The 60,948-nt window shown below is 40.9% G+C and overlaps 2 protein-coding genes and 2 long non-coding RNA genes across 4 annotated transcripts; 2 read left to right on the top strand and 2 right to left on the bottom strand.

Moving 5' to 3' along the window:
• Positions 1-3,068: 3,068 nt before the first annotated feature.
• LOC133721647 (hydroxyproline O-galactosyltransferase HPGT1-like) lies at positions 3,069-6,035 on the bottom strand. Its single transcript, XM_062148324.1, has 9 exons — positions 5,941-6,035; positions 5,661-5,802; positions 5,303-5,488; positions 4,798-4,909; positions 4,387-4,465; positions 4,249-4,290; positions 4,032-4,069; positions 3,451-3,505; positions 3,069-3,309 (listed from the first exon to the last, which is right to left on the bottom strand). The coding sequence occupies exons 3-8, from the start codon at positions 5,321-5,323 to the stop codon at positions 3,498-3,500; spliced, it is 300 nt and encodes a 99-aa protein (XP_062004308.1). The 5' UTR covers positions 5,324-5,488; positions 5,661-5,802; positions 5,941-6,035; the 3' UTR covers positions 3,069-3,309; positions 3,451-3,497.
• Positions 6,036-15,371: 9,336 nt separating this feature from the next.
• LOC133721962 (uncharacterized) lies at positions 15,372-17,889 on the top strand. Its single transcript, XR_009852399.1, has 6 exons — positions 15,372-15,508; positions 15,657-15,710; positions 16,478-16,547; positions 16,633-16,995; positions 17,130-17,182; positions 17,464-17,889. It is a non-coding gene; the product is annotated as an uncharacterized LOC133721962 (long non-coding RNA).
• A 12,490-nt stretch (positions 17,890-30,379) lies between these two features.
• LOC133723146 (uncharacterized) lies at positions 30,380-36,590 on the bottom strand. The gene is made up of 5 exons (XM_062149974.1): positions 36,506-36,590; positions 36,195-36,427; positions 35,707-36,063; positions 35,585-35,656; positions 30,380-30,466 (listed from the first exon to the last, which is right to left on the bottom strand). The coding sequence occupies exons 1-5, from the start codon at positions 36,588-36,590 to the stop codon at positions 30,380-30,382; spliced, it is 834 nt and encodes a 277-aa protein (XP_062005958.1).
• Positions 36,591-43,573: 6,983 nt separating this feature from the next.
• On the top strand, positions 43,574-47,586 carry LOC133723753 (uncharacterized). Its single transcript, XR_009853246.1, has 7 exons — positions 43,574-43,796; positions 44,283-44,700; positions 44,943-45,077; positions 45,855-45,984; positions 46,649-46,796; positions 46,979-47,023; positions 47,392-47,586. It is a non-coding gene; the product is annotated as an uncharacterized LOC133723753 (long non-coding RNA).
• The last annotated feature ends 13,362 nt before the right edge of the window (positions 47,587-60,948 follow it).

The raw sequence follows: 60,948 nt of genomic DNA on the forward strand, positions 1-60,948 counted from the left end.
CATAAAAAAAATCAAAGTGTTGGCGGAGGCTAACATAACAAGTTCAAAGTCTTGGAAGATTAAAGAAATAAATTTGGCGGTGGCTTTCTTGTCTTAATCAAGACTAATCAAGGTGAACAAGACAAAAGGTTCAACCTTGTGGTCTGGAGTATTGGAACAAAACAAAAGAAACAAAATTAATGAAAGCAAGCTTTGTTTCTTTGTAAATTAAAAGAACAAGCTTTTGCGTTCAGTACAAAAGCATCAAAATTGAAAACAACATCGGAGTTCAGAGGCAATGATTACCAGGCCACAATGAAAGGGTAGGTGTTTTGTCTCTCCAGAACATCAACAATCATGCAAAGAGTGAAATTGGGGATAAGAGTTCATATGATTCAAACCTTCAAACTGGGCGAGTGAAGCAAATTTGGTCACACTGTGTTCTTGCTGGGAGACGGCTTTCATAAAACTTGAATACCCAAACTTAATTCGCCGGAATCGCTTACCCAAACTTCTATACCCCAAGCATGCTTTGCTAGAATCGCCGGAGGATGAGCGAAAGAGAGGGTGAGCTTGAGAGGGTGAAAGGGATTGAGGGTGGATTGAGAGATTGAGGTTCATGAGAGTGAGAGCATGCGAGGGTGATAGTGAATGAGAGTGAGAGGCAATATTTGTTTTTGTGGATCTAGGGTTTGTTTTTTTCAGCTAAGGGAAAAGGTTAATTTGTTCTCTAGCAAAACGAGAGGGAAAGCTCGGTTTTGTTTTTCAGCTAAGGGAGGGAATACTTTAGATTAGGGTTTCGAGGATTTTCAACGCACCAAATTAATTGATTTTTTTTTTAGGGGGTTTTCAGACAACATATATCATTGTATGTGTTGTCCCAAATTTTGCAAATTTCAATTTTGAGCCTGTGTTGGCTTAGGGAAATAGAGACGACCCGTTTAACTCGTATGTCGTCTGACGTCTCAGACGACATATAAATTCAATATGTCGTCTGTTCTGTGTCGTCTGATTCACTTTCTCCTACTAGCGTTTTTTGTTCTTGAATCAAAGATTATGTTTTGTGGTACCTTGGAAAGGTTTGATCTTTTAGGCATTTGTGTTGTTTCCAGAACTGGGTTTGACTTTTGGTTCACAATTGCAGTGGTTTCATTTTGATTGCGCAGAAAGTTCATAACACTCTAGAGATAGCTCTTTGCTTTATTTCAGCAACCTTGATTGAAGCTGTAGATTTAGGCTTATCTTTATCTCAGCAAGGTTTATATGTACCTAAATGAATCACTTTCTTCACATGCTAGGCATGGTTTGAAATATTGAAATTTTGGTGGTTCTGTGGCAGGACTGAATTTCAACAACAATGGGTAGATGGTAAGGTGGAAGAATGGAAAAATGCGATTCACAATGGTGAACATGTTCAGAATTAGCACTGTTATTCATCTCGACTATTTTAGCACAGTGGAAGATAAAAAGCCAAAAGAGGTAATGGTGATATTAGAAGCTTAAAGATAAGTGAATTAATAACTACTTTTAAAAGCTCAAAATCAGTAACATGTTTGAAAGTGATGAGATAATTGATCTAAGCCATAAGAGTTCTGAGCCTTACACTTCAATTCAGCGATTTACATCTGCATTTGAACTTTTAATCGACTTTCACATTGATCATTATTTCTGACATCCAGCAGCAGCTAATTTGAGGGGCAAGCAGCTAATGTGAAGAAGCTGGTTTGGGCAAGCCCTTTTCACAGAAACACGTATACTCTTATCGCTTTGAATCCATTTTGGAAATACAAAAGCCAAGTCTAACCATTTTTAGCTAAAGTAGTTAGGTTCTCCTAATTGCAAAATTGTAAATACACATTTGGTCAAGATACTAGATTTTGGAATGTATAAAAAAACCCTTTAGCTATGTAATGCTTAAATATTCGTAACACTGTCTTATAATGCATGAATAATATACCCGCAGCATCGCATCGACATAATTGCTAGAATGAATCATTTGATGGTTTGCATTGTTTGTATTTGATAAAGTACTGATCATTTGGTAAATAGACCAAATGAATGCACAATCTAATTCAGGAATGGAATGTTCAAATGATCACATAACAGATTAGATATAGTGACGACTGCTTGTTGTCTAAATGGCAAAAAATGGGACAGAAACACATTGCAATCAATCATATCACACATCGGTTTTTAATAAATCAATGTCTTCTAATTTATACTCAAACAACAGAATTAATTGAACTCTGTTGTCCTAAAAGTTAATCACACAACATAATTAATTGAACTTTGTTGTCCTAAAGTTAATCACACAACAAATATAGTCCAAGAACTGAAATTTGAAGATCAATCAGACAACAGACAAAATAAAAATATGTTGTCTGACAAGCTTAACATACAACAGCTTGAAAACTGGCACTATTGTCTGAAGACAGAGCCTCAACTACTGCGCTTGGCATCTGCCGAGCTATCACACAACAGTTATAACACATACATGTTGTATGTGTGTTTCTCACACAACTGTGTTCCACCGTTGTCTGAATTTTCATCAGACGACGGCTCGGTCTATAATGGTGGCCTTCCAAATCCGATAACGGTTTTCTGCCATTGTCTGATAAGGTTTTTGGTGTAGTGATGGAACCCCTGGTTTTTGGTGTAGTGATGGAACCCCTATACACTACTACAGAAATTGAAACAGACGACGGGCCAAAACTGTCGTCTGATATGGAGGCTGACCGTCGTATATCGAGGCGCCGTCTGATGAAGGTCGATTGTAGGGAACCATCGTCTGAAGGGATCGGCAGCATGGGGGCAGCATGTCGACAGCATGCCGGCAGCATTAGTTGTTGTGACTGTTCTTCAGACAACGGGCGACTTTAAAAACTGTTATGTGATTGCGATTCAGATGTCGCTTTATTTTATGGCCGTTATGTGAGTTTTATTCAGACGACAGTTTTTATTTTGTAGCTGTCGTGACTTTTGTATACATTTGACAGTTCTTTTGACAAAAAATGTGGTGTGAAGGCTAACAATTAAACGTAGTTGTGCTTTGATACGACACATTGAGCTTTTACCATTGTGCTATAACGTGTTGGACAATACTTTTCATTTATTCTTGTTGTCTAATTGTTACAAAAGTTCTAAACAATCAAATTAACTCAAATCCCACCATATATAAAATGTATTCAGTAAATTGATATCAAAAAGGGAGTATTTTCCTCTCTGATCCTAACATGCCTAAACAATCCCCGCAACAATTAACTTTATCTTCATATTCTGAAACCACATCTTCCTTCTCATTTTTGTTCCTTGTTGCTTGAAATCTTTAGTCTACAGCACAACATTAAAGCACCAGTCAACATTAGAAAACACATGAAATGTGGCACAAGGGTAATTATTTTTAAGAGAAGGCTTTAATGGGGGAGGAAGGGGTCCAGCATTCAGAGTACTAATGGAGCTTATTGAACTAACCTGCGTTATCAATCTTATCCACCAACAACTCAATCTTCTCACCACGGTCAAGAACCTGCATAATAGATGAATCTCCATGACTTAAATACCTGATGAATCATTGCTATATACGGAAAACTAAGCCACAGAAAAAAAGAAAAAAAAAACAATAAAGAGATGTACGCCACAGTAGTATAAAGAAAATTAGTCAAAGATAACACACAGAGCTCAAAAATCTTCAGCTAAGCCTAGTAATAATCAGACAGAAGTACGCAAATCAGGTTGTAACTGAATCAGTCATCAACTTCCAAATTACTCATACAACTATTCCAAAACATAATCCACATTTGATCTATTTGAGCAAATTAACTACCATATATACCATACATTCAAGTAAAAATCCCTCAACAATATCAAAACTAACCACCATTTATGCCAATTATCTTAACCCAGAAAGAACCAACTAAGAAATCATATCACACCCACTGAACCTAATTAAGATGGAAATCCACCCAGAAATTCCAAAACCCAAGATCTTACGAGCTTAACAAATTGCAAGACACAAATGAGGTCCAGCTACCCCAGATCTGAAAATCACTTACCAAATGTAGAACCTTCCAAATCCCTAAACCAACTTTCCCTGCAAAACACAAATCTCAAAAAACAATCAGACCCAGTAAAACACACAACACACACAACATCCAATCATCCACTCTTCTACTCCCTACAAACACCACTTGTACTAATCAGCTCCGAACATCATAACCCCAAAATATACACCGAAAATATTCGAATGGAATAAAAAACATCATAACCCACGATTTTTTTTCACCAAACTTCCACCATTCTGGTTCATACCACCTGTAAAACACCAACAAGCAGTTATATGAGACATAAAAAGATCATGAAATTCATTATGATTGTAAACACTTGTTTATGAAGTTCTAGACTACTCACAGCTCAGAGAAAACTTCGCCCGACTGCATGCACCCAATATAAACGCAAGGCTTGTCTAAATGAGTTGCAAGTGCAGCTCCTAGAACAGATGTGCAAAACAAAAAAGAAGTGAAATAAGATAAATCATAAAGAGCCATCTGCAGTGTAAATATATGCCAATGAGAAAGATCTCTAGCATTAATCATTGGTAAAAGAGAATTTTCATTAAGAACTATTAGACACAATCTTTTCTATTGACAAAGAATATGGTGTTTTCCAATCTACATTTACAGAAATCATACCTCAAGAACATGATAAACACATTAAATAATAGAATATTAGCTAAAACAAAGGGAGGGGGTAGCAATTGTGAGGAAGCAGAGCTGGTACATAAACAAATCCTATTGAAAAATGAGTCCATGTAATACTGACCAATATTTAAATAAACATCATCATTGACTTTGGCATAAAACTTATCAGCAACATGAGCAAATAACAGTGTAGCCTTCTTCGAGAACTCTTCAGGTGCCTCCAGATGGGTATCCTGCCAACAATGGGGTGAAATTAATCAGAATATTGACAATAGTATACCATATATTTGCGCACACCTACAAATTACAGAAAGTAAGTTTTACTTTTCAGCCTATTTCCATGATATAGCAATATGTTCACATCTAACATTGAGGCAACGATGTTAATTGTGTAAAGGACCAAGCATGGAACAATGGGAACATGCCTTCTCTAGGTGAAAGTAGTCAACTAGTCATAACATCTCAAGTCTAGAACTAATACAGCAAGACCAATAAAGGAAAGAGTTATCGTGCACAACAAGATCTGGATTTGAGACCACTATTTCCTTATACAATCAGACAGATGAGAATAGAACAAAATCGAGATTTCTTAATAGGAAGTAAATACAGAGACTATAAATTCAAACCTTCACTATTGCCAGCAACATCGCTAAGCAGCTGTAGGACTCCAGACCCGAGGCCAGTTTCACTCTCGAAAATCAAGTTGCTTCCACATGTATGTTTCCAGCTCAATGAAACTCCAGACATTCTTCCTAGAGCTAATTTTCTCATACTGCTTGCAGCTCAAAACCTAAACTAAAGTAGTAGGAGACCTAATACACATAAGAAATTTGATAAACAATTTGGCTCAACATCAATGATTCCATCACAAAAGAGACATTGAGACATTGAAACTACTGGCTTACGATTAGTTTTTCGTAACCACTGAAGAAACAAAAGAACATAACATAACCACACAGCGAAACCTCAATATTTCCATCGTACCTCTCTTGGTTATGTTCTTCTCGAACCCCTCCACCTTCCTATCAGCAAGTTGCCTAGAAGTCGTCTGTGCATTTGTTCAAAACCCCCAATATTTCTATTAACTCAAATGCCCCTACCTCTAAATCTCCAGATCTACACAGATCTGAAATTGCACAAAACCGAAAAAAATTGAAAAATTGAACTGATCTGAAATGTCGTTCGAAACGTAGATTTCAGAGAAAAATTAATGACAAAACAGATAGAGGAAAGAGAAATCAAATGGGTGTTAAGGATTTCATACCTCGACTCTGAAATCAAATGGGAAGAGCAAGCTCTCTTCGTCCACAATGAGAGAGATACTAAGGGGGTGTATTCATTTAAGAGTCTAAAGATTTTTTTGTATTTTGAAAGTCTATGGGTATTCAATTGAGATTTTAAACAATCCTTTAAAATCTTGATGTATTCAATTAAGATTTAAAATTATCCATTCAAATCTGCAGATATTCAAAAGTATACGGATTTTTAAGGATTTCATTAAATGCTGAATTTTGGAGGATTTTATAGTGCTTTTTATACATATCAAAACTCAAAAACAATCCAACTACTTCCCAAGAGATTTTGATGGATTCTTTCTCACTCAAAAAATGAAAAAGCTCTTAACCAAAAAAAGAAAAAGAAAAAAAAAACAGCTCTCAATAGGTGATACTCATCCATTTTGTCTTAGACCTATCTTCCCACTATCCTCCTCTGCCTCTACCTCTGCTCTCATCTAATAATTTTTTTAAAATTTTTATCACTATAGCTCTGGAAGTCTTAATCCTTCTAGTTAATTAAGCTCACTTTCAATGGTATTGTTAAGATGATACATACACACAAGTTTCTTTTTTTTTAATCAAACCCGAAGTCGGGTGCTGATATATATACATATATTCATCTAAAGTCAGAATAAGCCATTACATACACACATGTTTCTTTAGTAAATTAGATATGAAATAAATTATATCATTAGTTTACTACTTTATTTTTAGTGTAACATTTTGGTTGATTAGTTTTCTCTTATTATTCATATATTATTATACACAATATAAAGAATGGTAGATTGCCATATATATATATATATATATATATATATATATATATATATATATATATATACAGATCCTATCTAGAGCGGAGCTCCGCTTTGAAAATTAACGTGTGAAGTTTGAGTTTTGGGTCACTTTTTGGTCGCATATCCACATCTCGACCATTCAGTTTTTAGGTATTAGTGTATAGATCGTCTCTGCAAATTTTCAGCCAAAATGATGATCATTAAAACATTGATAATTGCCTTAAAGCTAGTACGGTTCAGGTTGACAGATTCAGTCCGTCCATTGGTTTAAGCGAGTTAGATACCTTAACGATCATCAATTTGGCTGAAAATTTGCAGAGATGATCTATACACTAGTACCTAAAAACTGAACGGTCGAGATGTGGATATGCGACCGAAAAGTGACCCAAAACTCGAACTTCACACGTTAATTTCAAAGTGGAGCTCCGCTCTAGATAAAATCTGTATATATATATATATATATACACACACACACACACACACACACTTTTTTGTCACTGATATAGCATTATAGTTGGATCCATACATCCATTGCTTTTAAAGAAGAAGACAAAAAAAAAAAAAAATTAACCTACCAAAAACATCATAAGGACTTGTAAAATCTAAACAAATACTAGTAAATCAATCTATTAAAATCAATCAGAGTCCATATAGAATTTAAACAATCCGTGGATTAAGTAAGTCCATGGATTATAAAAACTCAAACAAACTTTTTTAAAATCTGAATTGAATACACCCTCCTAAGTTTGCTTTCTCAAAATTTCTAGGGTTTTACTAGACTTGAGGGGTCTTGAGTCAGCTCCGAGTTCTGAGTCTTCGCTCCAATAAGCTCACCGGTTCGCCAACAGTGCTTCGGAATCTCTACCTCCAAGGGAATGAGTTATCTGGTGAGTTTCCGCCCGGGTTGACTCGGTTTGAGAGGCTGAATCGGCTTGATCTCAGTTCTAACAACTTCACTGGCTCAATCCCGTTCGCGGTCAATAATCTCACGCAGAGAGATGAGATTGGTTAGAGAGAAGAATGAGGGTGTGGGACAGTGAGGGTTTCAGTTTTGGTTTTGGCTTTAGGTCTGTCGAGAGTGAGGCGAGGCGAGAGAGGGTTTTGGTTTTGGGTCTGTCGAGAGTGAGACGAGTCAAGACTGAGGCGCTGTTGGTTTTGGGTCTGTTTTGTAATTTTTTTTGCTTAAGTGGTGGGGGTTTCAGCCGGGTTTGTGAGGCCCTATCAATTTGGACAAGGAGTCACACAACAGATTTGTGTAAGAATGTGGTCCGAATGCAGCCATTTAAATTTAGGGTTTGTCTCCTATTAAATTGACTTCCCTCTTTTGGGAGTTGGAGAAAAATGGTGGTGGGAAATCTCCCTCCTTTCTGTCAAACATATTAATCAGACCACAGTTTTATTGTTTCTCGTCGTATGATTAATACATGTTGGGGAAAAATTTGGGGTTTGCGATGGGGTTTGGCACCACAGACATGGTGGGAAACTTGCCGCTCAATTTTTTTAGGGTCACACAACAGTTCTATCCTTAAACGTCTTCTGAACTAACTCATAATTCCACATCAGACGACGGATTTTATAAAAACGACGTCCAAAAAAATAAAAATCAATCAGACGACAGAAAACTATGATACGTCGTCTGAGAGGCGTCGTCTGATTCAATTTTTGTAGTAGTGATATCTAAAATTTGAGTCCCAACTCTCACCAGTTTGTGGCCAGCAGGTTTGAGGGGCATTTGGGTTTGTGCACTTGCGGTGGGAGATTAGTCTGGATTTGCTGGCATACCCTCGTGAAACTCTCAATAACGTAACCGAGGTGGCTTGCTACCTCACTCCCAATAAAAAATATAAAAAAAGTTTATGATAATTTTTTTACAAAATCTATTAAAAAAAAAGAGCAAAATAGTTTTTTTTTTTTTTTTTTTGAGAAGACAAAATAGCTTTTTTTGTTTAACAAAATAAATGGCACTTATTTTATAAAAACTGCAGTTTTTATACATTTTTTTACAAAATCTGTTTTAAAAAAAAAAGAAAAGACTATAAATTAGACTTTACCAAAAACAAGTACGTGGCTTGAACTTGGAACAACCACCACAACACTAAGTGGCCTCACCATTGCGTTAACGGCCTATGGTCTATATGCCTATTCCTTGAATTATAGATAATCGACCCGTATCATAATTACAAGCCGGAAAAACCATAACCTCCAAAGTCCAAACCCTCGTATTTAGCTCTCGAATCTCACCATGGAATCCCGGTGAAGCACGACCTGGTAGTGAAAGTGATGGGCCGGACTGGATCCAGAGGTTAGGTGACCCAAGTACGACTCAACTTTCTCGACGACCAGAACCGGTTCGTCATGATGAACAGATACGGAAGCCGGAGTCGGTGATGGAAAGTGGTGGGGATTGGGTTGGGTTTCGATCTGGGTTGCGGGGGTCGGGTTCGAAGTAGAACGCCGGTTTGGGTGGAGTGGCGTGAGCAAGTTTCAAAGGATTGAAATTTGGAGGAGGAGAGACAGTAGTCATTGTTTTAGAAATAAATAAAAAAATCTGTTTTGGAGGATTGAAATCTGGGATGCATCTGGTTTGATCTCATGGAGTCGGGGAGATGGACGTAAAAAGTAAAAAAAGCTGGTTTTGATTTTTAACTAACCTTCTGTTTTTTGGCTTGGAGTTTGACTAACGTCTGACTTACTAACACTAACGTTGGTGCATGCATACCGTCGGTGCATAGAATCCTCTCCGAATGTGTTTCCTAATTGAATTTGTATTCCTACTTTGTATGTGATTAGTATTCCTTGTCTAATGTGGATTCTTAGTTTGACTATCACTTATAAATTGTATTCTAGTAATAGGAGTAGGATTCCTAATTTAATTTTAACTTGTATTCCCCTATAAATTTCGACATGTATGTTATAAATACTAGTAATTTTCATGTGAAGTGTATATTTATCTCTATAATTTCGTGTTACATGTAAGTACCCTCAATCCTCGATTTTGAACGATCCCTGCTTGCTCTATACTAACTACGTTTCTTTTCAGGGTTTAAATTGGCACTCGTTCTGAATGTATCAGGTTATTGCATTGGGACTGATGTTGGACATCATATTCCCATGTACACATCCAAATGGTCTCGCAGAAACGACTACGATGGTAACCCGGACATTGGTAATGCACACCTATCTCCCTATATCCGCTTTGGGTTATGCAATATTACATGCAGCTATGCTAATTCGTCTACGACCCACCTCCACTCAATCTACCTCTGCGTTACAGCTAGTGACTGGGTACCAATATCTCGTACTTATGCATGTTTGAGTGTGCCATTTATGTGCCAATTGCGCCGCCATAGCGCACTATGATGGGTCCTTACAGACGAATGGGCAACTAAGTTGGATTTGAGACTCCAACAATCCTCTGCCACTTAATGCCCTTGCTAGGCGATCTCCTTACCAATAGATTTATGGATTGTCACTTTGATGAAACAGTCTTCCTATCATTAGGGGGAGATAAGAACACGGATATTCAGCAGGAACGATAGAATTGTCGTGGTCTATCCCCACTATATCTCATCTCGATCCCCACTAAAGTGACGAGATCATACATATTTGCTGCAAACATGCCTGCAATGATGGACGTCCCTACGAGAGGATGTAGCGTCACCCTACATGGAGGCAGGATTGGCGCCAACGCCATAGAGAGTGGCACTCTGGTGTTACAGGCCATGGTCCTAGTTAGGATGCGTGGGAGGCCCGTGGGTTCGAATGATACTTTGGCATAACTAAATCCTTGGATCATCGATACTCAAAATCCGTCTCATGAGAACCTTTCAGATTAGGGTTATCGTTAGGGGACGCCTCAACGTCAGAACCTATTCCTGAGAATATAGAGCTCTTTGATAATTACACTAGTGTACATGAGATGTGGGATAGAAACTCCATCATAATTGGTGATGTAGTCGCGCATTTCATTGCGCATGAGTTTGTTGAGTATGATGATATCGAACAACGCTCCGTTGATGAATGAATGCCAACATAGAGAAATTTGGTCTAAATAGAAAAATGCGATCCAGGTTAAGTTGGATTCTTTAATGAAGAGGAAGGTTTTTTCGAGCCAGTAATGCCAACACCTCCTAACATAAAACCTATTGACTAATGGGTCTTCGTTAGAAAGCGTGATGAGAAAAGGATATGGTAATCTCACCTTACAACGATGAGACATATTCTCGTAATTGATGTCTTTGCACTCCACTACCCTGTCAGTTTGGTAGTTTCCGAATAACTGAACATACAGCTTATGAATGTGATCACTACATATCTCTATGGGGATCCAGATACGGAATATACATGAAGATTCATGATGAACTTCATTTAACAAAGTCAAGTGGCTCTAGACCACGGAGCGTGTTTACAATGAGGTTGAAATGCTCACTAAAGTAACTACTTGATTGGGAAGGGATATATCCACGTGTTTCCATAACAAGTTTCGGATTCTATCGCGGTTCATGTTGGTGACATGATCTTTATTGGAAGCCCTTAAAGAGTTAAGGGAAACTGCTGAACACTAGAAATCCGAGTTTGAGATGAAGGATCTTGGGAGAACATGATTATGTCTCGGTTTGGAACTTGAGCATCGTGTTGATAGATGCTTAGGCATTTTGACAAGGTCAAGCCTTCAAGCATCCCCATGATAGTCTGTAGTCTTGATCCTAAAAAGGATCCTTTTCATCTGAAGGATGATGACGAAAATGTGCTAGAGGTAGAAGTGCCCTACTTAAGTACAATAGGCGCATTATTGTACTTAGCTCAATGCACAAGACCAAACATCTCATTTGTAGTGAACTTGTTAGCTAAGTATAGCTTTGCGCCAACATGATATAACCTTGTTCATCCCTACACAGAGATGATGGATTTGGACCCATCATACACTAGAAATGCTGCCAACACTGGCCTGCATTCTCTATCCCCATCTCAAAATGACATAAGTGTTTTGAAAGGTTTTACTAATGCTGGATATCTCTCTGACCCACACAAAGGTCGTTCCCAAACTGGTTATGTGTTCACCATGAGTAAGACTGTGATATCTTGGAGGTCTACAAAACAAACCATTGTCGCTGTATCTTCGGACCATGCAGAGATTATTGCTCTTCACTAAGCAGTTAGTGAATGTTTATGGATTAGATCCATAATTATGCATGTTCGAAGTAATTATGGTTTGAAGTCTACCACAGATGTGCCTACCAGCATTTATGAGGATAATGCTGCTTGCATTGAACAAATGAAGCAAGGCTACATCAAAAGCGACGACACCAAGCATAATAGACTCTCCTCAAGATCAAAGTGAACTAGGTTCAATCTGAGGACAGTATGGCAGACTTGTTACTAAGTCATCGCCTAATTCCACTTTCGAGAAACATGTTGGTAGGATCGTTAGCTGAAGTTATCCCCCATAACTGTAGTCATTAGGGGGAGACGCAGACATCAGGGGGATGTCCAAATGTTGATCTCGAAATGTAAAGGGTGTGTTGTGCTCTTTTTCCCCTTCGACTGAGGTTATTTTTGTCCCATAGGGTTTTTGTTACTCGGCAAGGTTTTTAATGAGGCAACGAGAGGAGCACCACGTTTGGGAGACACAAGGGGGAGTGTTCAAGTAAATCCAGAATGTGTGTCTAGCCCAAACTCTAGGTTGCTTGTGCAAGTTGTAATAGGGTTTATGTTAGAGATATTCGTAGATATCCAATCATTGTACGATTATGTTTCCACGTACAACTCTACTTCTATGCTTGTAATCCTCCATATAAAAAGGCCTCTATTATCAATGAAAGCACAGCAAATTCTCTCCCAAATATCGATTCCCTAAAACAATAGTATAAATTTTTTTTTTTAAATAAAGGTTTATTGCATTAGATGACCAGTCAAAAAGCCAGAGTCTAATATACACTTAAAGACGGAAACTACCAAGCCTTAGATATGTAAACTCATTAAAAGTCAATTTGAGCACGCTTTGTGAAGGGAACCCATAGATAAAGAACAACTCTATGTCTTCTAGGGCAAAATCATTGACTAGCATCCCCATTAGCCAGGCGCGTAATTGCTGTACCAACAGAGAGCCACTTCCTAGCAAACAAATAGGAGCAAGTCCTTATCCATAAGCCGCTTAAAAATGAACGCCAATCTTATTCCAGATAATTACCAACTCCGGTAGCTGTCTTGATCCGAAATGATTGGTCATGGACCTTAAGTAGACCTGAAAGCCCAAGAAGGTCCATATCTCAAGCCAGGCCCACCTTCACCACTAAGTGACAAAAGAAGGTGCCTTACTGGCCCATAACATAGAGCCCAACAACACAAATTTGAGTCCAGGCCCAAAGGCCCAAGCCCAAATCTGAGCAAGGTTAGCAGTCGCCCGACTATGCTTTTGCCTCATCACCGCCGCCACCAAGTTTTCCAGCGGCTGGCCTTTCCAGCACTGCATCACCGTCCGCTGGGTTAGTTGTCTCTCTACCATAAGAATCCAAGCCGGAATTAGTACAAGAGGATCTGATCCCCTCACTCAATACTAGTTGGAATCCAATAAACACACGACCCAGACCTGTCTCTCACGTCGACCTCGCCAATCGACTTTGTTCTGAACTACCAGCGTCAAGACCCGCCTTTGATCTGGAAATGGATCGGCCCTGCTCTCCTTCTTCTTCTGAAGAAGGACCACTGCTTGTCACCTCCTGTCCTTGCCGGACCCGAAACCCATCCAAGCAACCAAATGAGCGTCACTGTTGCTAGATCTAAAAAAGTTTGCAAAGGCTGTCGCCGGACCACACACTCAGAAAGATCCGCCGCGGTACTATGCCCTATATAGTATAATTATGGCCCTCAATGAAATTTGTGCATTTCAAACTCACTTTTGTGTTGCATTTTATTTTGTTTTATATTTGTCTGATATTCTTTCATCGGGTACTGCAATGTGTGGGATTTCCTTGCATTCTTTCTTTCTTACCTTCTGTTGTTTGATAAATATACCGATTTCTACAATTTTATAGTATTGATACACTTTATAGCTTATACTTCTTTCAAATTTTGGGTACAGTGGAACTGTGGATTTCCATTGTATTTTTAGTCCATGAAATTCAAACTAGAAACAAGTACACTGATTCCATTAGTTTTACTCTGTGCAATGGTTCTTTTAGATTTAAATGGTTTTCATGAAAAGCTCTTTTCTTTTTCTGCGATAATGGATAAAAGCAATGTTCTAAAAAATGGACGCCCAAGCGGGGAGGATTTAGGTGGCCTGGGCGTCCGTCTGGGAGGTCTAGGCGGTTTCAACTTGTTTTTCCCTTTTTTTTTTTTTTTTTTTTTTTTTGCGCGGGACCTAGACTCCAAAACGACGAGACCTAATTCCCTAAACCATTCGATCCCCAAATCTGGAAGAACACAGTGCATTCACTCTCCCAACCGCGCCTCTGCTCGACGTCTCCACCAAAGCTCCCCCGAGCCACTGCAGCTCTACCGCGCCTCTACTCCACCACTTTATCTCTGCCTCAGCTCCACCGCGCTCCGTGCCGCCTTCAATCTCCAACACTCTAAATGTAAGTTCTAAGTTTGAATTGGAAGTTTGATTTGGTATTTTTGGTTAGTGGGTAGTTCGGTACTGATTTCCTGAATCTATTTTGGAATTTGGATTCCTGAATTAGACAGTTTGAACTTTGAAGAGAAGAATTTGTGGTTCAGTTCTTCACTTCCTTGAATCTGTTTGAACTTTGAATTGGATAGTTTGAACTTTGAATTGGTTCTTCATATCCATTTTAACCTTAAATGTTTGCACTACACTGACTACAGGCATGTGGTTCTTCCTCCAGAAGTGACGAAGTGTCTAAACTACTTCCGAACTACACTGACTATGGAAATGGAACACCCAAATTGCAAAAAATGGCTAGAATAATACTCTCTCTTTAACTACAAGTTCATCCGGGTGCGAGAGAAATTGGAGTACTTTTGAGGGAGTAAGTGTTTTCTTTCAAATGCCTAGAAGAATACTCTCTCCAAATGGTTGATTACTTGATTTGTTACTAACTTACTAATTTTTTTGTTTCATGTAGATCCTTACAAAGAAAAGGAATAGACTAGATGTTTCAAGGTTGAACAATTTAGTCTATGTCCAATTCAATGCCAAGGTCATCAACAAAAAGAGAAGGGCTCAAGAATTGGTTGTAGAAGTGCTACTTGGTAATGAAGCTAGTACGGCCCAATGGTGGATTGTTGATGGTGGTGATGAAGAAGCTGACTCGGATGTTCCTAATGAAATGAAGGGAGAGGCTTCGGGAGTGGATAGTGGGCCTAGGAGAAGTTCTAGAAATGCATAGGTAAGAGAACTTCATGATGAAGATTTTATATCGGATGAGGACACGGAAAAGGAGGGAGAAGAAGAGGATGTTAAGTTTGAGTCCGATACCGAAGGAGTCTTGGAGGGATATGGAGAAGAAGAGTTAGAGGTTTAGGCTTGCAATTGTTTTATCAATTTATGTATGCTTATTTAGGACTCTTTTAAAAATTTGAATATTCTAGGTGCAATTTTATTACTCTTTGAGTCTTTGTAAGTTTATATATTTTTAGTTACAAAATAAAAGCTATAAAAATAAAATTAAAATTAAAAAATACAAAACCGCCTAGGCGGCTCCTAGGCGCCTGGCCGGGCGCTCCTCCCCAGCCAACTGCCCGACTAGAGCCTAGCGATTTTTCGAACCTTGGATAAAAGACTTACATTCAGGTATGAAAATCTTTATTCGGTAATCGGTACGAACTTTGAAAGATCAACATTCAGGGTTAAACTAATTGTTGATTGGATGATTATAATGTTTTGTTTATTGATTTTGGGATTTCCTATCTAATTGTTTTGTTTCGTCTGTGCTTTTCAGGAATATTGAACATTTGAGGAATTACTGTATAACGTCAAATTTCTTAGATTCCAGGTAGGGTTTGGTTGTAGCTCCCCAAAATGAGGTATTGTTTTGATCGTCTTAGTTCTGATTGTAACCCTAGCTTAAGCTTAAACCTTTTTTTGAACAAGATGCCATGTCTCTCATTTGTCCAGATTTATATCTTGATTTCAGGACATCTTTTGTTTTTGTTTTTGGTAATATATCTTACATTAGTGTGCTCTAGCTTAATATTGTAAATTTTTCAGTCTTATAGAACATTTTCAGAAACACTAATCACTATATATTTGTTAAGTTGCTATTTTCATGCAAACTCTTCTTCGTAAGTCATCCCTCCTGCTCACACCATTATGAGAAACTTTTCTTTGAGTCCATTCTTTTAAGCAAATTACATCTATAGAGAACCTAATGAAGTAGTGAATTCCAAGGGAAACATAAGGCAGGAGATCACAGAAGATAGGATTTGGTTTAGTATTCTACCTACCACGGCAAATAATGCTTTCTGCTTTGACCAACGTAATGTGGATTGCAGCGAGGGATTATCCATGTAATTTACTTAGTTTCTCCAGCCAAAACAAAAAAAGTAATATTGAGATAAACATGCAGCTAGGAAGATAACAAACTTTTCAATTAGCCAATTAAGAACAAAGCATTTATATGAATTGTGTTCTATTTTGCTTCTAATAACTGTAGATATTCTTGAACTAATTATTATTCAGCAGGAGAAGATACGAAGTAATTCTGATGTCTGGCCCTTCTCTATTTTTGTGTCTAAGCTATGGATTTGTTACATTGAGCAGGAGCCAGAGGAACAATCTGAGCGTGAAAGGTTGCAAAAACAGTGGTTTCTTGAGTAGGAGAAGATACGAAGTAATTCTGATGTCTGGATTTTTGTTTGTTCTTTCTCACCGTACCCTTTCTGAATTTTCATGTTTTTTTTTTGTCACTATTTCAGGTTCAAAAGGGGGGATAAAATAGGAGATTTTCTTCGCTCTCTACAACAGCAACTAGAACCTGAGTTTCAAGAAGTTCGGACTACCTCAGCGGAGAATCTGCTGTATGTAAAAGAATTTATCATTCCACATTTAACATATACTAAAGCTCAATCCACTGTTATACGGTTGCTCAATCCACTGTTATACTGTTCATACCGTTGACAACTGTTCATAAGCGTGCGTAATGACTGTCTTGCCCTTTTCTTTCCATCAATTAACTGTGAGTTCGGGTTCTCTCGACTTGGTTTTGATAGAGGTTTACTGTGGTTTTCATGCGATAGAAGGGACTGGCTTTAGCTTTTCCGAATCTTCGATCTGTAAAGGTAATCATGAATCATCTGCTCTTCCGTTTTCAAATCTTATCTCGCAGATTTGATATAGGATTTGGAATTTTAATTAATTGTTTGACTTGATGTGAGATTTGCAAATAATTGATCCGATAATTGATTGTTTGTAGATTTGATATAGGATTGGTGTTTTGTTGTTGGATCATCGATCGGCCCATAAAAGGTGATCCTCGGTGACTTTCTCTTCCTTCGTAATCTGGTCTGCGAATCATTGATTATTGATTCGTTGTTTTGTTGTTTTATCTTTGATGGTCGGGTTGGACTGAAAGTGAGTGAGAGAGAAAGATCGATCTCTTTCGAATCAGATTGGGCTTTGTGGAAAACAGAACAAGGCTTGCTGTTGTTTAGTTTATTCTTCTGACGTATAGTCGGTAGACTTGGAATTGTTCTTATTCGGATTTGTTTTCTTTCTTTCTTTCTGCTCATTATCTCCTCTAATGTCAGGTGAGAGGGTTGGACTCTATTCGATCTTTAGCATCAGAGCTTTTTCCAATCTTCAATCTATTGATAAAGGTAGTCATGAATCATCTGTTCGCGGAATTTTTTTCAATTCTCTATATGTGAACTGGATTTTACTCACTACAATTAAACCAACCGTGCTTGGGCTTTGAAGATAATCATGTTAGACCAACTAGGTGAGGGGTTTTGTACTATGATCAAGATAATCGTGTATATTTTTCTTTTAATCTCTTAAATTTGCTTCAGTTTCTCTGTTCCTATATTCAGATGGTGAGGTGTTCTGTTTCCAAGAATGAGTTTTTACTTTTTAACATTGTATTTATGGGATGATCTACTGTTATTGCTAATGTTAATGGTTAATTGAGTTTCTAAATTTGTTGTTCAAATGAGATGCGATACTCTACTGTTTTATGTCTATTTGTCACATTTAAGTAAGAGTTTAATGTCTGCAGTCTTTGATTTCATTCAAAATCTTAATTTTTCACCATAAAGTAGAGTAAAGTTCACAGCTCATACTGTTTCAGTAGGTTTTTGAATGTGAGAAGTTAATGAATCATATGTAGTAATATATAGCTTCATTAAGCAACTATCATGCTGAATTGCACAGTATTCATTGTTTTCTACTAAATATACTACAAGCTGTCAATTTAAGTTTTGATGAATTTAGAGATTAGAGGAGATAAATTGTTATATGTCTTTGTTGAAATTGTGATACAAGTTTTGTATTGCTTTTGTATATATCTAGAAGGAATTTGTCAACCCTTGAAGCTTAAAAATTTGTTGTATTGCTGTTTCCTCTGAGAAATTGGGTAAGGAGCTTCTCCTCCTTGCTCTTGCTTCTGGATTTGTAATGAAAGCCAAGTACTGAGACTGTTTCTATTGCATGTGACAAGAATATTGGCTAGAGCTTTCCGTTAGTGTGCATCCAACTTCAAAGGGACAATTTTCTTAGTTCTAGAAATAATAATGAACTCTGTACAAGTGAATGGCTAGTCAATGCATGTTTATACGTTTGCGGGCAGTCAAATGAAGTTACGTATGATTACATTGTAAAAATAAGGCTTTATTACAGACCAAATATAAGAGAAGTCTAATGAAAAACGTGTAAGCAACGCGAGTGGCCTGGAAAATAGCTTCTTTAGACTCCCCAGAGCCAAGATCAATAGCCGGTGCTGGAGGCGAGAAGGCAAGCTCCTACAGGATCCCAAGAACAAGAAAGGTCAACTATTTGGTGGAGTGATTAATTAAAACCTTACCCTGTGCAGGTCACTAGCTATTTATCCGTTACAACAATTCTCATATAGTGGTAGACCTAGGATGAGATTATACTGTAATATTCAAAAAATTACGAAATACAGAGACAGATTTAATCAACTGCTGTTGCAATAGAACTGTAAAATTAGAAAAGAGATGCTAAGAAAACAGGCTGCCAGGTGATTTTTGGTGGAGTGATTAATTAAAACCTTAACCTGTGCAGGTCACTAGCTATTATCCGTTACAACCATTCTCACATAGTGGCAGACCTAGGATGAGATGATACTGTAATATACAAGAAATTACAAAATACAGAGACAGATGTAATCAACTGCCGTTGCAATAGAACTATCAAATTAGAGAAGAGATGCTAAGAAAACAAACTGCCAAGTGATTTCCTTCTTTGGAGTAATGGGAGTTTCAAATGCAAGGAACTAGGGTCCCTATATGAGTAATTATATATACACATCCCTCTTTTATTGATACACACCCCATATATTTTTTTGGACCTTTTTTTTTTTTTTTCCATATTTCCTTTCCTGCCCTTCCTTTTTCTCCCTCATCTCTCTCCCCAACAATTTTTTCTCTTTTTTGTTTTTTATTTATTTATTGTGGATTTAATTACTAATAATTCTTGCACATTAATATCTTGATTACTTTCTTCTTCCTCACATCAATGATGTTGGTATATTGATACAAAATTGAATAACTAGACTTTCTTACCTTTATTGTTCTTCTAGTTGAAAAGGTTGATGCTTCTATGATTTAAAAGATTCAATATATGTTAGTATTTTCATGATGCATATAATCATGGTCAATATTAATCGAGATGGTTGTTTTGCAAACCAAGTGATTGAAGATGGTTTCTAAGATATAATTGATGTATAACCTCTTTCAATATGCTAAAACCAACATGGTTGCTTGCTAATTCTTCATGTGGACTACAACAATTTCATTTTCCATTGACATCTTTCACTAATGATCTTGAATAGAGCTCAATGTATGATGAGGACAATGAGAAATTAAACCGTATAAAAATATTTTTATATATAAAGCCTTTATTTTTGTCTCTATTTTTGTTGATTATCCTTTGCTTTTATTTTTACTTATTTATTTATTAATGAGGAAGTGTATAGATGGAAGTTTGATGACAAAAAATATAGAGGGTGTGCATTAAGTAATTCGGGGTGTGTATTTAAAATTTCTCTTAACAATTGATGGAACCTTTTTCTTATTTATAATTGTGTTTGGAACTTAATATTATTCTGGAATACACGGACCATCTCATGTTTTTGCACCTGACACACAAACACCTCCCAAAGATAGGGAAGACAATCAGTGAGTTCTGCACAAGCTATTTCATCACTGTCTCACCCATCTGACAAAAATCAGGTCAATTTGCATTATACTAGCTTTCATTTGTTAGATGTACTCAATTAATGGTAACCTTTTCTAATTTTTATTTATTTTATTTTTTTATATCAATTTACTATACAAGGACACAACCGTCTTCGTACACTAGAGGCAGAAAGACATTCCAAAGAAGAATGTTAATAAACACAAGTATAGGTACCCTAACCATAGAAAAAGAGAGAGAAAAAAAAAGTCCTGATTGTTTTGAAAAAAAAAACAAAGAAAAAAAAGAAAAGACATGAAAATCAATGGAAAACGAAATTTAAGAAACAGAACTGAAAAACAAACGAGTGATGGTGGTTAGTACCTTGTTTTTTTGGGTTAAAGATCCAAATGGTATCTGAACCATTGTGAAAGGTTTCTGGTATCTATGAATTTTTTTTTACCCCAAGTGGTACCTGAACTATTGCATCGTTATCAAATATAGTACCTCCGTTAGCTTTTGTATTTAAGTCGCCTTTGTGGCATGTATTTTTTAAATAAAAACTTCAAATGGTACCCAAAATATTGTAAAATGTATTTTTTGGTACCTATAATTTTTTTTTTTTTTACCCCAAATGGTACCTCAAATAAAGGAATTTCTTGAAAGATTCAAGTGGGATGGGTAACATAAGACATGGGATCGAAGTAAGGGAGACCAACCAAAAAGTAATTGGAAGAATATATACAAAGTTGCCTTTAGAGGGAGAAAAATTCTACTTGCTTGTTCTTCTTAATCATGTTAGAGGACCTATCTCATTTGAGGGTTTGAGGACAATTGATGCATCCTACAACCAACATTTTTTTTAAAAAAGTGGAAAAACGAGGTTTGTTAGAAGATGATGATATATAGTATCAGACAGTGTTTACGTAAGGCCTCCAATATCCGTATGTCGTCATCCAAGAAGATTGTTTGTCACCATCTTGGTTTATTGCGAGCCGCAGGCTACGAAGTTTGCGACATGAATTTTATCTCTTCATGATAAAAGACTATCCATCTTAAAGCACCACAGATAATACACGTATCACAAATAGACTTTTACGAGACTTGAACGGATTGCTGGTGCAACATAGTAAGTCTATTTCTCATTATGATTTGCCGGAAATGACTGAAGATTGTGGTGCAATTTCAACACTGCCAAAGCTAATAGAAGATGAAGTTTCAGTTATCATTCCATAAGAAGACCATGATGCGATTCATCATTTGAAAGAGGATCAAGTTTTTGCACCCACCACAATAATATATGCTATTGAGTGTTGTGAAAATGCTACAGTTTTTGTTGATGGTCTAGGAGGGACAGGAAAGACATACTTACGTGCATTCTTAGCAAGCTTGAGAATTAATGATCATATCGTGTTGGCAACTGCGACTTCTAGAATAGTAGCAACAATATTACTTGCAGAAGGACGACACACTCCAGGTTTAAAGTTCCACTCAATCTTCATGCGTGTTCCACATGCTCCATTAGTAAACAATCTGATTCAGTCGAGTTGATAAGAAGATCCTCAGCAATAATTTTCGATGAAGCACCAATTATGAATCGATATGCCTTTCAAGCTCTTGATCGAACTTTCAAAGATATAACAGGTGTAGATTTGTCATTTGAGGAAAGGTGACCATATTTGGGGGAGATTTTCGACAAGTTCTTCCTGTTATCTATAAGGGTACGAGGTCTGAGATGGTGCAAGGCAATTTAGTTAATGCTTCATTTTGAAAGGATGTGATAATTCTTCGTTTGAGACAAGATATGAGATCTATCAATTATCCCGAGTTCTCTGAGTTCTTACTTCAAGTTGGTAATGGAGAACGACCAACTGTGATTGATGACATGATACAATTACCTTCACGTATGGTCTTACCATAGGAAGGTGAAAAATCAATCAACCAATTGGTTAATGAAGTGTTTCCTAATTCTGTCTGTCATATAAATGATGCTTCACATATGGTTGAAAGGGCAATAATTACACTAAAAAATGATGATGTGGATGTACTCAATGAAATGATCATAAAGCGGGTACAAAGATCAGAGCACATCTTAGACTCTTTTGAATCTATGGAGGATGACATAAGGAATACATATCAACAAGAATTCTTATATTTGTTGGCAATTTGCGAATTATATAACAACCTCATTGATGCAGAGATTCGAACTGGACAATTTGTAGGAACAAAAGTTTTCTTAGCAAGAATCGCTCTAAAGAGTGCTAAAAGTTCAGGACTCCCTTTTGAGATGACAAGAAAGCAGTTCCCTTTAAAGTTGAGTTTTGCCCTTACTATCAACAAATCTCATGGACAGACAATACCAAATGTGGGTATTTACCTTCATGAAAATGTTTTCGGTCACGGACAATAGGCTTTATCAAGAGGAGTTTCAGAGGCTACCACAAATGTTTTGGTCAAAAAAGGCTCATTAATTAGAAGGCGAAGAAAGGGTGTTCACAACAAATGTTGTGTATAAAGGGATTTTACTTCCTTCGGGTTAATGCGAGCTTATATGGTACATATGATGTTATTATTAATTTGTAAATGTAACTTTCATTGAGCTAATAAAACTCTATGTTTAAACTATTTATATTTTGCAGGTGTCACGCCCCGAATTTTGAATAACGAATTCAAAATTTGAAACATGAATTTAACAACTTAAACAAATAAACGTTCTGAATTTTTTTCTCAGAAACAACCATACCTCACACCACTCAAAATTCAAATCTCGAAAACCTCGAGTTAATTATTACAACTCACTCTTACAAAGTAAAATTGTAAAGCTCTACATGAGCATAACAAACCTCACAAGATGTTGTAACTCAAGTACCACAACTCTAAGCAGCCTGATCACCGCCCTGGTTCTCCTGACCTGTAGGATTACCCGCTACACCGTTTGAATAGTGTACCGGGATTGCAACAATACAAACCCAGTAAGCTTTTTGCAAAGCTCGTATGAGTAAATGAAAGGATTGCACGATTTAAAGTAACAAAATCAACTCAAGCACATTTTAATTTTGTTTTGCATAATAATTGAAGTGTACAACGTCACTTCAAGTATCAATCAACTCACATCTCACAATGACCACCACAACTCAACTACGTGTTCTCTCTCCAATATACAATGTATACTCATGGGCATACGATTTTTATTTTAATCCCCCATGCAGTATATTATACTCCAGGGCATACGATAACTCACGTTATCCCCCTAGCAGTATAGTGTACTCAAGGGCATACGATAACTCAAGGTTATCCCCCAAGCAGTACAAAGACAGACAGACTAGAGCTCTAACTGAATCGTAATGTGTCACCTTGGCCAAGGTTCACCCTTACGAAAATATTTGCCTCAAATCACTCGACTCCTCATTTAATTCATCTCAACGACTCAACTATCGCACTTTACTCAATTACTCTTTATCATAATCAACTCAACATATAAGATAATTTATATCTTCTAAAGAGTAATGCTCGAATAATAACTCATTTAACCATATCAATACTTCACCCAGTATCACACCATCCAATATATATTCCACGTAAATATATATATACGTAGTCACCCACACAAGAATGACCACTAATACCAACTATAGTTCACATGCATTAAAATCTAGAAATTCATTTTTTTATAGTTCAAATACATTTTACTTACCTATGGACCATAGTTGAGCAAGTCCATATAATTTAAAACAAATATTTATTTTTATAAAACAATTTCCACAATTTCACAATTAAATAAAATCACCGAATTTCGGTTTGTAAATGAACCATGTGCGATTTACTCACCTCGATATTCCCGCTGCGTCTTCAATTCAACACAATACACACCGAAATCGTTCACCCAAGGGAGACCGTCAATCACCTAATCACACATGACCTTAACTTAGCCAATAGCTCAAAAACATACTCAAACGACAATCCAACGGTCGGATCGAAATTAAATGATGATCCAACGGTCGGATCCTCACGGATCACCTTTAGGATCACCCTCCAAAAATCATCACGAAGATCCAACGGTCGGATCTTCCTGAATCGTCCTTACTAACATCTTCACAAATTTATACGAAACTCCGACGGACGGATTCTCACGAATCGCCTCCCTAATCACTGTTTTGCATTTATACGAAGATCCAACGGTCGGATCTTCGCCCATGACCACACAAAGCCACTGGGACAGTCATAAGATCATCGTATCAAAACTACAAGTCCATCTGACGGTCCTAACTTCACAGATCACAAATCTAACGATCGAAATCGATCGAAACTTAAAAATTCATAACTTAATCATACGATATCCAAAAATTGCGTATAATATATCGAAATGATCGTATTGAAATATAGAATCTAAAAATGCACAGAAACTATATTTTTTTGACCCCCGGAGTTGGCCGGAAAGGGCCGCCGGAGTTAGTGGCAGAGCCGCCGCCGACCACCACCAATGGTGTCGGGGCCGGGCTGCTCCTCTTCATCTTATCATGCTTAACAAAAAACTCTAAAGGCTTGCTATCAGAAAACATCAAGAAGAGGTCGAAAATTACCAAACTCAGTCACAGTGGCCGGAATTTTTTCCAGAATCCGGCGAGAGCTCCGATCAGCGTGAAAACGTCCACCACTCGCTTCCATTCCTTCTGGAGACTGGTTCAGAAACTCAAGGTGAGTTCATCAAGCCAAGAATCACCAAGAAAGGTGGCCGGAAACTCAAGATATCGGCGTTGACTCAAAATCGGGCTTAAATCGGAACAAGTTTTCCGCCGCCGCTACAGGCCTCGCCGCCGTGCAAGGCCACCACAGACAGGTGTGCAAGGACCATACGAAGCCAATGGAAGAAGTTTGGTGAGGATTGGTGGCCGGAGGAGGAAGATATGGCCGATCGAATTTTTTCGGCGATTTCCGGCCGAGAGCTGCTGCTGCAGCTGATTTTCCATTTTTGGAAAATCTGTTTTTATTTTTGGAAATTTCCAAGAATGGAAGCTTTATACCAAATTGGAAACGTTTTCGAAAAATCATAACTAATTCATACGAACTCCGATTTTTGCGTTCCGCATATGCACGCGATCGTATCGACGAGCTCTACAACTTTCATGAAGGAAGTTTTCCCAAATTCCGTACGTATAAAAAGTCGATTTCTTGAATCGAACAATTCGAGCTTTTTGTTGAAACGAATTGTTTCAAAACTTCGATAATTCAAAAAAAAGAATTATTTCGAGTAACATTCGTGCAAAAGCACTTTATTCATTTCGCACAATTTCACGAGACGAAAATGAAAATTGCGGTTATTACAGCAGGACACCATGGGTAGCATGCATGTACATCAGGTCTACCTGTTTGGGTGATAATAAAATTTTCTACTGTTATTCATCACTATATAAGTCGCTTTAGTTAGTTTTTGTAGTTGTGTTTAGTATGTTGTTTTGTATGAGTATGATATATAAAAGTTGTTTTTTAATTTGTTAGTTATTAGTATTACATTTGTACTCTTACTTCGTGAACGATTAAGAGGGTTGTTTCTTTTTCTAATTTGAATTTCTAGTGAGGATTAAGGCTTTTATGTCCCCCTGACCAAGTATCAGTATTACACTTGTTGTCGGGTGTAACGTCCCGAACCCAAATTCACCGGTTTACTAGTCATTTGGACAGTAAACGGTAATTTGTTTTACTTTTACTCTTTTTCAGCAACTTTAGTGGCCCTAAAAGTTGACTTTTTGTTCGGGTCAAAATTTGGGAAAATGTTCTTCATGGAAGTCGTAGACGACGTTAAACCGAGCGCGTGCATATGTGGTGCGTAAAAATCGGAGTTCGTATGCAAAAGTTATGAGCGAAAGATTTAATTTACTGTTCACGGGTACTGTTCATGGTAACTTTCTATATATATGGAAAGTTACTGTGGTAGGTTTCTATTTTCGGAAACCTACCCCCCTCCCCCGAGATTTTCTCTCTCTTCCCTCTCTCTCCCCGCGTCGGCCCTCTTCCCTTTCCCCTTCGATTGGCCGTCGTCCGGCCATCAATCGGCGAGACCCAGGTGGCTGCTGACTCGCCTCCTCCTTCTGTACCTGCTGGTGGTCGTGAATTGTCACGATTTGGCCGGAGAAACGAGAATCGACGGCGAGAAGCAAACGGTGGCAGTTGACGTTTTCCGGCGAATCCGGCCATTTCCGGCCACCAAACCACTATCGAAGGTAGGGTTTTTGACAAGGATCATTTCCCCCCTAGCCTTGAGCCTCGATTTGCAGCATAGAAGGAGAATCATGGAAAACCCAAATTCTAGGGTTTTGAATTTTCTGGAAAATTTTTCACCGGCCGAATTAGAGCTCTTCAAGGTAAAATTGGAACTTGTTGTAGTTATGAAAATCGTTAGGTCTGATGAGTAGGTGGTGCTGCCAAAATTTGGTGGTCATTGGAGGTGGTGGTCACCGGCGCGTGAGCCCCACGCGCCGCCACTGTGGGTGGCGCGTGGAGGCGTGTAGGGCAGTGTTTTAATTCCAGTTTTTAGCCCCTTAAATTCTATAAATGTTGTAGAGCTTGTATGTGAAGTTTGGTGATTTTTGGAGAAGCTTGGATTTAATTATGAATTTTTGAAGTTTAGGGTTTCGATTATCGAATTACGAGAATCCGACCGTCGGATATCTCTCGGTTCTGCTTTGGAACCTTTAAATTAACGAATTGGTATTAGTGGTATAATTTGGGCTAAATCCTAGGAGAATGGAAGATGTAATTATGAGGAATTGAGTTTAGGAATTATATTAAATTGTTGAATAATTATTCACGGAATATAATCGTGTACAGGATGTCGTACCGAGCCCTGGCTCGATGAAGGAACGCGTATACGTGATCGTCGGAATAGTACTGTGAGTGGACGTTTGTTTTTGAATATTGATGCATGCATTTATTTTTTTCGAATTAATGTTTTATTAATTATCATATTATTTTAGTTTCGGTTTACGGGGATTACGATTTATTATTATTTCTCGCTTTTGCTATTGATTTGGAGATACTTTTGGCGTGTGGGACACGTCGTTGGAAATTATTTTACGAGAGATGGGGGAAGCCTTATGTATTTTGGATTTACTGGATTTTCGGTTATGTTTCCCTGTGCCATACTGAGGGGTGATTTTATCATGCTAGCATTGATTTTCCGCCTTTGTGGCGCGGTGATGGGATCACCGTAGCCCTTCCGCCTTTGTGGCGCAGGTTACTGTCTCTGTGACAGTAATTCTGTAGCCCAGTACCCTATCGCTACACTTAGTGGCGTAAGGGTATATTACGGGAGTTATGGGAGTTCTTTAGCCTGGGAGGCTATCACCCAACCAAGCCTGAGTGGCTTATTCGTAGGGCTATCATCTTCCCCTACTTATACTATTTTTGACTAGCGGGGACTAGTCTGAGATTTTCTTAACCAGCGGGGCTGGACTTATATTTTCGAGTATTGAAATTTCAATCTTTTACTCTGTTGTTGTGACTAGCGGGGCTAGTCGGTTTTCTGGAGTTCAACGTTTTTCGGGTTATTTTCTTAAGTGTTTTATAAATGTTGCATGCATCCGGATTTTTTTATATATCAAAAAAATGTGGGAAAGTATGAAGTTTTATTTTGTTTTATTCATATTAAATTATTTATTTTTGTTCACTCACGCTAACGTTTTTATGTACTTTCCCCTGGGCCCTTCGGTTTCAAATGCCCGGTTTGCAGGCGAATTAGTGGAGGTCGGGCGTACATGACATTTGAGGCATAATTGTCACCACTTCCGCATTGTAGGATCCCTTGATCATTTACTCTACCTTTTTATTTCCTTGTGAATTAGTATTGCTCTGATAACCTTTGGGATTTGTATTGTTAAGTTGAGTTTTGTGTTTTGCGAGTTGGGGAATGTTGTTTGGGGGAGCAGGGTGGCTCCAGGAGAATAAGGATGGGTGATTTAGAAGTGTAAATTTTCTTTTTACAGGTTTTGGGTTGTCCACTTTAGGGGAAGTTCTGCCAAATTTTTGGCAAAATTTCTTCTAAGGTGGGCCCCGCAGGTCCACTTCGGATTTCAGGGTGAAATCCGGGGCGGGTTCTGTCTTCGGGTGACTTTGATTTGTGGCTACGGTCTTTTTTTTTTTTTAGGCTTTTATTGATTTAATGGGCATTGTGGGAAAATTAGGGAGATGTAAATAGCACATTGGTTATTTGTAAAAGTAAATTGGAGGTTTATTAAGTAGGGAGGTTCAAATGCCAATTTTGGAGGTATGAATAGAAGCTCCCAACTTCAGTGATTCTAATCTGAGTTGGTAGTTTGAGATTAGGTATGCAAATCTACTTGACCCACATGTAACTTATTGTTGTTTGAGAGATTTGTTTCCCTTCTTCTGTGTCTTTATTGGTAATTTGACATGAGTTGACAAAGTCAACTATCTTTTTCTGTTTAAATGCTAATTTTAGAGGTATGAATAGAAGTTTCGTCTAAGATACAGAAACCCAACCTCAAAATAGACGCAACAAAAACATTAATAATAAAACATAATAACAATTGAAAAACAAATAAGCTCGCGCCCCTTTCAAAAAAATAATAATAATAATAATCCTAACTAATTAATGCAAAAAATAATGTCTCAATATAAGCTTGGTAACAGACCCCAAAACAAAATATAAGCTCCTCATCATATTGGATTATTCTGAAGAAACCTGAAATGGGACATCTTTCAACAAGAACTCTTTCTGACGGTCATGATTGAGGCACCAAACCCAGACGTCAGCCGTGTAGTAGTAAAAGAGAGACACCTTAACCCCAAATAACGAGCTGTTTCCTTGCGAGATTTGCTTCACCAGGGCGTCATCACGCTGCAGCACCGTTGTAATATTGAAACTGACAGTTGTGTTCCCGGGGTTAAAAGAGATATCCTGCAACCACGTGGATGCAATTTCTCGGTCACCATTGAAGAGGAGCGAGGCCCGGAGGCTGCGACAGAAGATTCCGACATGCTTTGTGTTTGGGTTTAGGGCGAGTAGATTGACGTGCCACTCTAAGGGTGTTAACTCAGGGCGACTAGTGATGTTGAGTAAGGATACGGCAGCTGAGCGGACTTGGAACTCCGGTCGTGGTGGTTTGAATTTGTGATCCTCGACGGGGCAGTCAATAACCATGAACAACCATCCCAGAAACCAGAACGCGATGATTAGCGAACCGACGACGCACACCGTGTTCAGGAACCATTTGGGGCAATAGTCAATGCACTCGCAGTTGCAGTCCTCGTCACGACGATAATATGCCATCATGGAATCTAAAAAGAAAACAACCTCTACTTACTTATTCCTATATATATATAGTATCCTTCTGAACAAGTCCATATTATCGAGATTGCCTTCTGTTTCAATCCTTCACGGAACTGAATCCATATCCAATAAAGAATCCATCAAACGTAGGTATTGTATTCTGTTTCAACCATGTATTGTCTTATAGGATATGGACTTTTTGTTGTTTTTTTTTCTTTTTTCTTTCTAAATAGGTTTAGAACTCCATTTAAGGGTGAAAGACTCGACCGCTGCTTCTTGAACCGGTGGAATTTTATTCGGTAAAACACATATTTCAAAGTAATTTTCCGTCTTCATATGATGAGACAGAGACCAATTATTAGCTAATCATGCAATCACGGAAGATCGTGTTAGGAGGAGGAATGAATTGCTCGTTGGTTTCTTTTCCTTTGTTATGGGAGTTTCTAGCAAGTAGAGAGCTCAGTTAGAAGGAAAGATGGGAAACTGAGTGAGGATTACAACTGAGAAAAGGCAATACTTTTCCTGTAAAAACCCGCTGCATCAATTAGTTAGCAATAGTAGCTTCAAACATGTCAACATTACATACTTGTTCCTGTTGTAGAACTTTTTTGTTGTAAAAAATGTAGGAAATACACGCCATTACATGCTCCTAACAAGAGGGCCTGTACTCTATTAACAATAATACAGCATAGGAGGCCAAGAATTAGGTCACGAAGGGGGGAGTGATGAGCCAAAAAAATTAGGGCATGAAGAGCCCCAGCTAGTGCAAGCTTTTCCTAAGAAAAGAAGCACACTTAATATTACAGAGGACATCAATCATGGTGTAAGTTTCTGCTACAAAAAAGGAGCCAAAATTTTGATCGCAAAACCATGCGAGTCTACTAACATCAGGAGGGATAAAATAGCCTGACCAGTTTCCATTTCCTAATTAAAGCTCTTTCTATAACCTTGAAGTAGCAAGGGCGAATCAGACTGACTTTTAACTTCTCAACTCAAGGCATTTCTATCGGGCACAAAACAGATATTCAGTAAGTTTTTTCTCTCAACATGGGCTTCCTCACTTCCTTCTTTACAGTTGTAGTGAATCCAGGTGTTGGTGTTCCAATCATGGACTGATACAATCATACAAATCGTTCAACCTTCAGATACAGGCAAAAAAGAACGACAGAGATATTTATGAGAGCATGTTCAAGAGCACCAAAGGTCCACAACCAATAAAATATAGTATTCTGGAAAGGAAAATAAGGTGTATGTTAACGTTAGAAATCCGAGGGGACTCTAGTTAGCTTAAGAGCGAGAGAGAGAGAGAGAGAGATTTGACACAAGATGTATAGTGGTTCGCCTCCGCATGAGCGGGAGACTACGTCCACTTGAAAGCTATACTAGTGTGTCGAGCCTTGCGGCCTAACAAGATTACAAGAGATGTAAATGAATGTGTCATGTTGTGGGAGGGGGGGCATTCCTTTTATAGATGAAGGAATGCTCTTTCTCTACTTGTTCTTCGATGTGGGACAAGTACCCACATAATTCTAGTCTAGAAAGCCTAGAAGCATGTAGAAAGTCATGTTGTGGTGGCATCTTGGCAAGGGCGGAAAGGTGGCTTCCCGGTGGCGGATTTGCGACTTCCGGATACCGCCGCGTAGCCTGAACATAGGGCTACACGATGTATGTCTCGGTTGGGCCTTGCCATGTCTTGTGGATGTCCCAAAGTGGGTGTTACTTATGCTTGGTGACGTAGTAAATACTCCATATTATTGGAGGTATGTACAAGTCCCCGAGTAAGAGTAGTTTCTTGGTTGGGGAGTTATAACCACGAAGTCATCAAGCATAAGTAACCGGGCGGTACGGAGCCCCTACAAGTCCCCGAACTCCGTAAGCAAGAAGGGACTCGTTTAATCCTACACAATGAGACAAAAAAAACACGCATGTGTAGAATGCTTGTTGCATTGGGCAACAAATGTGAGTTGCAGTGATATGCGTTGGCATACATAAACGTATGAGGTGCGTGATACATGTTGATGTATACACGCGAATGGCGCCGAGTACGATCGATTATGACGTACAAACTCGAGAGCGCGTATGGCCGTGTGAGCATATGGATTGCATATGATAAATGTAAATTGTATGAGCGCTGCGAAGGTAAGCGTTTGTTTGGTTGTCGCTTGTATTAATGGAACGCGAAAAGAATTCAATTTGTCGGGAGCGACAAATGGTAGAAGAATTCCATGTTCCATTAACGTGTGGTGTGTCGTGTAGACATGAATGTGAAGATTGGGAATGCCGGGAAGGCGTGAGCGGGAAGCTCGAGGATTGCCGGGAAGGCATGAGCGGGAAGCTCAAGGGGGATGAGCGGAAGCTCAATGGGATGCCTGGAAGGCATGAGCGGGAAGCTCAATGGGGTGCCGGGAAGGCATGAGCGGAAGCTCAATGGGGTGCCGGGAAGGCATGAGCGGAAGCTCAATGGGTTGCCGGGAAGGCATGAGCGGGAAGCTCAATGGGTTGCCGGGAAGGCATGAGCGGGAAGCTCAATGGGTTGCCGGGAAGGCATGAGCGGGAAGCTCGTGAGCGGAAGCTCAAGGGTTGGGCCCCTGCTAGGCCCGCTAGAGAGTCCCCGACTCCCCAGCCATGTTTGTTGAGGGGGAGCTGCACGGAGCAGAGGGTGTTGGGAAGCGATCCCAATCTTTAGTACCCAAGCGTCGGGGTTAACTGCCGGATCAATGGCTGCCGTAGGCTGTGTTAACTAATCCCTTGCTGCCGGATCAATGGCTATTATGAGGCGTTGCCTGACCGCTTGGCGGTTTTGGTCGTAGACCGTGGACTCGTAAAGTTTGTATGTGCACGAAAAAATGACAAAACACACAGAGCAAGCATGTATAGACATGGCATGTGTGGTAGCTCAAATTGCAGGAGCGTAAGAGATAAGATGAAGCTACTTATCTTGTGCCAATTAGGGGGCTGGCGGAGTTTGGCCGAGCGTGACGGTCCATGGCATCGGCAAAGCACCATAGTAGAAGGCTAATGGTTTCGTTGATTGAGACGGTGCCTCTTCCTTGACATAAGATAGATGATTAGCATATAAATTTGTAAAATTTATGAAATGTTTGGAAAGTGCACTTGATAAGGCGTTAATTGCTATAATGCAACCTTAATTCACCATGTAGCCATATAGTAAATGTTCGTAGTGTAATGGCGACTTGCCACATAACATGTATATACACAAGTGTAAGCAATTCGGACATAAGGATTATGTGTATGAACAACTTGAGTTTTCATTTGACAATGAAATATAGCCAAACAACTATGTATAGATGCAGCAATTGTAATTGACATGTGCATGAACAACTCGGAATTAAGGTATAGCCGTGTTTTAGGCGTATAGAAAATATAGTCCAAGTTCAATTATATGTGGCCATGCTATGATGGTACAGTTTGTGTGATAACTACCCTGGTGAGTGGCACATGTATAGGTACTGATAATTTGGAGACAAGTACACACATGCACGTGAAATCAACATATAAAGCATGTGCATGTTAAGGCATAGTGTTGCATGTTGTACGTGGGCACAGAAGACACGCATAAGCTATATGTGGCATGGAATTGTCAATCATGCATCTGTTGACCAATTGCCCCGCACGTGAATAACCAGATAAATGGATAAGAAGACTTATCTCATTTTGTTGGCCCCTCTGTTGTAAGTGGCCTGGAATCGATGGAGAAACCAGGCGTTCGAAGCAAGCTGAAGCAAAAGCCAGCGGGCGGTTGATCACTGGGCGGAGGAGGCAAAAGCTGGCTGAAGCAAACCACCACTCTGGGGCGGGGGAGGCTAGCGGTGAAGCTCGGAAGCTGGAACCTGTTTTGCCGCTGATGCCAGCTGGCGGAAGTATCGCCTGAGCTGGGCTGAGCGGAGACGCTGGTTGGGTTGTGCGGGCTGGCCGCTGGTTGCAAGCGGAGGTTATGCGGGGCTGGCGGAGCGGAACCGCTGGCTGGCTAGCGCAGGAGGCCTGGCTAGCTAGCGGAGGTGGGAAGCCCAGGTTCAGCGGTTGGCTGCGCTGCAGAGGACACCAGTGGAGAAGGCCGGCGTCGAGACAACTCCGGTGGTGTGTCAAGAGTGCCGGCGGCTGGTACGCAGCGGTGGACGGAGCTCCCTGCGGAGGTGAAGCCAGCAGTCCCCGAGCTGTCGTTCAGTAGAGTGCAGCGAAGAAGAGAAACTGCAGTTTGGTGGAACTTCAAACTGAAGTTCGGCGGAGGATCGCATGGCCGGCGGAGACGTCAGGCCGGCTGAGCTGAGGAGCTGAGGAGGCGAAGCCCTTGTGGGCAACTGTTGCGGTCCGAAAGTTGGGCGGAAGATTTCGGTGGCGGAGGATGCCTCTGCTGGCGGAACTGTGTGCAGCGGACCGAGTTCGAAGTCCGGCGGAGTACCAGCTCGGCGGAGCACCAGTTCGGCGGAGGAATTGGTGGCCGGGCAGCAGAAGTCCGGCGGAGCTAGTTCAGCGGTGTTGATGGTCAGCGGAGACACTCGGCGGAGGTTTGCTGGCGCTAGCAGTGATGGTTGGCGGAGAGTAGGCGGAGGGGTGTGCAGCGGAGCATTGCCGTCCGAGATGGCTAGCGGAGAGGAGCCGCTGGCTAAGTTCGGCGGAGGTAGGTAACAGCAGTGCAGTCCCCGACCTGCAGTGGGCGGAGAAGGTGGGCGGTGATTCCTCAGCGGACGGAGCCTGGCGGTGGTTGCGTGCGGTCCGGAGCAAAGGTTGGGCGGCGGAGGTTTGGGAAACTGCAGCAGTGGGCGGTGGCCGCAGTGACGTTAGCGGTCCGACAGTGGGGCGGAGCTCGTGCCGGCGACCAATGCTGGCGGATTCGCAACGGTGGTTGTTGTCTGGCGGAGACCACGGAGCTCAGCGGGGAACTGGAGCTCGGCGGATGAGGTTGGGCGGAGCTATTCCCGGCGGAGCACCGGAGCTGCAGAGCTCGGGTCTGGTGAGCGGAAGTCCCCGGCGTGGGCGACCGCAGTCTGGCGGAAGAAGTGCAGCGAAGAATCCCCGGCGGAGCGGTGGAGCACCGGGCGGAGGAGTTCGAGGGAGACCTGGCACCTCGAGTCTGCTGACGAAGCTCGGCGGAGGATCTCAGTCCGGCGGAAGATCGGGGACTCGTGTGGCTGGGCCGAGCAGTCAACTTGGAGCACTGGGCAGTGAAGTGTGGCGGAGCGGACTCGTCCAGCTGAGAAGTTCGGCGGAGATGGAAGTTGCAGCTGGCGGATCAAAGTCTGGCGGGAAATTTGAAAACTGGATGGGTGCCCAGAGAAAATTTGGCCGCCCAGATTTTTTTTTTTTTTGGTGGTGCCAGCGTTGACTTTCATGGGTTGGGCGTTGACCAACCCCGTCGGGCGTTGACCAACCCTGTCGGGCGTTGACCAACCCCGTCGGGCGTTGACCAAGCATTGACCGCCCCACATGCTGGTGTTTTGAGCAGTTTCTGCAAGTTTGACCACTCCGCTGGGCGTTGACTAACTCCGCTGGGCGTTGACCACGTGTTGACCAGCCAGCAAGGTGCAAATTTCTGCATATTCTGCTCTAGTTGCCGCCAAGAAACATTAATTCAAACATAAACTCAAAGAAGGAAGGAATTTCTTCAAGCTCCGCTAAGCAGACTTAGCTCACGGTAGGTGACGAAGCCATTGTGTTGGCTTCCCACAGACGGCGCCAATGTTAACGTTAGAAATCCGAGGGGACTCTAGTTAGCTTAAGAGAGAGAGAGAGAGAGAGAGAGATTTGACACAAGATGTATAGTGGTTCGCCTCCGCATGAGCGGGAGACTACGTCCACTTGAAAGCTATACTAGTGTGTCGAGCCTTGCGGCCTAACAAGATTACAAGAGATGTAAATGAATGTGTCATGTTGTGGGAGGGGGGGGCATTCCTTTTATAGATGAAGGAATGCTCTTTCTCTACTTGTTCTTCGATGTGGGACAAGTACCCACATAATTCTAGTCTAGAAAGCCTAGAAGCATGTAGAAAGTCATGTTGTGGTGGCATCTTGGCAAGGGCGGAAAGGTGGCTTCCCGGTGGCGGATTTGCGACTTCCGGATACCGCCGCGTAGCCTGAACATAGGGCTACACGATGTATGTCTCGGTTGGGCCTTGCCATGTCTTGTGGATGTCCCAAAGTGGGTGTTACTTATGCTTGGTGACGTAGTAAATACTCCATATTATTGGAGGTATGTACAGTGTATAATATACCTTGGGATCCTCAAATAGAGCGATCACTGAGACTCCTACGATAAGAGGAAAAACTGGTGCCGGAGTCAAATCCTGCAGGCCATGGAAGAAAGAAAGGAATCTTAGAGTAAGGTGGGACAAACCTGCTTCTGGTGATCCTCTTCATAAACGTATTTGAGTGGGCCAACATGTATATGAGTATTCTTCTCTAAATCGACCTCAATAATCTCGGATTCAAATTTGTGGCTGCTAGATGGAAGACTAGACCGGTGTTGCAGAAGGTGCTTACCCTTGGGTAAGTCCTTCACCTGGAAAAAGTTTGAAAGCGGAAGAGGGAAGACGGACTCGATCCTAGAATTGTCACTAGATGATTTGATTTCCACCAGTACATGCGAGTGGAGTTCCTCATTCTTCATTCCTTCAACATGGCAACTTAAAATAGTTGTGTCTGGCTGTTCAAACACCAGAAGGTCTAATCCTTTGATATCTTCGTACCCAACCTACAAAATTACGAAAGTTAATTCAAGGTTCACATATTGTAAAACTGGCTTCTTCCTCATCCTTTTTATTTCTATTTTTATTATGTTTTAATATTTATCTGGGGTAGTTTGAAAATATGCAACAAACTAACCTTAACTGGAACCGAGTCTGGTGATGCCCTCTCAATTTTACTGCTGCCCAAACCATCCCTTTTTACTACTTTGATTACATAGGTTGTGTCAGGAACAAGTCCTCTCAAACGATAACTTCCAGATGAGTCAGTCACTCTTTCCTCGTAGAAGCCTTTTGATTCTGATCTGGCCTCGATCAAGACATGCACCTTCTTTTGGTTGGCCAGACAACAAAGCGACCACTCCCATGGCACTAGAAAGAATATAGATCAATTTAGCATCTTAGAAAGAAGCATAAATTGATATCAAAAATGTATTGCATACGAATTACATGAAGTTAAGGGGGGTCTATTTAGTGTTTGCTCATTCTTGACAAAGGGCAATGCCCCTGCCACAATTGGGTGCGTAAGGAACATTTTAATGCACATAGATCCTGCCACAATTTCTAAGGGACAATTTTCTTAGTTCTAGAAATAATAATGAACTCTGTACAAGTGAATGGCTAGTCAATGCATGTTTATACGTTTGCGGGCAGTCAAATGAAGTTACGTATGATTACATTGTAAAAATAAGGCTTTATTACAGACCAAATATAAGAGAAGTCTGATTAAAAACGTGTAAGCAACGCGAGTGGCCTGGAAAATAGCTTCTTTAGACTCCCCAGAGCCAAGATCAATAGCCGGTGCTGGAGGCGAGAAGGCAAGCTCCTACAGGATCCCAAGAACAAGAAAGGTCAACTATTTGGTGGAGTGATTAATTAAAACCTTACCCTGTGCAGGTCACTAGCTATTTATCCGTTACAACAATTCTCATATAGTGGTAGACCTAGGATGAGATTATACTGTAATATTCAAAAAATTACGAAATACAGAGACAGATTTAATCAACTGCTGTTGCAATAGAACTGTAAAATTAGAAAAGAGATGCTAAGAAAACAGGCTGCCAGGTGATTTTTGGTGGAGTGATTAATTAAAACCTTAACCTGTGCAGGTCACTAGCTATTATCCGTTACAACCATTCTCACATAGTGGCAGACCTAGGATGAGATGATACTGTAATATACAAGAAATTACAAAATACAGAGACAGATGTAATCAACTGCCGTTGCAATAGAACTATCAAATTAGAGAAGAGATGCTAAGAAAACAAACTGCCAAGTGATTTCCTTCTTTGGAGTAATGGGAGTTTCAAATGCAAGGAACTAGGGTCCCTATATGAGTAATTATATATACACATCCCTCTTTTATTGATACACACCCCATATATTTTTTTGGACCTTTTTTTTTTTTTTTCCATATTTCCTTTCCTGCCCTTCCTTTTTCTCCCTCATCTCTCTCCCCAACAATTTTTTCTCTTTTTTGTTTTTTATTTATTTATTGTGGATTTAATTACTAATAATTCTTGCACATTAATATCTTGATTACTTTCTTCTTCCTCACATCAATGATGTTGGTATATTGATACAAAATTGAATAACTAGACTTTCTTACCTTTATTGTTCTTCTAGTTGAAAAGGTTGATGCTTCTATGATTTAAAAGATTCAATATATGTTAGTATTTTCATGATGCATATAATCATGGTCAATATTAATCGAGATGGTTGTTTTGCAAACCAAGTGATTGAAGATGGTTTCTAAGATATAATTGATGTATAACCTCTTTCAATATGCTAAAACCAACATGGTTGCTTGCTAATTCTTCATGTGGACTACAACAATTTCATTTTCCATTGACATCTTTCACTAATGATCTTGAATAGAGCTCAATGTATGATGAGGACAATGAGAAATTAAACCGTATAAAAATATTTTTATATATAAAGCCTTTATTTTTGTCTCTATTTTTGTTGATTATCCTTTGCTTTTATTTTTACTTATTTATTTATTAATGAGGAAGTGTATAGATGGAAGTTTGATGACAAAAAATATAGAGGGTGTGCATTAAGTAATTCGGGGTGTGTATTTAAAATTTCTCTTAACAATTGATGGAACCTTTTTCTTATTTATAATTGTGTTTGGAACTTAATATTATTCTGGAATACACGGACCATCTCATGTTTTTGCACCTGACACACAAACACCTCCCAAAGATAGGGAAGACAATCAGTGAGTTCTGCACAAGCTATTTCATCACTGTCTCACCCATCTGACAAAAATCAGGTCAATTTGCATTATACTAGCTTTCATTTGTTAGATGTACTCAATTAATGGTAACCTTTTCTAATTTTTATTTATTTTATTTTTTTATATCAATTTACTATACAAGGACACAACCGTCTTCGTACACTAGAGGCAGAAAGACATTCCAAAGAAGAATGTTAATAAACACAAGTATAGGTACCCTAACCATAGAAAAAGAGAGAGAAAAAAAAAGTCCTGATTGTTTTGAAAAAAAAAACAAAGAAAAAAAAGAAAAGACATGAAAATCAATGGAAAACGAAATTTAAGAAACAGAACTGAAAAACAAACGAGTGATGGTGGTTAGTACCTTGTTTTTTTGGGTTAAAGATCCAAATGGTATCTGAACCATTGTGAAAGGTTTCTGGTATCTATGAATTTTTTTTTACCCCAAGTGGTACTTGAACTATTGCATCGTTATCAAATATAGTACCTCCGTTAGCTTTTGTATTTAAGTCGCCTTCGTGGCATGTATTTTTTAAATAAAAACTTCAAATGGTACCCAAAATATTGTAAAATGTATTTTTTGGTACCTATAATTTTTTTTTTTTTACCCCAAATGGTACCTCAAATAAAGGAATTTCTTGAAAGATTCAAGTGGGATGGGTAACATAAGACATGGGATCGAAGTAAGGGAGACCAACCAAAAAGTAATTGGAAGAATATATACAAAGTTGCCTTTAGAGGGAGAAAAATTCTACTTGCTTGTTCTTCTTAATCATGTTAGAGGACCTATCTCATTTGAGGATTTGAGGACAATTGATGCATCCTACAACCAACATTTTTTTTTAAAAAAGTGGAAGAACGAGGTTTGTTAGAAGATGATGATATATAGTATCAGACAGTGTTTACGTAAGGCCTCCAATAGCCGTATGTCGTCATCCAAGAAGATTGTTTGTCACCATCTTGGTTTATTGTGAGCCGCAGGTTACGAAGTTTGCGACATGAATTTTATCTCTTCATGATAAAAGACTATCCATCTTAAAGCACCACAGATAATACACGTATCACAAATAGATTACGAGACTTGAACGGATTGCTGGTGCAACATAGTAAGTCTATTTCTCATTATGATTTGCCGGAAATGACTGAAGATTGTGGTGCAATTTCAACACTGCCAAAGCTAATAGAAGATGAAGTTTCAGTTATCCTTCCATAAGAAGACCATGATGCGATTCATCGTTTGAAAGAGGATCAAGTTTTTGCACCCACCACAATAATATATGCTATTGAGTGTTTTGAAAATGCTACAGTTTTTGTTGATGGTCTAGGAGGGACAGGAAAGACATACTTACGTGCATTCTTAGCAAGCTTGAGAATTAATGATCATATCGTGTTGGCAACTGCGACTTCTAGAATAGTAGCAACAATATTACATGCAGAAGGACGACACACTCCAGGTTTAAAGTTCCACTCAATCTTGATGCGTGTTCCACATGCTCCATTAGTAAACAATATGTAGATACCTCTACTAGTGAGACTAGTTTGCTATCTCACCAAGCATAAGTAACACCCTCTTTGGGACACCCACAAGCCATGGTGAGGCCCAACCGCTACTTGCATCTTGTAGCCCTATGTTCAAGCTACGCTACGGTATCCGGAAGTGGCAAAACCGTCGTCGAGAAGCCACCTTCCCGGCCTTGCAAAGTTGCCCTCACAACTAGGCTTTCTACACTAGAATAGTTATCTTTGCTTGTCCCACATCGAAAACCATGTAAAGGAGATGGCTTCCTTCACCTATAAAAGGAATGCCTCCTCTCACTTAAAGACCATCCCATTACACACTTTGTAATCCCCTTTGGGCCGCAAGGCCCAAACACACATAGTTAAGCTTTCAAGTGGACGTAGTTTCCCACTAAGGCGAGAAATGAACCACTATACTTCTTGTGTCGTTCTCTCTCTCTCTATCTCTCTTTCTAAAGCTAACTAGAGATCCCACGGCTCACTAACGTTAACATTGGCGCCGTCTATGGGAAGCCGACACACAAAGGCTTCGTCACCTACCACGAACTTTGACCCATCTGGGCCGGTCAATGCTTGGTCAACGGCCATTGGGGCCGATCAACATTTGGTCAATGCCAGTCAAGGCTGGTCAACGCCCAACTCACAAAAGTCAACACTGATCCACCAAAAAAAAAAAAAAAAGTTGTCGCTAACTCTCCACACCCAGAAGACTTCTCTGGGAACCCATGGGTAAGCACCAGCGGCACACCTCCGCCGGCATCGAGCCCCCGCTTAGCTAAAAATCCCTCCGCCAAGCTCCAAGTGAGCAGCAGGCTTCACTGCCACCACCAGCAAAGCTTCTGAGCTTCAGTCGGTGGCACATTCTCCCGCCAAACTCCGTCAGCGGCCCTCCTCCTTTGAAGCTCCGCTCCGCCAATCTTTGGTACACCATGTGCAGCGCCGCTGGGAACTACCGCCCAACTTCCTCCGCTGGACATCACCACTGCTCCTCAGCTGTTGAAACAAAGCTCCGCCAGCTTGCACAACGGCCTGCCATCACGCGCCTCCGCTAGCATGCTCCAGGTCTCAACTGACTTCATGTCTCCGCCGACTCCACGAGTCACCGCCGAGCACCAAGTCCTCCGCTAGAGATAGCAGCCGGCACAAGCTCCGCCACAATTTCTTTCAGCGACACCGCCACACTCAGTAGGCGGTAACACCAAACTTAAACCAATTTGTCAGCGGCACCGCCCACTGATATCAGCGGCACCGCCGAACAGCCCACCCCCAAACATGGCACCGCTAAACTCCAATCACACCTAATACCAACAAAAGCACAGCTAATCTAATCAACACTGTCTCCGCCGAGCCCCAAGTGAGCACAAGGCTCCGCTCTTGACTGGCTACTACCGCTGACCCGAGCCTCCTCCGCTGGGAACATCCGCTGAACCCCATCTCCACGATCCTCATCTCGGAGCTGCAACCACTACTGCCCAGTGAGCACACTAGAGCCTCACACCATGCCCTCCGCTAGGCACCCCAGCGGCCAGCACCCGCCAACAAGGCTAACCAACAACCCCAGCAACAAGCAATACGGGCCTCCGCCAGGTACCTCCGCTGAACATCTCCTCCGCTGAGAAATTAATCCGCTGGACAAGAGAACCGCTTACCAAGCACCACAGCTGACCCGGACTTTTCCGCTAGCTACCCCGCCGGAAAAAGCTCCGCCAAACACTTGTGCTGCCGCCACGGGGTTGCACCGCTGAGTCCCACGCCTCCCCCGAGCTTCGGGCCTCCAATGCGCTCCACGTCTCCGTTACCAACAGAAGCGGAAGATCAGTTGCTGTCCAAAAAGCTCTGCTGGCTCACTCTCGTCCTGCGAGCATCACACTCACCCACTGCAGTCCGCTGATGAATTCAAGCCGGATCTAAAATTTGAATCTCGGAGCCGAGAACGCTTCTCGACGCGGCTGTGACCAATGAGCTAAGTTTTTCACACCAGTAACTTATTCCTTCTTTCTCTGGTTTGGCTTATAGAACCATATGTGGACTATATGAACCCACGCCGCTTACGCCTGCTTGAATACACGTGATCTGCTTTCAATTAGTGACACACCATGCAGCATAGTCTACTTGCTACAGCCCACGTCGTTGTTTTATATGTTTTATGTACATGACCAATAGCACAGCTGCAGCACACATGCAACATGCATGTATACTAACATGCAAAATTTTACATTGACATGCATGTGCTAGTCCTCCATGTATTTCTAGGATCATATATTTCAAAGGCCCATGATCCATATATGCCATCCGCCCATGCTCGTTATGAAGCCATATGTGGCTCTAATTGATATCAAACTCAAGGTGGACATATACACACATATGCCTATGGCCAACAGGCTCTGTCAGAAATGGGCACTCACCATGCCTATAGACATATCAATTACTTTAATCTTTTGTTCCATGTGCCCACCGACACAAATGCTATCTACTAGACATATCAATTACTTTCTCTCAGTAATTATCATATGCATGCACCTGTGCACATTGCAAAGAGCTACATATATTTTGTGAACATTATAGACCATATGTGCACATTAAATCTTCGTTGCACATATTCAATCAATTTTATTCCTCGGTCGATTCATTGATATGGATAAATTGCTAATCATTTACCTTATCTTGACGAGGCATAAACACTGTTTCAATCAACGACATCATCAGCCTTCTAACAAGGAACTTCGCCGTTGCAATGGACCGTCATGCTCGGCCAACTCCGCCAGCCTCCAAATCGGCATAAGATAAGTAATTATATCTTATATTTTACGCACTTTCAAATTGAGCTAATGCCATGCCAATCACATGCTTTTACTACTTCTAAGCATGACTACAATATATCACACTTGATATGCTTTTACATGCTTCCATAAACTTTTAAGCATGCCTACAACATTTCGTAGATTTGGCAACACTTTCTAGGCTCTCACATGCTAGATATGCCATGCTTCACATACCGATCTCAATGATCCTTTAGCATATCTACAAAAATGCAAAAATACATGCTATACACATTACAAGTACATGCTATACACATGTGCCATGCTTCTATTTTAATTGCAACTCAATTAAATAAGCATGGGACACTCGAACAAAATATTATTACTTGCTCTATGTGCTTGTCATTTTTCATACAGATACAAATGTTACGAGTCTATGGTCTACGACCAACCGCCAAGCGGTAAGGCAACGCCTCATAATGACAATGACCGCTATGCGGCATTGCAGTCAAGTTTCTCCTCCGAGAAATAGTAAAGGGACTAGCACTACAAAAAATAATTGCAACGGCTACCCCGTTTCGCGTCGGCACCCTTTTGCCGTCGCAAAAAATTGACTTTTTGCTTCGGCAAAATTACGCCGTCGTTAAACTTGCGACTGAGTTGCTACGCCATGGCAAAGGGGTAGCCAAACTTTAATATTTATCTTCGGCGAACGTTTGCAGTCGCAAACTTCCAATACTTCGCGACTGCGTCTAAAATGCCGTCGCAACTAGAGAACAACTACGAGCCCAATTCTCTTATTAAATCTATTTTCTCATAAAAAAACCCTAGCCTATTTCTCTCAATCCCTGTTCTCTACCGCATCCCTCTTTCTCTTTCTCTCTGTTCTCGATCTCTCTGAAGCAGATCGGATCGGAACTTCCCGTCGCTGGTCCTCCGTGCTCAGTCTCTCCGCTCAGTGCTCTCTCTCTCTCGCTCAGCGGCTCAGTTGTTGTCGCTCTCTCTCTCTCTCTTATACATATCACTTTGTCTCAGCGGCTCAGAACCAGATCGGAACCGGCGGCTTCAGCTTCTTCATCGCTCAGTAGCTCTTGCTCTCTCTTTCTCTCTGCGCGCGCGGCTGCTCTGAAGACTGAAACCAGATCTTTCCGAACCAAAAGAAAACCCCCAAAGCCTTCTCTCTCAGCCTCTCTCACATCTAGCCCTAAATCGCTCTTCGTTGGTATGAAATTTCAACCCTTTCAAACTTTAATTGATACGTTTGATTTGCAATTCGCAGTTTTCAATTAGATAATATCGAAAGTTTCATGCTTTAATTTAATTTCTGTGAGTTTTTGTGAAATTCAACCCTTTTTATGATTCATTGTGCTTGAACTGTTGGATTCTAGACTCTAGTCAAGTTTCAATCTTGTTTCATTGGCACCCATAACCCTTCTTTTCGAATTAAGCTCTTAATGTCTTATAGCAGCTGTATGCATCTGTTGGTTGTGTAATTTTGCTAATGGTTCTGCTTCTTCTGTTGTTTTTCTCCTCCTGTAGATTTGAGTAATGTTTTTGTTAATTTTTAACTTTCGTATTGGCCTTTCTCAAAATTAGAGTCTGTGTTTTATGAATTGGTTTTCATTTATCTGTTGTTACCGTGGAGTTTTCAAAATTGACTTATGAGTATGCCCATTCATGATGAGAAACCCCTCAATTGATGATGCAGGGTGGAGAAATAGAAGAGGTTGTATAAGCTAGAGAGTTGTTGGAAATGACTGCTGAAGCTTTGCAAGTTGCTAAGGCATACCGCCACCTTCTCAAAGCTGTCAAGAACCACGTTGCCAAAGAAGACACTAAGCGGCATTTCAGAGATTATGTAACTGAAGAATTTAGATTCACATGAAAAACCCAGTCCAGACTATCTGCTGCAACAATAGATTCTCTCAAGTTGTTTTGGATATGACTATCTGACTATCATGAGGCTGGGTCAGATCTGGCACTTACAAGCGAGGTATCTGATATTATGTTCTTGCTTATGTGAACCTGGGAAGAAGTTCTCAGATACTATGGAGTTTCCTACCTAATTGATTTTTTCCTGTGGTTTTCTTTGAAATTTGCAGGTATTTGAGCAATTATGGTTCCAGGTAACCCCTCTGTTCTTCTCCATAATTGCACAGTTTTTTTCTTTTTCATGTCGATGGGCTAATGTCTGTATAATCTCTTTTTTTAATACGTTGTCCATGGGCTATTGTAACTCCTTAATTGTAATACTTTGGTTCAGGTTCAGTGGTTGATTCTATTATAATTGTACTTTTTCTGTTTTCTGTGTGGTGATTAAGCATTTCTTTTTTCCTTTATTTTTTTTTTTTTTGGGGTTCCTGAACAGGGTAGTGGTAAACAATTCTGGTGTGGAAGAAAACAAGGAAAAGACAGTGGTTATCTAAAGCTTGACTTGTACGAGAATTCTGTTATCTAAAGTTGGGTTACTGCATATTTACCTTGCTAGCAATCTAATTTCATGGTATAATTTCTTCATTTTGTTTCTGTTTTTACTAGCCTTTCTGTTTATACTTTTGAAGTATGTCATTAGTTATAATATCAGTTGTTAGGGATTCTGCTTAGTGCTTATTTACTTGGGGTAGATGCCATGGATAATTGTGTCATTTGTTTATTTTTGGATTTCATAGTGGAATGGATGCTAAGGGTTACTACTTTTTCTTTTCATTTACAAATGCATTAGAGTTATCTGTTTTGTTCTTGTTCGTTATTGTCTTCGCTATTGTGATGTGAGATCAATATATTCTAAGTTGCAGCATAACAGAATGTTTGCTATAGTCTCTACCTAATTTCATTTTTCCTGCAGCTTTGTTGTTGGTTGGGAATTGCAGGGATCAGCTGTGTATAAGGTAAGCTTATTTGGGGTGAATACTGTTTGAGTTTTTGATTCATGGTTTACTGGATTTAGTGCTGGATGTGTTGGATGAGGAATTTATATATGTTTGAGGTCTTGAATATATAAATTACTGATTATATAAAGTTCTGAAATCAGTAATATCAACTAAATAGAAAACTATGCTCAGGATACTGCCGCGAATGCTGGTCTACCCGTTCGGAGATTCAAGTTTATACAAGCAGTATGTGAAATCTCCCTTTTGGCATTATGATTGTATGGCTATAGTAATATGATTCTCTGATGGATAGTTTATATTTTCTTAAACCGTTCAAAGCACAAGATATCACTTTTTTAAGAAAAAAGTTTATACTTTCTTTAAAAAGTGATATCTTGTGCTTTGAACAGTTCAAGGCCTATTGGCAATGACGTAATTAGCATTTATTTGGGAACAATCTTCTTGCAAGGAAAGGAGAGGGTTGGAAATCCTGAGACATTGAGTCTAAAGCTAGGAAGTGACATTATTTTAACTGAAAAGGTTAGAAAGTTCTATCTCTCATATAAACATTGTTTTGTAAATTGAAGGCTTGAATTAGAAAGTTCTGTGCTCAATTTGTGGGTCAGTTTGAATTTGAAGTGATTTTAGGGTTTTCAATTGAGTAATTGGTGAGCAAACGATATGAGTTTGAGAATTTGACTTCATGAACTCTCATTTTTCTGAATTCAATTTTACTTGAAATTATAGAAACTGCAATCTGCTTCAGAAAAATTAGATAGGATCTTGCTTTTATTTTGGTTATACCTAGTCTGATTTATAATGACTTCTTGCATAATCTACACTAATATAGACTGCAAGAAAAGTTCAACTTAATTCAGGTTGCAACTTCACTTCATTCCGATTCTGACTCTTTTGTGGATGTATAAAACGAATAAGGAGAGAATATGTAGCCTTTGCTGTAATTCACCACCTCTTTTGTGCTCGTATCAGTGGATTTACTACATAACGTGATGACTTTGGGGAACTAGTTATTCATCTATATGCTGTGATTGTCATTCATACAGTTGTTAATGTCCTCATTGCATACTAATATGTTGTGTTCTTTTTATCTGGACTTGGGTTTATTTTGATGCTGATATTGATATTTATCAATTGTACTTGTACCTCTTCTATCTTAATTTGTTTAATTTATTGTTTTTTTAAGGTTCAACCCTGCGGTGGTATTTGGAGTGACAACTGCTCTTTGAAAATGGGAAGAAGACGCCCCTTCATACTTGCAGGATCTCTCATTATCTCTGTTGCCATAAGTCAATCATTGCAATTCTAGAGCTGCGTGCTAGGTGGGGGAACAGGTAAATATTCTTATTCACTTGTTCTTCTTAGTGTGTACTAGTGCATTCATTAAAGCATTATGGATCTTCCTCTATTTGTTATTTCAATTTTAATTAGATTACTTATATGCCTAATGCTTGAATGATGTTATAAAAAAATTGGCAATGATGGAAAGTTGCTTGTTTCTTTTTCTTTTCTACAGGAACTCAGCTAGCTTGCATGAATTTTGTTTTTTGGGGAATTGCAGGTAACCCTTATCTTTTTCATGTGTTGGATGTCTATGTGTCCTCAGTCCTACAATTGTTTCAAGTGATACATTATTGCCAATATTTGTTAGCATCTGTTTGCCCGTTGCTGTTGTTCACATATATATACCTTTATTAATTTATCAATGATGAATATACATACTAGTATCAACTTGTAAAAGAAACACTAGCTTTGATGACACTTGGTTTGAAATTTCCTCTCATACTGCCATTCTCTTTGTAATATGATTATAAAGAATGGTGCAACCTGCGATGTTCATTATTGAAATTGGGTTATGGTGTGACATTGAAAAAGGGTGATATGCAAAGCCATACATGATATATCAATTTTCTTTTTTTGATGTCTTAGGTTCCGGATGCAACTAGTGACCATGAAATTCGGAGGGAATCTGTAGGAGAAGAAGGGAATCTAGATTCAAGCTGTGATAGAGCAATGGACTGAGTTTCAATATGTTCATATTCTGATAGTGCAATATTGGAATTTTTGTTAAGTGTTACTCTTGGTTGTCTTCATTAGGTGCTTGGTTTTGGGCATAACTTTGTATTTCTTCCAATTACATATTTTGATGAATGCAGCAACTTAATTACATTGCTATGAAATAGATGAGACGTTAATGAACAATGTGTTGTGTATTGATATTTTTATCTAATTTTTGGATGTTGCAAAAATACAGGTTTTGTTAAAAAAAAAAATTTGCTGGTTGGCTACTAGCATCGGTGAATTGCCGTAGCCAAGAATATATTTTTATATAACACACGAAGCTACGGCAACGAGACCGTAGCAAAATTTGCTATTGAAAAATTAGCTGGAAGCAAATTTGGCGGGAAAAATTTTAGGCGGGAAACAAATTTGGCAGGAAAATTTTTGGCGGCAAGTAATATATTTATCACAATATTAATTATGCTGCGACGGAAATTTGCCGTAGTAAATTTTGTAATGGCAACGGCATTAGGGGTAGCATGAAACCGTCGCAGAGTAAGTGTCGCAAATCATTTTGCCGTCGCAAAAGTGGTTTGCGACGGCATTTTGCCGTGGCTAAAGGTTTTGGCGACGCCACCAACGGCGTCAGAAGCTTTGCCGTCGCAGAGCCGTCGCAAATGCTTTTTTGCCACGGCAAAACAGCTTTTAGCTACGGCAAGGCGCCGTGGCTATTGCAATTTTTTTTTGTAGTGTAGTTAACACAGCCCACGGCAGCCATTGATCCGGCAGTTAACCCCGACGCTTGGGTACCAAAGATTGGGCTCGCTACCCAACACCCTCTGCTCCGTGCAGCTCCCCCTCAACAAACAATTTACCGACCATCCGTAGGTCCGTCGTGGCCCACTCGAAAGGGCAAAAGAGTTCGCTCCAACCAATTCTAGACGGACGACGCACTCGCACTAATTATGCTTGATATACTGCACAAAGCTACGCTTTGGTATCAACCCGCAAGAACAACCTCCTTGACTGGGGACTTCGGGGACTTGTACATACAGCCCAGCATAATTAGCAACGGTCACGCTCATGCCTCAGGGCATCACCTCGAGCTACCCGTTAATGCCTCAGCTGCACCGCCGAGCTTTTCGCGCTCATGCCTCAGCGGCACCGCCAGGCTTTCGGCTCGTACCTCAGCGGCACCGCCGAGCTTTCGCGCTCGTGCCTCAGCGGCACCGCCGAGCTTTTCGCACTCATGCCTCAGCGGCACCGCCGAACTTTTCGCGCTCGTGCCTCAGCGGTACCGCCGAGCTTTTCGCGCTCGTGCCTCAGCAGCACCACAGAGCTTCGCGCTCACGCCTTCGCGGCACCCACGAGCTTCTGCTCATGCCTGCGCGGCACCCCCGAGCTTCCGCTCACGAGCTTACCGCTCATGCCTTCGCAGCACCCTTGAGTTTCCGCTCACGAGCTTACCGTTCATGCCTTCGTGGCACCCCCGAGCTTCCGCTCACGAGCTTACCGCTCATGCCTTCGCGGCACTCTTGAGCTTCCGATCACGAGCTTACCGCTCATGCCTCCCCGGCAACCCACGAGCTTTCCGCTCATGCCTTCCCGGCAACCCACGAGCTTCCGCTCATGCCTCCCCAGTATCCCGAGCTTTCGCTCATGCCTTCCCGGCAACCCTTGAGCTTCCGCTCATGCCTCCCCGGCAACCCTGGAGCTTCCGCTCATGCCTCCCCGGCAACCCACGAGCTTCCCGCTCATGCCTCCCCGGCAACCCACGAGCTTCCCGCTCATGCCTCCCCGGCAACCCACGAGCTTCCCGCTCATGCCTCCCCGGCAACCCACGAGCTTCCCGCTCATGCCTCCCCGGCAACCCACGAGCTTCCCGCTCATGCCTCCCCGGCAACCCACGAGCTTCCCGCTCATGCCTCCCCGGCAACCCACGAGCTTCCCGCTCATGCCTCCCCGGCAACCCACGAGCTCCCGCTCATGCCTCCCCGGCATCCCGAGCTTTCGCTCATGCCTTCCCGGCAACCCTCGAGCATGCCTTCCCGGCAACCCACGAGCTTCCACTCTTGCCTTCCCGGCAACCCACGAGCTCCCGCTCATGCCTCCCCGGCATCCCGAGCTTTCGCTCATGCCTTCCCGGCAACCCTCGAGCTTCCGCTCATGCCTTCCCGGAAACCCTGGAGCTTCCGCTTATGCCTCCCCGGCAACCCACGAGCTTCCGCTCATGCCTCCCCGGCAACCCACGAGTTGGGGCTTTCCTGGCAACCCACGAGCTTCCGCTCATGCCTCCCCGGTATCCCGAGCTTTCGCTCATACCTCCCCGACAACCCACGAGCTTCCCGCTCATGCCTTCCCGGCAACCCACGAGCTTCCGCTCATGCCTCCCCGATATCCTGAGCTTTCGCTCATGCCTTCCCGGCAACCCACGAGCTCCCCCCGCTCATGCCTTCCTGGCAACCCCGAGTTTCCCGCTCATGAGCTTTCCGCTCATGCCTTCTCGGCAATCCTCGAGCTTTACGCTCATGTCTACTCGACACACCACACGTTAATGGAACATTGAATTTTTCTACCATTTGTCGTTTACCGACCGCGACAAATCAAATTCTTTTCGCGTTCCATTAATACGAGCGAAAACCAAACAGACACAACCGTACACGCGGTCATCGTTCATGAGTTACAAATGCATACCTTCGCGGCACTCATGCAACTTACATCTCACGAGCGTAACCCCGTCAACCTCGACCTCGTTCGTCTCCTTGCGCGCGTCACACATTTATCATATGCAATCCATATGCTCACACGACCATGTATCACGCACCTCATACATTCGTATATGCCAACGCATATCAATGCAACTCACATTTGTTGCCCAATGCAACAAGCATTCTACATATGCCTATTTTTTGTCTTTGATGTGCAGGTTAACGAGTCCCTTCTTGCTTACGAAGTTCGGGGACTTGTAGGGGCTCCGTGCCGCCCGGTTACTTATGCTTGATGACTTCGTGGTTATAACTCCCCAACCAAGAAGCTCCTCTTGCTTGCGGACTTCGGGAACTTGTAGATACCTCTACTAGCAAGACTAGTTTGCTATCTCACCAAGCATAAGTAACACGCTCTTTGGGACACCCACAAGCCATGGTGAGGCCCAACCGCTACTTGCATCTTGTAGCCCTATGTTCAAGCTACGCTATGGTATCCGGAAGTCGCAAATCCGTCGCCCGGAAGCCACCTTTCCGGCCTTGCCAAGTTGCCTCCACAATATGCTTTTCTAGACTAGAATAGTAACTTTGAGTCCCACATCTAAGAAAATGTAAATGAGGGAGCCTCCTTCCCCTATAAAAGGAACTCTCCTCCCACTTAGAAACACATCCCATTACATCTTTTGTAATCCCCTTGGGCCGCAAGGCTCAACACACTAGTTAAACATTCAAGTGGACGTAGTCTCCCGCTAAGGCGGGAGATGAACCACTATACATCTCGTGTCACTCTCTCTCTCTCTCTCTCTCTCTCTAAAGCTAACTAGAGACCCCTCGGTCACTAACGTTACTTAATCTACTCCATAGTGTCAAATGCAGAGATGAAATCCTTCTGTACAAGAGCAAGCATCATCATTGGAGACATGTCATTTCAGCAGGTGCCACGAAATGAGCAGCATTTAGTCAATGTATGACTTTCTATGAAACAAAAATAGGTGCTGTATAACTTGAGTTAAAACAGTTGTGTATTTACAATTTTGTTAAAAAAACTAATGAAGAGACAGGTGGAACAAACCTGCTTCTGGTGATCCTCTTCACAAACGCATTTGAGTGGGCCAATATGTATATGTGTATTCTTCTCTAAATCGACCTCAATAATCTTAGATTCAAATTTGTGGCTGCTAGATGGAAGACTAGAAGTTGCAGAAGGTGCTTACCCTTGGGTAAGTCCTTCACCCGAAAAAGTTCGAAAGTGGAAGACGGACTCGATCCTAGAATTGTCACTAGATGATTTGATTTCCACCAGTAGATGCGAGTGGAGTTCCTCATTCTTCATTCCTTCAACATGGCAACTTAAAATAGTTGTGTTTGGCTGTTCAAACACCAGAAAGTCTAATCCTTTGATATCTTTGTACCCAACCTACAAAATTACCAAAGTTAATTCAAGGTTCATATATTGTAAAACTGGCTTCTTCCTCTTCTTTTTTATTTCTATTTTTGTCATGTTTAATATTTATCTGGAGTAGTTTGAAAATATGCAACAAACTAACCTTAACTGGAACCGAGTCTGTTGATGCCCTCTCAATTTTACTGCTGCCCAAACGTAGGTTAGAGGAAGGAACTGTAACTTATTTTTTAACCTAAACGTATAAGCTATAGCTCGATTGTTTAGCTCATGTGTGACAGCAATGTAAGAGTTGAGTTCGCTCATGTTGAGCGGGTGATAGGTTGTGCGAGTTTTGTCCTTTGGTCTTACTAATGGGATGTAAAAAGAATTTAATTGTTGCGCTCAACAATAGGTGAAAAATTCAATATTTCCATTAATAGACAAGAACATGAAACTCACACGTATCGTTGAGGCGTAAGCGTGATGTTTGAAGATGCCCGAAAACTATGAGTGCGAAGCTCAATGATAGTCCCTTTCGGGTGCTACCTCAACTTGTGATAAGTGGTATGTATAAGTCCCCCAATTGTAGAGAACGCTCGGGCGGTGAGATGACTCAAAAGAAAGGGATTGGACATTGGCTTACCCCCTGGGGTACCTCTCTCGGGGCAAGGATTTTGTTGCAAGGGATTGGACATTGGCTTATGTAAGGGAGCTACTCTTTAATTATTCTGTTGAGATACCTCACTCGAGTAGAGGATTTATGAGCGCTGGAGCCTCCTTGACCTGGTAGGGTTGAATGAAGGATTGGGCCTCCTTTACCCGATGGCGTGGCCCCATGTAGAATGAGGGCTTGGGCCTCTTAACCCCTTTGGGATACCTCGCATGATTGGAGGGGATTTATGCAAGGATTTGACCTTGGCTTACCCTAAAAGGGTACCTCGCTCGGGGCGAGGATTTTAAGTGTCGCACGTTACACTGATTTAGTGTCACATATATACATGTAGTAATTTAATTGGATTGCAATTAAATTAAACATTAACACGTAGGCATAAACAAATATGCTACCAAAAAATTAACGCATTTTATAGCCATGCTTAGATTATAGTAATTGCTATTGAAGCATGTAAAGTATAGCATTAGCTCTAGTTGAAAGAGCAAAACAAGAAGTACTTATCTGGAGCCGTTCGAAGTTGATATAAACATTGTAAACAATGGTGGAGTTGTCCAAATACAAAAATTCTGTGTCTTGAAAAGTGACGCCACTATGTAGTGTGTCAATGATGTATCCGGTTCCGGTTCAAGTGATCGAGACTCCTCAAAACAGAAATAGATGTTTGTAGAATCGCTGTAAATCCTTATGTAGTTAGGATATCTTGTAATTATAAAAAATCTTGTAATTATGGAAAGATTGTTTCCTGTTAGAGTTAGACTACTCATTTGTACTTGTATATATACCCTCATTGTGGGATGAATATTAATCATTGAATTAACCCTAAATTGAAATATTCTTTTCTACTTGGTATCAGAGCAGGTTCAATCCTTTGAACTTGCGCTGCATCCTTTGAATCCTGAATCCCGAAGAACACCACAAACCACTGCGTACCATTGAAGAATTTTGTCCTAAAACAATCATTTTGATGTAATTATTATTGTAATTATTATTAATCAAAAGGGCAAGTTTATTTTCAATGCTTATATTTAATATTTGATTGAACAAGGTCCAAAGACTATGAGTTAAAGATAAATTAATCTACAGAGTTAGATGTGTAAGACCTTTACTCTTTTACACTCTTGTACTAAAAGGTTCCTAGTCATAGGATTATCATTTGGACATTGATAATCCAGAGAGACTAGCACATACTATGTATACTCAATATGGAGGATGATATCTCTCTTGTTATTCGTGTAGAGACACTAATACAAGTATGTGGGTGTTCTTATTTTAAAGAGTACACTGAATGCGATCACTAGAGTTCTTGTATGGAGTTTTACTTACATGTCAAACTTGAACTCTAAATTTAGAGGTGGCAAACCGGCCACTAAGCACGAGCACGGCACGGGCCCGGCACGCTTAAAAGCGGCCCGGCACGGCCCAAGCCCGTTAGTGGCCCGGCACAACCCGAGCACGTTAGAATAACGGGTCGGGCCGGGCCTAAGAATATTGGCCCATTGGCCCGGCCCGGCCCGAGCACGACATATTGTGGGCCGGCCCGTTACAAACACAAAATTTCATTTTTTTTTTAAAAAAATATTAAAAAACTACAATGATGAGATTTGAATATGAGATATTTTTATTTAAAATCTCATGACAATTCCACCAATGCTTTCTTTTATATTGTCAAAATAATAAAACAAAACATTATATCCTTGTTTTGACATAAGTATATTTTCTAAATATTAAATATATGTTTATTAATAAAAACTAATCTCATAATAATACAACTATAGAATGAAGGAAAGAATAATAGATACTAAATCTTCATTATATTAATAAAGATTAATCTCACAATAATATACTAAAAACAATATATTTTGAGTTTTTTCTTTCTTTCTTTCTTATAGTGAAATATAAAAAATTATTAGAAATCTAATCTTAAAAAGCTAAGATTAAGAAAAACGTTGTAGAACTTAATTTATTTTAATTTTCTAAATAGTTAAATAAAATTAATTTTTATTTGTTCAAATTAAGATTTTAAAATCGTGCTTTATAATAGGTAGGCACGAGCACGGCCCGTTATTGACCCGGCACGAGCACGACCCGGCACGATATGGGCTCGGGCCATGGGCCGGGCCGGGCTTAATGTTTAAGTAAATGGGCCGGCCCAAGCACGGCACGAAGCACGACTAGGCCCACTTAAAATGGGCTGGGCCGGCCCGTTTGCCACCTCTACGCCGGGTCAATAACGGGCCGTGCTCGTGCCTACCCACTATAAAGCACGATTTTAAAATCTTAATTTGAACAAATAAAAATTAATTTTATTTAACTATTTAGAAAATTAAAATAAATTAAGTTCTACAATGTTTTTCTTAATCTTAGCTTTTTAAGATTAGATTTCTAATAATTTTTTATATTTCACTATAAGAAAGAAAGAAAGAAAAAACTCAAAATATATTGTTTTTAGTATATTATTGTGAGATTAATCTTTATTAATATAATGAAGATTTAGTATCTATTATTCTTTCCTTCATTCTATAGTTGTATTATTATGAGATTAGTTTTTATTAATAAACATATATTTAATATTTAGAAAATATACTTATGTCAAAACAAGGATATAATGTTTTGTTTCATTATTTTGACAATATAAAAGAAAGCATTGGTGGAATTGTCATGAGATTTTAAATAAAAAGATCTCATATTCAAATCTCATCATTGTAGTTTTTTAATTTTTTTTTTTTTAAAAAATGAAATTTTGTGTTTGTAACTGGCCGGCCCACAATATGTCGTGCTCGGGCCAATGGGCCAATATTCTTAGGCCCAGCCCGACCCGTTATTCTAACGTGCTCGGGTCGTGTCGGGCCACTAACGGGCTTGGGCCGTGCCGGGCCGCTTTTAAGCGTGCCAGGCCATTGCCGTGCTCGTGCTTAGTGGCCCGTTTGCCACCTCTACTGGACTGAGGGGAGTTTATTCATAAGTCATTGATTTAGAGCATGGTAGATCACATGTAATATTTTACTATAGAAAGTAGGCTTCAATACTTTGGGAGAGTCTTTGCATGGAATTTCCTGTTAGGAAGAAATGTAATGGCATGATGATAATGATTACAAGCACTTTTGTATATTACACATGCATGTACTAGGAAACTGGTGTCAGTAACATGCTTAACAATTAAGTCACAAATTTGTGCCGTATATGCACGTATTGCATGGTGATGGTCCATATACTATGTGGCCAATGTCAAAAGTTATGGCTATGTATTAATTTGCTTAGGAGTGTGGCAACTCATGCTTGAAAAGCATCTATAACATGGCAATGAATACACGTGTCGTATGCATGAACAGATTTGAATGTCAATTACATAATGCTTTCTGATATGTGGCAATAAAGTGGGAGTCGTGTTGGTTTAAATAAACGCGTGTGTGAGTAAGGAATAGGGCTGGGCATTTAAGCCTGAAAACCTGGAAACCCGGACCAGCCTGGCAAAGCCCGATTAGTACAGTCCAGGCCCTATTTTTTTCATCAAAACGGTTCGGGCCAGGCCTTAATAAGCAAAAAAACGGTTCGTGCCCGGGCCTTGAGTTTTAAAAATGTAAAGGCCCGTCAGGCCCGTTGTACAAAAAATAGACAGATGTTTATATATCATTGGTCATATGGTAAGGCTCAAAACCCTTATCATTGGATCGAACTCACTGGATTAGTCAATTAGGGTCTTCATTCTGCAGCTCCAAAGGGTCCCCATATTGGCTCTTTACACTTCACTCTTCACTTCTTCCGAGACTGCAATGCTCTCTCTCCCAGGCTCGCCGAGACCGCGCTGCTCTCTCTCCCCTGCTCGCCGAGACCGCGCTGCTCTCTCTCCCCTGCTCGCCGAGACTGCGATGCTCTCTCTCCCAGGCTCGCTGAGACCAAATTGGAAGGAGGAAGAGGACAAGCTCTGCTTCTAGGAGGCATCAGGTACGACATATGTGTTTATCACACAAGTACCCAACAACCATTGATCCTACTTGGGCATGTTTTAGATTCCAACTTCAATTTAGATTCATGAATCATGACTTAGGGTGTCAAATTGATTGTTGTTCATTTATGATGGTTTGATACTTTGACTGATGAATCATTGGTTCATTCTTTATTAAACTGGAATTGAAATTCATGATTATATATCAAATTGCATCTATACCATGAGCATTCATTTTAATTCCTATATAATTATAGTTTATTTGTGGTTTTCTGATACTCTCTCTTTGTTTATTTCTTAGAAGCTTCAAAAGCCTTTGCCTTCGAACTGGTGGCTCTAGAGGTGTCTGAGGAACAGAGTTGTGATTGTCTAGTGTTCTACAAAAGCCTGGTGTTCTTCTTCAAATGGACTTGTAGTTGTCTGAGAAACAGGTTTTTGGGCCCGAAAACCCAGCCCGTAAGGAAACGGGCCGATCCCTGTTAGTACCAATACGGGCTTTGGGCCCGAACCGTAAAAAAGGGGTCAGGCCCGGGCCCAGTAAAATTTTTGTTGGACCCGGCCCGTGGCCAGCCCTAGTAAGGAATAGACATATACAAAGCAAGAGGCTTAGCTTTGGTAGAAACTAAAGCCAAGTGAACGTTAGAGTATGGGTTCATATATATAAAATTATGATTGAACTCATGCGCATAATCTGGAGATATAAACAGGGAAGCAAACTTATCTGGTTGCTGCTATTAAAGCTGGAAAGAGTTCTGCTTGGTACTGGAGCGACCTGATGAGCACTCGTATGGTGTCCATAGTAGCTGGTGTATTCTTAGGGTGTCCATGGTAGTTGTCTTGGGTGCCCAACGCGGAACCAATCCTTCTTCTTCATTTCATTTTTTTTTCTAAATCCTAGAGGAGCTGGTGCATGATGACATCAGTAGAAGAATGATTCAAGGTGAAGGGTTCCCATATAGAAAAAATCAGGAAACTTCGGAGAAGCTAGAGATTGTTTCATTACCGATACCGATAGGGGAATATACCGAGAGAGAGAGAGATTTGTAGTAGCGAGTTGATCACTAAGAGTTGCAATACCGAGAAAAAGTTGCTATGCCGAGAGATGTTGTCACAAGAGAAGTTGTCGAGATGTGCCCAGATTTCCCTCATTAAGTGCCGACACCGAGAGGTGTTTTGGTATGTCGAGATTGGGAGAGGTCAGTGAGTGCCGATACCAAGACTCCGATGGATGTCCCTGTCGCTACAGGGAGATGAGAATGCTTCACCAATACCAAGTGTTGTCTGCTTGAGTTTGGTGAAAATGGCAAAAAAAAACACCTATGAATGTCTTCGCCTCGATAATGAACTCAGAATGAACAAGTACTCCATTTTCTGATTTGCGGTTGTTGGGTGAAGTGAATTATGAAATTACTAAGCAAGAGTACTCAAAGGTCAAAACATGGTGGTGTCGGAGATGCAGCTGAGAAAGAGTACTCGTAATTGTAGAGATGGAGCTGCGACGGTGCTTGTGAATCAACGAAAGAGAAATTGAAGAAATCCCTGATTTATGTGGTTTGTAGGTTTGATTAACCATAACAGAGAGGGGTTCTCGATGGCGCTATGTCAGGGATGGAAAAGCGAGGAAGAAGGAGGTCGGGTGCCTAGATTTGGGTGCCAAGATCAGATCTTGGTCGCTTGCAGGCATCGTCGGTCGACGTGGAAGCTAGGTTCAACTCATCGGAGGCCGGTGACGCTCATGGTGGTAGAGGTGATGCATGGTGGTGCTTAGGTACTCACTGGTGGTGGAGAGAGAGAATCTCAGATCTAGCTTTTCTCTCTTCAAAAACTCTGTAAATTGAAAGAACCCAGCAGACTCTGTAAATTGAAAGACTTCAGTAGCCTAATGATGTGATTTTTCGAAACCCAGGACCCTTTGGTGTTGGGTTGAAAGAGTGTGAAAGAGATGAGCTGCGTGGAGTCAGTAGCGACCAGTTATGGAGGAGAGAGAAAATCTCAGATCTACTTTCTCTCTCCTCAAAACTCACTGCATGTGAACAAAAACCCAGAAGCTGAACGACTTGAATTTCATGTGAAGGATGTGAGAAACCAGGAAGATATGAGCTTTGTTGGTGCAGTAGCAGAGAAAGATGTATGAGGAGAGAGAATATTGGATGCCCGAAAGAAAAAAAATTTCAGCTAGATTGTGAAATTGCTCCGTGGTGAGCTCGTGGCACCACCAGAGGGCTATTTCTAGACCCAAATGTTTCAGTGGTAGAAACGGGGTTGTCATGAGAGCTTCCACTTTCGAGATCCATACCTGCCAACCATGAACAGAGGTCAGACGGAAGACCGGGCTAGCCGGCCTTCGACCCTTCGATGCCTAAGTCAGATATATGTAAGAATGTAGACTAGGTAGGAGTAAGTGGAGAGTGGTGGCTTACCTTGAATGAGTGGAGATACATGTATTTATAGTGTGGGGATGGGCTTGTCACCCTTTTGTTTCCAATGTGGGATTAGGTGTGGCCTACCCAATACCACTATTGTATGGTATCGGCATCATGTTTGGGTGTTATCGACATCATTTTAAGTAACTAGTGAGCCTTATGCTTCCGATATTTGTGCCTAGGCGGTATATATACCAACAAGGAGCTTTGAAAAGAGGTTATTCAACATTTGATGTTGTGAGGTAGGGGACAAATCTTGGTCAATATTCTATTATGATGAGATTTAACTTTTGATCTCTATACTTACATGAGATGATGGGTATAGCTTAACTAGAGTGATTTGTCAATATCCTATTATGGCGAGACTTACTTACATTAGAGGCCAAAGTTATGGATATTCACATTTGATGTGATTGGATAAGAGTATCCTCTCATGGAAATTAAGTTGACCTATAGTTCTATTATGATGCGGTTAGCTTAATGGAAATGAGTCTTCCATACTCTCTAAGAGTTTTAGTTTAAACTCTTGAATTCCATGAGGGATTTGGAATTTGTTAAAATAGTGAGCGGGTACCATTTGATTCTTAAGACCCGAGTCACTTGGTTTAAAATCAATCTCACTTCTTTATTTTATGTTATGTAGACTGCAATATGTCAGGAGATCCTATCACCAAATGTTAATGCTCAAAGTCTGGCGGTAGCCAAACCTCCGTTTAACGCAGGTCCAGTGGGCGGACCGCTACTCTGTATGCTTGATGATCTTCGCTGGTTACCAAATGAAAGACAGGGCGTCAGAGGGAGACCGCGTTGGGCGGTCTTCACTTCTCCGATGCCTAAGTCAGTTGACACATAATAGGCAGCATAATAATAAATGAGTAGTTAATGCGTAACTTAATGAAGAGAGAGAAGAGGACCTTTATAGGTGAGGAGAGGTCCGATCTTCTCCTTGTTTTCAATGTGGGACTGAAGTGCTTCAGTTCCCAGTTTCAGTAGCTTCTGATGCCGTCTTGGCGCGACGCGTGGCGGCGCGTCAGCGATGATTCAGGGGTAATCTTGTGCTCAGGCCATAGCCCACCTGGCTGTCTATCCGTGGGTAACTCCTTTGGCGGTAGTTGGTACCTCTGGCGGTCTAATGAGCGTGGCTCATTATAGCTAATTATGCTTTGTAAATGTACATGTAGGTACAAGTCCCCCAAGTCCCCAGTCAAGGAGGGCAATCTTGGTTGGGGAGTTGATCGGCGGTTTGAAGCGTTTTTCTTCCGCTAGGCTTTGCAAAAGCATAATTAGCGTCAGTGCGTTGTCAGCCATGGATTTTACTGAGCAAACGCTTTATACCCTTTCGGGCGGGCCCCTGCTAGGCCCCCCAGGGAGTCCCCCACTCCCCGGCTAAGATGGACCTCCGGATGGTCGCAAAATTGTTTGGTGAGGGGGAGCTGCACGGAGCAGAGGGTGTTGGGTAGCGAGCCCAATCTTTAGTACCCGAGTGACGGGGGTCAACGAACCTGATCAGGGCCGTCGTAGACTGTTGACTAGTCCCCGTGTCCCGTAGGGACAATCTGACTGTAACGCCGCGTGGCGGTCGTTTGTCAGAATGAGGCGTGGCCTCGGGATCCGCCGCTGGCGGGTGTCCCCCCGCTGGTTATAGCAGTAAACAGCGTCCAATAGACGTGCTTGGCGTTTACTGTATTGAGCGGTACCGCGCTGAATAAAGTACGCGACTTGCCAGATAAAAGAGGGTTCCGCTAGAGGTATGTAGCGGAAGGCGCCCCGTTTGCATGATGACAAGGGAGAAGTGCCACTGTTGGGAGACTTCGTGAATGATAGCTAGTGAAAAGTTTCGCTGGCGGGGTTCCGCTCAGCGGAGACCGTCACTTGGAGATGACAAGTGAGAAGTTCCGCTGGCGGGGTTTCGCTCAGCGGAGACAGTCACCTGGAGAGGACAAGTGAGAAGTTCCGCTGGCAGGGTTCCGCTCAGCGGAGACAGTCACTTGGAGATGACAAGTGAGAAGTTCCGCTGGCGGGGTTCCGTTCAGCGGAGACAGTCACTTGGAGATGACAAGTGAGAAGTTCCGCTGGCGGGGTTTCGCTCAGCGGAGACAGTCACTTGGAGATGACAAGTGAGAAGTTCCGCTGGCGGGGTTTCGCTCAGCGGAGACAGTCACTTGGAGAAGGGTGTTTTGTGATTGCTTCCATGACACGCCTCGTCTGACGGCAGTTGACACGTGGCAAATAACTAGAGGGTTAGCGTGCGGAGACGCGTCTCCTCAGTCTGGCCGTCTTCTCGCCATTAATGCGAGTAATGATGGATTTCGTAACCGAGGCGACGCCTCGGTTAATCCGGAGGGTTAGTGTGAGCA

The sequence above is a fragment of the Rosa rugosa genome, chromosome 7, assembly GCF_958449725.1.
Source record: "Rosa rugosa chromosome 7, drRosRugo1.1, whole genome shotgun sequence".
NCBI classification, from domain to species: Eukaryota; Viridiplantae; Streptophyta; class Magnoliopsida; order Rosales; family Rosaceae; genus Rosa; species Rosa rugosa.

Bases quoted from the DNA above. Each gene is read 5' to 3' on its own strand.
- LOC133723146 (XM_062149974.1), bottom strand. From the start codon at position 36,590: ATGTTCCTTACGCACCCAATTGTGGCAGGGGCATTGCCCTTTGTCAAG. The intron at 36,064-36,194 runs GTTAGTTTGTTG...GTAATTTTGTAG, and splicing joins CAGACTCGGTTCCAGTTAAG to GTTGGGTACGAAGATATCAA. The intron at 30,467-35,584 runs GTATATTATACA...TGATTGTATCAG, and splicing joins CTCTATTTGAGGATCCCAAG to TCCATGATTGGAACACCAAC.
- LOC133721647 (XM_062148324.1), bottom strand. From the start codon at position 5,323: ATGTTGCTGGCAATAGTGAAG. The intron at 4,910-5,302 runs GTTTGAATTTAT...CATTGTTGGCAG, and splicing joins TGTTGCTGGCAATAGTGAAG to GATACCCATCTGGAGGCACC. The intron at 4,466-4,797 runs GTCAGTATTACA...CATCTGTTCTAG, and splicing joins TGATGTTTATTTAAATATTG to GAGCTGCACTTGCAACTCAT.